Source organism: Bradysia coprophila, unplaced genomic scaffold, assembly GCF_014529535.1.
Source record: "Bradysia coprophila strain Holo2 unplaced genomic scaffold, BU_Bcop_v1 contig_24, whole genome shotgun sequence".
In the NCBI taxonomy this organism is placed as follows: domain Eukaryota; kingdom Metazoa; phylum Arthropoda; class Insecta; order Diptera; family Sciaridae; genus Bradysia; species Bradysia coprophila.
This window is the reverse complement of record NW_023503501.1, coordinates 1,252,839-1,322,257: the sequence shown is the minus strand read 5'-3', so window position 1 is coordinate 1,322,257 and position 69,419 is coordinate 1,252,839. Positions and strand designations below refer to the sequence as shown.

General features: G+C 36.6%; 9 protein-coding genes across 16 annotated transcripts in view; 8 read left to right on the top strand and 1 right to left on the bottom strand.

Moving 5' to 3' along the window:
• The window catches only part of LOC119078141, a 2,124-nt gene extending 1,759 nt beyond the window's left edge, over nucleotides 1–365 (top strand). Inside the window, exon 1 of the mRNA XM_037185615.1 lies at nucleotides 1–365. This exon is cut by the window's left edge and continues 1,759 nt beyond it. Within this exon, the coding sequence (XP_037041510.1) occupies nucleotides 1–365 (365 nt within the window).
• Nucleotides 366–2,137: 1,772 nt separating this feature from the next.
• LOC119077768 (odorant receptor 30a-like) lies at nucleotides 2,138–14,293 on the top strand. Of its 2 annotated transcripts, XM_037185080.1 has the most exons (5): nucleotides 2,138–2,911; nucleotides 12,625–13,394; nucleotides 13,451–13,550; nucleotides 13,625–13,885; nucleotides 13,946–14,293. In XM_037185080.1, the coding sequence occupies exons 2-5, from the start codon at nucleotides 12,637–12,639 to the stop codon at nucleotides 13,994–13,996; spliced, it is 1,170 nt and encodes a 389-aa protein (XP_037040975.1). In that variant the 5' UTR covers nucleotides 2,138–2,911; nucleotides 12,625–12,636; the 3' UTR covers nucleotides 13,997–14,293. The 2 variants fall into 2 exon arrangements, with proteins under 2 accessions (XP_037040975.1, XP_037040974.1); XM_037185079.1 differs by lacking the exon at nucleotides 2,138–2,911 and having other exon boundaries at nucleotides 12,578–13,394.
• Nucleotides 2,924–4,475, top strand: LOC119077767 (odorant receptor 94b-like). Its single transcript, XM_037185078.1, has 4 exons — nucleotides 2,924–3,681; nucleotides 3,744–3,843; nucleotides 3,917–4,177; nucleotides 4,238–4,475. Exons 1-4 carry the CDS (start codon nucleotides 2,924–2,926, stop codon nucleotides 4,286–4,288), a joined length of 1,170 nt encoding a protein of 389 aa, XP_037040973.1. The 3' UTR covers nucleotides 4,289–4,475.
• Nucleotides 14,294–16,438: 2,145 nt separating the features above from the next.
• On the top strand, nucleotides 16,439–17,845 carry LOC119077770 (putative odorant receptor 71a). Its single transcript, XM_037185081.1, has 4 exons — nucleotides 16,439–17,196; nucleotides 17,259–17,358; nucleotides 17,433–17,693; nucleotides 17,754–17,845. Exons 1-4 carry the CDS (start codon nucleotides 16,454–16,456, stop codon nucleotides 17,802–17,804), a joined length of 1,155 nt encoding a protein of 384 aa, XP_037040976.1. The 5' UTR covers nucleotides 16,439–16,453; the 3' UTR covers nucleotides 17,805–17,845.
• A 7,228-nt stretch (nucleotides 17,846–25,073) lies between these two features.
• On the top strand, nucleotides 25,074–38,247 carry LOC119077765 (cryptochrome-1-like). 2 transcript variants are annotated; one of them, XM_037185076.1, is made up of 12 exons: nucleotides 25,074–25,256; nucleotides 25,311–25,516; nucleotides 28,772–29,023; nucleotides 29,095–29,279; nucleotides 29,361–29,576; nucleotides 36,735–36,916; nucleotides 36,982–37,087; nucleotides 37,152–37,253; nucleotides 37,314–37,420; nucleotides 37,481–37,682; nucleotides 37,748–37,827; nucleotides 37,882–38,247. In XM_037185076.1, exons 2-12 carry the CDS (start codon nucleotides 25,326–25,328, stop codon nucleotides 38,227–38,229), a joined length of 1,971 nt encoding a protein of 656 aa, XP_037040971.1. In that variant the 5' UTR covers nucleotides 25,074–25,256; nucleotides 25,311–25,325; the 3' UTR covers nucleotides 38,230–38,247. The 2 variants fall into 2 exon arrangements, with proteins under 2 accessions (XP_037040971.1, XP_037040970.1); XM_037185075.1 differs by having other exon boundaries at nucleotides 25,074–25,516.
• Nucleotides 38,248–41,292: 3,045 nt separating this feature from the next.
• On the top strand, nucleotides 41,293–43,055 carry LOC119077602 (origin recognition complex subunit 5). Its single transcript, XM_037184815.1, has 3 exons — nucleotides 41,293–42,243; nucleotides 42,314–42,493; nucleotides 42,673–43,055. Exons 1-3 carry the CDS (start codon nucleotides 41,350–41,352, stop codon nucleotides 42,955–42,957), a joined length of 1,359 nt encoding a protein of 452 aa, XP_037040710.1. The 5' UTR covers nucleotides 41,293–41,349; the 3' UTR covers nucleotides 42,958–43,055.
• Nucleotides 43,056–44,620: 1,565 nt separating this feature from the next.
• On the top strand, nucleotides 44,621–47,858 carry LOC119078134 (probable phospholipid hydroperoxide glutathione peroxidase). Its single transcript, XM_037185610.1, has 4 exons — nucleotides 44,621–44,756; nucleotides 44,815–44,955; nucleotides 46,993–47,194; nucleotides 47,257–47,858. The coding sequence occupies exons 2-4, from the start codon at nucleotides 44,821–44,823 to the stop codon at nucleotides 47,568–47,570; spliced, it is 651 nt and encodes a 216-aa protein (XP_037041505.1). The 5' UTR covers nucleotides 44,621–44,756; nucleotides 44,815–44,820; the 3' UTR covers nucleotides 47,571–47,858.
• A 2,235-nt stretch (nucleotides 47,859–50,093) lies between these two features.
• LOC119078132 (dihydropyrimidinase) lies at nucleotides 50,094–62,526 on the bottom strand. Of its 6 annotated transcripts, none has more exons than XM_037185603.1 (11): nucleotides 62,419–62,526; nucleotides 58,291–58,473; nucleotides 56,212–56,306; nucleotides 55,961–56,151; nucleotides 55,629–55,903; nucleotides 55,476–55,571; nucleotides 55,364–55,414; nucleotides 54,958–55,196; nucleotides 52,802–53,274; nucleotides 52,506–52,739; nucleotides 50,094–52,444 (listed from the first exon to the last, which is right to left on the bottom strand). In XM_037185603.1, exons 2-11 carry the CDS (start codon nucleotides 58,333–58,335, stop codon nucleotides 52,365–52,367), a joined length of 1,779 nt encoding a protein of 592 aa, XP_037041498.1. In that variant the 5' UTR covers nucleotides 58,336–58,473; nucleotides 62,419–62,526; the 3' UTR covers nucleotides 50,094–52,364. The 6 variants fall into 6 exon arrangements, with proteins under 6 accessions (XP_037041498.1, XP_037041502.1, XP_037041500.1 ...); XM_037185607.1 differs by lacking the exon at nucleotides 54,958–55,196 and adding an exon at nucleotides 54,581–54,804; XM_037185605.1 differs by having other exon boundaries at nucleotides 62,386–62,487.
• Nucleotides 62,527–62,941: 415 nt separating this feature from the next.
• On the top strand, nucleotides 62,942–64,227 carry LOC119078135 (protein KRTCAP2 homolog). The gene is made up of 4 exons (XM_037185611.1): nucleotides 62,942–63,090; nucleotides 63,569–63,723; nucleotides 63,786–63,916; nucleotides 63,980–64,227. The coding sequence occupies exons 1-4, from the start codon at nucleotides 62,976–62,978 to the stop codon at nucleotides 64,089–64,091; spliced, it is 513 nt and encodes a 170-aa protein (XP_037041506.1). The 5' UTR covers nucleotides 62,942–62,975; the 3' UTR covers nucleotides 64,092–64,227.
• The last annotated feature ends 5,192 nt before the right edge of the window (nucleotides 64,228–69,419 follow it).

The window sequence follows — 69,419 nt, the reverse complement described above, 5'->3', positions numbered from 1 at the left end:
GCCGCGACTGCAATGCAATATACATAGGCATAACAAAACAGAAGTTAAAAGACAGAATGTCCAAACATCGAAGCGACGTCCACCTGAAGAAAACAACGAACACAACAGGCCTAACACTACATGCAGTCAATGAATCACACACATTCAATTTCAATGATGTAAAGATTTTAGAACAAATTCCCAACTACTTCCAACGCATCATTGCTGAAAAGATGTTCATCCACAAAGCATCGAACACAGTTAACACACAAGTTGACAAATCGGGACTACACGCATCTTACATAAATCTAATGAAATTACACAATTCAACAAGCACACAACACCAACAACAACCAACACCTACCAACACTGCACACGACAATTAACAGAAACCGATAGCGTTTGACAATTAGCAATGACAAAGAAAAATGTTTTAGTGCATGCAAACTCATCTGTGATATTAGCCTCTAAGTGCAATGTTTTCGAAAATTTTTTTTATTTATTTATTCTTATTTATTGGACCTGCAACTCATATTTTTAGAGTAGACAGCTTAGCTGATTTTATTTTTTCAAATTGACAAGAGCATAGCTCAGTTTTAATGTGATATTTTTTACAATTTTTTGAGGTAAATATAACCCAACCTAAGCCACCATCCTCAACACTAAAACTTTTGGTTTTTTCCAATTTTTGTTATCAGCCTGATGAAGACCCAAAACAAGGAGTCGAAATATAGCGAATTTGAATAGAGAAAACTAGATCTTTTATATAACGCCGCATATACCCGATAAACAACGAATACCATTGATCTTGCCACGGCGAATAAACACAAATCACCAATGACCTTAATCCTTCCGTAGCCCTAATATGTCAGTAATCCTTATATTTCCTAAAATTTTCTGAAATTGTTCGTTTTTAAAATTGCGCAATTACGAAGCAAGGTTCTGAAAGAACCAGGTTAAGACAACTCTGAGTTGATCACGAAGGCGGTGACACACAAATTGAGTTCAGCGGCTACGAAGTTTATATGAAAATAGCAACTTAACAAAAACAAAATTCCGAATTTTCCTAAAAAAACAATTTCTTCAAGTTGATATCACACACAATCTGTACTGAGTGCGTTTATCGATTTCGGTGTCACCTCCCTTTGTGGGTGTCTTAACCTGTTCTTTCAGAACCTTGGTACGAAGTACCTTTCAAGTAAAATAAAAATTTTAGGAATCCAAATTTAAAATTATTTTACCAACATTCATTTTACCAATTTAAAAAACAGTAGAATCGAATAAATTTTACTTCACGTATATAGGAAAAACACTTAGGGTCTAGAAGCGGCCTTAGTACAAGGACCCAAATTTGATACTTTTTTGCCACCATTGTATTAGGCATTCAATTATCTCTAAAAAATGAAAGAAAAACTAAAAAAATCAGATGAGATTTATTCGATTTATGTGCAAGAAACACATAGGGCCGACTAGCGACCTCAGTCCAAAGACCTAGTTCTAGAAATTTTTCCACAGTACGCTATTTAGTGTGCAAGTACATCTCAGATTTAACAAAAATTGGCGAAAACGGATGGATTTCACTTCATTTTTACCGATTTATATCGATTTTTCAGGGCCGTGACCAGACCCAAAATTCAAGAGGGGCGTACGCCCCAAAGAATTTTTTTCCTGAGTTGGAAGTAAAGGGTGTCGTGACTAAAGGACAGTATTCCGAGTATGTCAGGAACTATTTAACTTTATTGTACTACTACTAGAAACTTTCGCTTTTTATTCTAGAAACGGTCCTTACTTGTAGAACTTTGAATCATATATAATATTCTTCCGAACAATGACATTTTTATAACTTATGTATATTCTGATGAACTTAGAAAAAGTTAAGTCTTGAAACATAAAACTCCATGGTGTAATATTTGTAGTGATTGCGTATACGTTTTTCATGCTTCGGGACCGAAAATGAGGGCAATTTTTCGAATTTTCTCGGGTTTCCGGCCCTCTGCATGAAAACTCACATGTGCACCTGTTTGGGACAGTTGATTTACGGCACTTTCGCTTGTAAGCCTCACTTCGTTCGGCCTACAATCCGCGAAATTGCCTAAAATCAATCGTCCAAAACAGGTACACAAATGACTATTGTGTACCTCGAGAAATTTCTGTAAGAACAGTGTAACTCTTCGGTTGAAAACTTCCACTGCACATATTTCAATGTGGATGAATTTAAAAACCAATAAGTACGTATTCGGCTTAATAGTACATGTGATTACCTTTCTAATGAAATGTACTTCACACGTACCCCCACGAAGAAGTGATAATAAATTCGATAAAAAAAAAACAAGAATAGACCGGCTATAAGCCTAGTGAGGTCTTTCTTCTTTTTCTCAATTTTTCAATTCTGGAGCTACCACGGCTACCATCTACCAAATACGTGAGTTATAAATAGGCAAGCAGGAAGAATGTTTCGATGGAGTATTACATAAATCGTGTGACAATGACATCACTGAAAGTGAAAAAGACGGGATTGAAATTGGATGATGTTGGCTGGTCTGACAAATGAATTCACCCCATTAGTCATGGCGTATGAAAATTCATCCAAACTGGGAATAATGAGAGAAATATATCGACCTTTTGAAACAACATCCTTTTTGCTAAATAAAATCTGTGAAGTCTAGAGATTAGATTACTCTATAACCCTTATTTTTACGTACATACACTGAGCTGACCGTAAAACATCAATATTTCTGATGAAGACCAAAAACAACGATATATTCAGAAATCGATCTGATGGCAGCATTAAGCAAAAGTTTGAAGAAAAACTTGCTCTCTATCTGGTGAGAGAATGTGGCCCCTTTGGTCCGCTTGAGATATAAAATGTGATTCAAGTGCATGTATACATCCCAGTGTCAGTTTGGCAGCGTAGTGAAACGGTCGACAATAAATTTCTAAGAAAATGTTTTCGATTGAACTGGACGAAGCGCTTCAGCGAATTGTGAAAATATATTACCGAATGGGAATATGGCAAAGGGACGAAGAGTCCAATTACCGTAAAATCGGAATGAAAATGTTTTACACCTTTTTTGGTGCACTTTTCCTGATATTCTTCGCAACTAACGCTTTTCTATGTGATGATCGTAATGAATCTATATTTTCAGTACAGATTTCAATTACTGCGGCGATTTTATACGTGAAAACTTTGTACGTCCTGTTTAACAAACAAGAAATCCTCGCATTTTTATATGATCCGATCGTTGTTCATTCAATTGAAAATCGTGAAGAATATGACGAAACAGTCAAAAAGATCAACAAATTCATGAATTTCGTACGGCCATATTGTCTGGCAATATTTTTAACTGTTCCATTGCTGATTGTAATAAAGTTGCCAATATTCTCCACCGATAAAGGCTTGCCTCTTTTTATCAGTTTCTCATGGAACCATTCGGAAATTATTTATTGGTTCGCGTATTTGTTGGTGTCATTGTCAGGTTTCTTGTACGCTACAATGAACTTGATAACCATACTAATTTGGTACATGATGTTAAATTACTCTATTGAGTACGATCTGTTGGGAAATAAATTGAGAAAATTAGGTGTGGTGAAGAAAACCATTTCGAAGATAGCCAAAAAACAGAAAGAATTCAGGTCGACACAACGAAGTGGGTTCGTTGAAGATTTAATTGTTTTGGTAAAAGCTCATCGGAACTTGACCGAGTACGAGTTCGCACATTCTAAAATCAATTTCCCATTATTCTATTAATTTCATTCCAAAACAGAACAGTAGAGCGATTCAGATCCTTTTTCTCACCGATATTTTTGTTTCAAATCACAACCAGTGGCATCATTATTTGTACCTCAGTTTACAGCTTAGCCTTTGTGAGTACTACTAACACCACTAATGACGCTCGGTATATAAAAATGCTCAATTCGTAATTTCATCTCAATTTAGACTTCGAACCAAAACATCGTTCAACCAGTATTTTATGTGGTTGTGCTGCTCTACGCAATTTTTGATATTTTTTTGGTTATGTACCTGGCGAATGACATTACCGTTACAAGCGACCGACTGTCTTACTGCTTATTTGAGTCAAATTGGATTGAGCAGACACAATCGTGTAAGAAATATGTTCTCATCATGGGCGAGATGTTGAAGCAACCTCAACAACTTGTCGTCTTGATATATCCAATGAACCTGGAATCTTTTATGACGGTGAGTGAAAAAGCTTTTAATCTGATTTTAACTTCAATTGAATATCTTCCTTACGAATAGATTGTCAACGGTGCCTACAGCATGTTCAACATCTTAAAAAGCCTTCAATAAAAAAGCAAAAATGGTACTATGTGTGTCAAAAAACTGTTCACAATGCAAGTGATGTATGTATAGTTTAAACCCGACAATTGAAACACTTTTCCACCAATTGGTGATTTCTCGTCATCGACAAATTCTACTTCCCCTCTACTCTGCTGCACTTGTTTTATCAATTATGTTGTTTGAATAAACAGAAACCAAGAAACACTTTGTGCTAGTGAATGTTCCTTTCAGTTTCAGGTCAAGGGCCCAGGATATTAAAATTTCATAAGAAAAGCCATGCGGTCGCTGATAAACTTAATTTAAAGAATTTAAGAATTTAAAGAAAAGTCTGACAGTTTGGCTGCCGTGAACCGATTTTACCTAGCTATTTGGGTTCCCTAAGAGATTTCACTTTAAGGCCCCTAACTTTAACCCCATTTTCGTTGACTTTTAGATCTATACGGCCGGATATGAGCTTATCCAATGAACCATAGATACGAAGTAATTGCCTGAAATTACATTACTCCTGAATAATCACTACGTGTACTGACATGTTAAAAGGCTTCAAAAATGTATGGATTTTCGTACTTCTTCAAGTCCACTGTGTTATAGATCTAATCATTTCAATGCATTATCTAATTAACTTAAATTGTCCGCAAAGGTTGTGCGGTTTGACTGTGCCAAGTCCATTAATTTATTCAAAAAGGTTTAAAGGGTTCGATATTTCTGTTCGTAGAAACAATACTTGAGATGCAGTCACAGGTCCCACTTATTAACTATAAATAGAATTTCGACCGCCTTGTAAACGTGTAAAGTGTTGATATGAAACACGTCAGTTATAAACATGCTGTAGATTCACTTCATAAATTATTCTATGAGGACGAGGAATATTGACTATTGGTAAGTTAGATAATTTGCTAAATTGGCGGGCCCAGCCATAAACGTTCCGAAACCTTGATAATAATATGGTATTCGAGCTGTTTGGGTTTTAATAAAAAGTTGCACTGAACGGTAGAACGGTAATAGATCATCTTCAAGGCCGTTTGAAATGCCATCCACGATAAGAAATGCCATCCACGTTAAAAAAATCTCATACAAATTAATGAATGAACGAAAAATTTAACGAAACTTAAGTGAGGTTACGTGTGAAGATGATCTATAAGCAACTTTCAGCTATCATTCCGGACTTCAATGCAGCGGCAAAAATGAATAAACGAAATGACTCAGTGGAAAATTCCGTTCTTAATCGCGTACTTTCTAGGTGTTTTGCTGGTTTGCGTACATTATGGGTCGACGGAAACGTTTGTTCTCTAATTACGCGTTTAAATTTTGTTAAATCGTTATGCCTCACTTCACTTACTGTTTATCGTGATGTGGCAAATACGCATACAAACTTTTTCCGAAGTCTTATCGTTCAGCATATATTGGTCAGATTAAGAAACTGATTACGTTGCCGGGTTCCTGAGATCGTTCGCCACCCACAGTGAGTTTGTTTGACAAAAATCCGTCGAGGTAAAGTTTAATTATTTTCAGGTGACGGTTGTCAAAGTTATGCTGTTTATACGAAATATATTCAAATATGCTGGATATATGTATTAGTAAAGCAAAAATGGGTTGCGTCACTGTCTAAAATCGTGTTCTACATACACAATATTATCTCTTCCTAAAGTCGTGATCTGTATTTCTTGCTATAGATCATCATTTTCATTATACGGTACTCGTCAACGTAACCATTAACCATACTTAATTGTTCGTCAAGTAGTCCCTAATCTCAATTAGTTGACGAAATGCGTTCAATATTTATATACTGGTTTTTACATGAAAAGCTTTCGTCCAATTCATTCGACGTGTCTGACAGATGGAATCGTGTCTGATGTTTGCAAGGTCATGATAATGATGAATTCCCTGAGAGAAATATTATAAAAAGTTTTACTATCAAAAGCTGTGATACAAATGTCTATGGCACTTGTTGTTGTTGTTGTTTTTAAGCCATATTAAAAATCAGCGTTTCTCAAACTTACTTTCCCCCCTAAATCGATTTTTTGAGGGAGTTTGGATGCTAGGGAGAGTATTGATATCGCGAATAATCCATGAGACCTGTACGTTGCCTTTTTTGGATTTGGACTTAGCTTGCTTTGATCGATCGTAGCCACAAAATCCTTTTTTGTGGCCAATCTTGCCGCAGTCTTTGCAGGTGCGTTTAACATATGGGTAATCTTTGACCCAATGTATATCTCCACATAGCCAGCATGGTCGTTTCGGTGGTTTGTTTTTGTCTGTATTGTGTCGAGGGGGAAACCACTATTTTGTGAATAACATATGGTTAATCAGTTAATCTGTTAATCAGAAACATAAGTTTTGAGAAATCCAAACGGCTAATTGGTGATTAACATTGATTAACCGCTATATTTCACGTTTATTTGTAGTTTTGCGACGATGCTGGCAAATCAACAATTCGTCATTATGTTAATTACTGGTTAATCATGTTAATCACATCAATAAAAAAGTGGTTTCCCCCTCGTATTGTCTGCGTTCGTGTTAGGCTGTACTGACGGTTTTGATTGATTTTGTTGAAATTTTTGAGACTTGCGGCACCAATTAGGTTGACGATTTCGGCGTAATTAGATCAAAATCGGATTTTAGATCTAATAATCTCTTTCATTCAGCCAAACGCTCGCAAACATTATGTAATCATCACTCTGCTTCTTCGTCAGCTTCAAACAGTTGTAACGAATGCTGAACAAAGAATCCGGTTCACCGAACATGACCTTGAGAGTTTTAATTGTCTCCTCGAAAGTAACTTCACCCGGTTTTTTCGGTAGAATGTAGTCGATGTATTTCAAATGTGGAATGGAATCCAACATACGAAATAATATACGAATTTTTGCTGCATCGTCCAACTTTTCACCATTAATTGAAAACGTGTCCTCATAATGAGCGTACCACTTGTTGAAAATGACTCCACTTTGTGGATCATACACAAATTCATTAATTGATTTTGCAACTGAATCCTTCAACCTTTGTGTGTCGTTTTCCGGCTTATTTTCCTTTTTCTCGTTGAATTTAGCAAGCAGTGCCTCATATGCGTCACTTTGTTTCTTCAGAAAATTCAAGAGCTGGGTTTCTGTCATAATTACACCGGCAACCAAAAACTTTCACACACACGACCTTGAAAAACTGATAATTCGATCGAAAGGCTAATTTCATTTCATAGATAATAGATTCGTTTGCATATGTTGTTTATTTATAATCATATTAAGACAAGAATCAATTTTCGCATGGACAAGCAATAAAATAGAATACAACGCATGCTGCTGGCATGATTCCTTAATTCGGAAACAATTTTGAGATACTCGCAAACTCACTCGTGTGTTGTTGAGCTTCGGTAACTGTTAGTTTCGACAACTGAGGGCAACTCAGTGCCTATATTCGCAAAATTATTTTAAATTTAAATTTTTACGATTTTCTCAAATTTTTGTGAATTTTCCCAAAAAGTTTTTTGTGAAAATTTGAGAAAATCGGGAAAATTTGAGAAAATTCGTACAAATATTTTCGCGAATATGGACATTGCTATATTCTTCTTCTTCTTCTTTTTCAGCCTGTTTCTGTCCACTGCTGGATGTAGCTTCTTCTTTCCATTTCGTACGATCCATTGCCATTTGCTGCCAGTTTGTCTCCAGTTCAAAATCTTTTTGGTCCAACGTTCGTCCGTCCTTCTTGCAATATGTCCCGCCCAGCTCCACTTTAAAGATGCTATTCTTTTCATGACATCAACGACTTTTGTTTGTTGTCGAATCCATTGATTTGTCATTCTATCTCTGAGCGTAATTCCAAGCATACTCCGTTCCATGGCTCTTTGTGCCACTCTCAATTTATCTTCGGATGCTTTCGTTAAAGTTAACGTTTCCGCTCCATAAGTGAGCACTGGAAGGATACAAGTGTCAAAAACTTTGCGTTTCAGACCATTATTCATTTTGCATTTTCCGAACACTGCCCATGCAAGACCAATCCTACGTCTTATTTCTGCAGTTTGGTTGTCCAGACTAACTTCAGTTTATGTCCTAGATATACATAGCTGTCGACTCGTTCAATGACAGTGTCACCAATTTTGATTTCTCTATCGTCCCCGATGTTGGTCATGACTTTTGTTTTCGATAAGTTCATCTTGAGGACAACTTTGCTTGCCTCTTCACTTAACTGTTGTAGCATAAGCTGAGCCTGACCTACATTCGCTGCTATCGGTACAATGTCATCAGCGAAGCGGAGATTGCTTAGGTACTCTCCATTTATCTTTATTCCCATTTTACTACAGTTTAACTTCCTAAAAACACTGCAGAATCGCCGTGAATAATTTCGGTGAAATGAACCCTACCTTACACCTCGGCCAATTCTGAATTTCTCCGTCCTCTTATCAAGTTTTGTACATAAAGTAGAATTTTTGTACACATATCGAATTGTGTTGGAGTACCTTGAGTCTACTATACATTCGTCTAATGCGTCCAATATCGACCATGTTTCCACTGAATCGAAAGCTTTTTCGAAGTCTATGAATAGCAAGTCTATGTCGATGTTGTATTCACGATTCTCAATAAGCGTTCTCATCACCTGCAAATGGTCGTTTGTGCTGAAACCAGATCTGAAAGCAGCTTGTTCAACAGGTTGGTAGAAGTCGAACTTGTTAGTGTTCCTCTTCGTAATGATTTTCATAAACAATATAATATAGGCATTGCCGAAGCTTTTTTCTCAACAACACAATTGTGCGGTTGCTCTTATCTCAAAATCGTTCCCTCTTGTATGAATCATTTTCGCAGCATGCACTACAACCTACTGTTCCTGAATTTTGTGTCCCAGCTATTTAAGCTTTTCTAAAAAGTGACACCAAAAGGCCACTAACTTTGATCCCATACTCGCTGGTTTTCAAATCTAACCGGTGGAAGCTTATCCGATGAATCGTAGATACGAGGTAATTGCCTGAAATTCCATTACTCCTGAATAATCCACCACTTTACGTGTACTGACATGTTAAAATGCTTCAATAATTTATGACTTTTCATACTTCTTCAAGTTTTCTGTGTTATTGAGAACGATTGAACCATTCCAATGTCTAATTAACTTAAATTATCCGCAAAGTTTGTGCAGTGTGACTATGCCAGGTCTGTTAAATTATTAAAGAAAGTTTAAAGTTTCGATATTTCTGTTCGTAGAAACAACATTTGCGGTCAAACTTATTATATTAACTAATCCACGTGTAAAGTGTTGATTTAATACGTCAGTTACATTCACTTCATCATGCCCGCACGTTAGTAAGCGGGCGTGACGCAAGTCCACTGCCAAAAGTGTTTTAACAAAATTTTGTTGAGGACGGCTGAGCATATTTACAGCAACTTTTTGACTTCTCCACCTTAACTCCAACGACCCCCAACAGATGATTCGTCTGGCACTTCCTAACTTCCATCGGATTTTTTGACAAGAGTGAGGTATAGCAAGATTGGTTTCTGGATTTTGGGATTCAGACTCATTTCTCTTTTTAAGGTTTTCCATAAGTTTTTTTTGATGTTGTCGAAATGACATACTTACAAAAGTGGTGATATGAGTCAAAAAACCCTTAAAGGGTAAATGTGTCGCAAGTCCTTTATCTTACTTACAAAATAACTGATATCGCATTGTGCGTCGTACGCAAAAGATTTATCAACAAAAAATTGACTCAAGAAATTTGTGAAAGAAAATTTTACGTAACGTATTGTTAGGAAAATGGTTGAAAAATGTACTGAAAAATTTTAAACGAAAGAAAACCGAATTATCTGTAAGAAATATTGAACAAATCAATCTCATTGTCGGATCAGACTAAGAGAGAGTATTGGAGAAATCCAACTTGCAGCTAGGGCATGTGTCAAATCTCCATCTTAATTTATTGGTAAGTATAAATATATTTTTATTTCAATTGTGATTATATTTCATACGGGACAGAATGGCTACATTCTAACCTTAACCCAAATTGATAGTGGTTCGATTCCAGCGTCAGACGATTTTCTTAGTGATTTGATTGGTCCTAAGATTCACTTAAGCCATATCACCGCTCCTACTAAGAGCGTCCTAGCACGAACACTCATTTTTCCATTGTCAAATAGACTTTAAAATTTTGAACATGTATACGTGTGTTGTGCGTTTTTATTCACATCAAGAAATCATGACTCCAGTGCTTACGAAATAAATACAAGGCCTATAGATCTATAGTATCTTTCAGACGTAACCTCACTTAATTTTCGTTAAATGTTTCGTTCATTCATTTATTTGTATCCGATTTTTTAACGTGGATGGCTTCCCTTGATGTGGATGGCATTCCTTGACGTGGATGGCATTTCAAACGGCCCTGAAGATGATATATTTTGATTGCATAAGCCTCCAAATATTTTGTGTATGTATGCTAGAAGCAGAGCTGCATTTGATTCATGTACATAATATGAAGCAAATGCAGCGACATTTGTTGTGTGAAATATTTCATTCAATTTATTCCCTAACCACCCAGAAAATTTGTAGTTACATGTACATTATTGTGACCGCGAAGTAAAGTCTTTTTTTACCAAGTGAAGGAAACTTCTTCCTTCCCACAAGTGAGGGAAAGTTCTTCTTTTACAGGGAAAATGTTGTTGAATTATTAAACGCTGAAATCAAATTATTTGTTGTTTTATCGTTGATACCATAATTTTGTGATTTAAGTAAATGCGTAGATGATCAAATATATTTAAAATTTACAAAAGCAGAAATCAGTCAAAAAACCCTGAATTTACGGGAATAGCATTAATATTGATAGTTTTTAGAATTTTTGATTAACGTTTACCTTTTGTAAAGGGGAGCAAGAGTCTGTAAAATCGCAGTTTGTAATAGGCAGCAACCGTCTGTAATGTAGTAATGCCTGCTGTAATGTCACAGTTTTTAAAAGGGAGCAATGTCTGCAGTTTGGTAGTTTGTAAAAGGGATCAACTCTCTGTAATGTAATGTAATGTGAAAGAACAAGAGAAAAATTCCGCATCTGTCACTTTCGAGTCGTTGTGTGTAGCGTAGCACACAGTTTTTTTTTAAGGAGACACAAGGGCTTGCGTTACTTTTTCACTCAAGGTTTTTAGCCCCGTACGAAGTACAAAGGGGCTTATAGGATTACGATGCCGTGTGTAATTGATGGAATTCGAAGCAGACGGTAAGGGCAAAGTGTTTGCCTATGTTCATAGATGACGAATCCACAATAAAAATTTTGTCTGTCCGTCTGTCCGTCACGTCGATATCTTGAGTAAATCAAATCCGATTTCAAATTTTTTTTTCCCCTGAAAGATAGTCGAAATAGTGAGGCTAAGTTCGAAGATGGGCATTTTCGGGTCGGCCCTTCGTGAGTTAGGGCCATCTAAGTGATTTAAGGTCTTTTGGTGATATTTATGGCAAAATAAACGATAGAAATGTAACACGGCAAATGATAGGTATTGTCAATACCAATCCAGGAAAAAAAAGTTTTTTAAAATCGGGTGAGCGGACCGTGAGTTAGGGCCTTAGAAGTGAAATGCTACTAGGGCCCTATGTGTATTTTACATAGAACTCGAGTAAGTTTCATTCGTTTTTCGTAATTTTTGTTTGATTTGGAAGGTAATCGAAGGCCGAATAGAATGTTGTTGAAAAAAATTAAATTTGGGTCCTTGGCCTAAGGCCGCTACTAGGGCCCTATGTGTATTTCACATATAACTCGAGTAAATTTCATCCGTTTTTCGTAATTTTTGTTTCATTTGGAAGGTAATCAAAGGCCGAATAGAATGTAGTTGAAAAAATTTTTATATTTGGGTCCTCGGACTGAGGCCGATACTAGGCCCTTCAAAAAAATAAAATTTTTAGGGCGATTTGAAATTTTTGTTTCATTTGAAAGGAACGTCGTGCGCTATGCGCAATTTATAAGATGTACATAATAATTTTACTTTAACTACATTAACCGGCGCAATAGGCTTACGGTCAAAGTAGGGGGACAGACGCACTAGGGTCACGTACGCAATAGATATACAGGTTTGTACGGGGCTCAGTCGCAGCAAACGCTCCGACTGTTCTGATGGCTCGTTTTGCCTGATATAGTTATTTTGGAAGTTTTGAGGTAAGGGGTCACTAGTTTTGTAAATATCTCATGTCGACAACCGCTCAAATCTAAAAAAAAAAAGATTGAAGTTAGGAAGTGCCGCAAGAATATTCTGTCGTTTCAATATTTATATGAAAATAGTTCTATATACACTTACAGGTGATGAATGTACTGTACTGTGACACTAGTTCTATAACGGATTCAATTGTTGTATACAATCAGTGTCAGTTTAACTGTGGATCGTAACGGTCGACAATACAATTCTAAGAAAATGTTTACGATTCAAGTGGACAAAACTATTCAGCTAATCATAAAAATATTTTACCGATTGGGAATATGGCAAACGGACGAAGAGTCCAATTACCGTAAAATCGGCAAGAAATTGTTCTATAGTTTTTTGGGTACATTTTTCCCGATATTCTTCGCGGCTAATGCTTTTCTATGTGACGATCGAATTGAATCCGTTTTCTCAGTACAGATTTCAATTACAGCGACGATAGCATACGTGAAAATTCTGTACATCCTGTTTGAAAAACAAGAAATCCTCACATTTGTATGTGATCCGATCGTTGTTCATTCAATTGAAAATCGTGAAGAATATGACGAAACAGTAAAAAAGATCAACAAATTCATGAATTTCGTACGGATGTATTGTCTGGCAACATTTGTCACTGTTCCAGTGGTGGTTCTAATAAAACTGCCAATATTCTCAACCGATAAAGGCTTGCCTCTTTTTATCAGTTTCTCATGGAACCGTTCGGAAATTGTTTATTGGTTGGCGTATTTGTTCTTGTCATTGTCATGTTTCTTGTACGCTGTAATGAACTTGATAACCGTACTAATTTGGTACATGATGTTAAATTACTCCATCGACTACGAGCTTTTGGGAAATAAATTCAGAAAATTAGGTGTGGTGAAGAAAACCATTGCGAAAAGGGCAAAAAAACAGAAACAATTCAGGTTGACACAACGAAGTGGGTTCGTTCAAGATTTAATTGTATTGGTAAAAACTCATCGGAACTTGGCCAAGTACGACTGTTCAATATCGGTATTAGATTTCGAATAAACTTTTCTTTCCAAAACAGAACAATAGAGAGATTCAGATCCTTTTTCTCGACATTATTTTTGGTCCAAATCACAACCAGTGGCATTACAATTTGTACTTCAGTTTACAGCTTAGCCTTTGTGAGTACCTATTAACACTACTAATGACTTTCGGTAGACAAAAATGTTCAATTCGTAATTTCTTCTCAATTTAGACTTCGAACCAAAACATCGTTCAACCAGTATTTTATGTGGTTGTGCTGCTCTACGCAATTTTTGATATTTTTTTGGTTATGTACCTGGCGAATGACATTACCGTTACAAGCGACCGACTGTCTTACTGCTTATTTGAGTCAAATTGGATTGAGCAGACACAATCGTGTAAAAAGCATGTTCTCATCATGGGCGAGGTGTTGAAGCAACCGCAACAACTTGTCGTCTTGATATATCCAATGAACTTGGAAACCTTTATGACGGTGAGTGAAAAAGTTTTGAATCTGATTTCAACTTTAACTGAATCTATTCCTTACGAACAGATTGTCAACGGTGCCTACAGCATGTTCAACATCTTAAAAAGCCTTCAATAAAAAAGCAAAAATGGTACTATGTGTGTCAAAAAACTGTTCACAGTGCAAGTGAAGTATAGCTTAAACCCGACAATTGCAACACTTTTCCACGAATTGGTAGTTCTTCGACATCGGCAAATTCTCTACATACCAAACACAATCACTTTCCTTTTGCTGTACTTAGTTTATCAAATGTTACTTGAATAAATAGAAACCAAGAAACACTTTGTGCTGGTAAATGTTCTTTTCAGTTTCAGGTCAAGTGCCCAGTCTCTTAATTCTAAAAAGAACGGCGCAGACACTGGTGAACTTAACGAAAATTTGACAATTTGGGTGTCGCGAGCTGGTTATATATATATATACATATATATTCTAGTATATACTAGAAAAATTATCATTAATGTTCTAAAACATTTTCTGGAAGAATAGTTTTTCCTGAACTGTAAAAGTGTCCAAGTTATTTCCGTTTCTCTGAAAGGTGACACTAAAAGGCCCTAACTTTGACCCTATTCTAGCTGGCTTTTAGATCTATCAGCCGGAAATGAGCTTATCTCTGGAACCATAGTCACGAGGTAAGTTTCGGAAATTCTCCTGAATAATTATTTACATTACGTCAACTGACATGTTAAAAAAAAACTTCTACAAGTCTACTGTGTTGTTACTAGAAAGTAATAAAGGTTCCAATGTTTGATTAACTTCAATTATCTGCAAGATATGCCAAGTCTGTTAAATTATTCAAAAAGGTTTAAAGTTTCGGTATTTCTGTTCGTCGAGACAACACTTGCTATTCATTGTAGTCACAGGACAAACTTATTAACTAAATAGGATTTCGATAACCTTGTACACTTGTAAAGTGTTGACATGAAACACGTCAGTTACAAACATGCTATAGATTCAATTCATAAATTATTCTAAGAGGAATATTGGAGAAATCCAACTTGCAGCTATGACATGTGTCAAATCCCTATCCATATGTTAGATTGAGCAAGGGCATAATATTTTCTCTAGCAAACAAACTCTCAGCTCTCTGTGTCAAATTCACATCTTACTTCTTTGTATTCTACAAACACTATTCTACATTTTGACTGACTACGCTGTAATTTATATGTAAACTCGAAAGGCTACTTGACACTTTCACCACCTTAAAAAAAGTAGTTTGATTGCTAGAGAGAGTATTGGCAAGGCCACTCTCAATAGAACAAAATGACAAATAAAAATGAGAAAGTGTCTCTTGAATGTGGGTGTGTCCTTTTCGTTTACAGATAGCAAGGTAACTTGAATTTGACGTAATGCAGATTCCCTGAACGAAGGTTTTAAAAGTAAGTCGCAGTAAATATTTGAATTTTGAATAGCTGTTTACAGCTATGACTCACTTTTCAATGACAATCTAAAGAACATTTGAAGCACGTACAGAAATTCTATTTTTTCGTCGCTCAGTGAACGCGCTGAGTTAATGAAAGTAAATTTTGACAACTGTTGTTGAAATAAAAACAAAATTTAATTAATTGATTTTCACTATTTGAACACAATGTCATCACTCAAAAATAATTATTATTCATCAACACGAAAATCGAAAACCTTTTAACATCAAAAATGTCAAGTTTCACTGACAAGTTAATTCTTCACGGACAAAATCGACCGTGGAGAATCTAACCTCACAGTTAACTTTGACAGTATTAATTGAGCGACAAAAGTTAACGTCAGTGAATGAAATACAATTCTTGTACACACCCCAGCATGAACTGCATTTGTGGGATCAAATGACAAAAAGATTTTTCCTCATTCACCGGTTTCACGAATGTAAGGATTTCTCATATTCTTTTGGGTAGTATAGGAGAATGTAGTTTAGAAACTAAAGGTAAAATCTATTACAATTTAATACATTTCTTCATAAAAAGACCGCTGTCACTGAATTATTTTTTCATGAACAAACTTTACTGCTGTGACATTTCATGGGAATGAACCAATGTGAAGTTGTTACACAAAAAAAATAGTACAGTGAGATTGAAGCAGATTGAAGGACTATAAAAAAAATGTGGCACCTCTACAGGCCAACCGACTAGGCGAATTCTAGATAAGACTTTTGGGAAGGTTGAGATGGATTCATGTCAGTTCCGATAATTTCGTCACTCACTCATGCAGAAAACATCGTTCCAGTACTAAATCTTTCGACTTATGAGCATGTGACTTAGACTTATCGACTTATTTACCGCAATGGCATAAGTTTTTGTTCATTTTTTTTGTCGCCTTGTTGTCATTGTCATTGGTGATAGCATATCGTCTTAGTTCCTCTTTTTCACTGTGATGTTAAGTTTATCTCTATAAAAAAATTGATCTGCATATATTAAAATAGTTCGATATACGTTGCCTGGTGATTGATGTACAGTGACACTGGTTCTACAATGAATTCAAGCGCTGCATACAATCAGTGTCAGTTTGGCAGCGTAGTGAAACGGTCGACAATAAATTTCTAAGAAAATGTTTTCGATTGAACTGGACGAAGCGCTTCAGCGAATTTTAAAAATATTTTACCGAATGGGAATATGGCAAAGTGACGAAGAGCCCAATTACCTTAAAGTCGCCAAGAAATTCTTTTACACCTTCTTTGGGGCATTGTACCCGATATTCTTCACGGCCAACGCTTTTCTATGTGATCGAAATGAATCTGTTTTCTCAGTACAGCTTACAATTATAGCGGCGGTTTTATACGTAAAAATTCTGTACGTCCTGTTTAAGAAACAAGAAATCCTCGAATTTTTATTTGATCCGATCGTTGTTCATTCAATTGAAAATCGTGAAGAATATGACGAAACAGTCAAAAAGATCAAAGAATTTATGAATTTCGTACGGATGTATTGTCTGGCAACATTTGTCACTGTTCCATTGCTGATTGTGATAAAATTCCCAATATTTTCCGCCGATAAAGGGTTACCCTTTTTTATCAGTTTCTCGTGGAACAGTTCAGAAATTATTTATTGGTTGGCGTATTTCTTCGTGTCATTGTCATCTACCTTGTACGTCACTGCTAACTTAATTACCATACTAATTTGGTACATGCTGTTGAACTACTCCATCGAATACGAACTGTTAGGAAATAAATTGAGAAAATTGGGAGTGGGAATGAAAGCTGTCAAAAAACAGAAAGAATTCAGGTTGATACAACGAAGTGGGTTTGTTGAAGATTTAATTGTTTTGATCAAAGCTCATCGCAACTTGAACGAGTACGAGTTCGCTCATTCTAAAGTCACTTTCCCATTAACCTATGGATTTCATTCCAAAACAGAACAATAGAGCGATTCAGATCATTTTTCTCGACATTATTTTTGGTCCAAATCACAACCAGTGGCATCATTATTTGTACTTCAGTTTACAGCTTAGTATTTGTGAGTACCTACTAACACAACTAATGAAGTTCGGTATATAAAAATGTTCAATTTGTAATCTCATCTGAATTTAGTCGTCGAACCAAAATATTGTTCAAATAGAATTTTATGTTGTTGTGCTGCTCTACGCAATTTTTGATATTTTTTTGATTATGTACCTGGCGAATGACATTACCGTTGCCAGTGACCGACTGTCTTACTGTTTATTTGAGTCAAATTGGATTGAGCAGACAGAATCGTGTAAGAAGTATGTTGTCATCATGGGCGAGGTGTTGAAGCAACCTCAACAACTTGTCGTCTTGATATATCCAATGAACTTGGAAACTTTTATGACGGTGAGTGAAAAAGTTTTGAATCTGATTTCAACTTTAACTGAATCTATTCCTTACGAACAGATTGTCAATGGTGCCTACAGCATGTTCAACATCTTAAAAAGCCTTCAATAAAAAAAGTGAAAATGGTAGCATATGTTTCGCAAGAACTGTACACAGTGCAAGTGAAGTACAGCTTAAACCCGACAATTGCAACACTTTTCCCCAATTGGTGATTTCTCGTCATCGACAAATTCTCCTACACGCAAAACACTATAACTTTACCTTTGTTGTACCTAGTTTATCAAATGTTACTTGAATAAATAGAAACCAAGAAACACTTCGCGCTAGTGAATGTTCTTTTCAGTTTCAGGTCAAGTGCCCAGGAAAAAAAAGTGTGACGCAGTCTTTGTAGTTCAAATCAAATTTTACACCCAATTAGTTCAAACAAGCGATATCATTCATTTCACAAAGACTGCGTCACACTTTTCTCGAAGAATTTGTCGCAATACTAAAATTTGACGAAATTCAAAAATTTGACGAAATTCAAAAATTTGACGAAATTCAAAAATTTGACGAAATTCAAAAATTTGACGAAATTCAAAAATTTGACGAAATTCAAAAATTTGACGAAATTCAAAAATTTGACGAAATTCAAAAATTTGACGAAGTTCAAAAATTTGACGAAAATCAGCTACTCCGAAAGTGACCACATTTTTCCAGTTGCCCAATATACACCGAAAGTGACCAAATTTTTCCGACTGCTCGCCATGAAAACCAAGGCTGTATATTTTGGGGAGGTCACGCAGATGCAGATACGCTGGTTATACACCACATTTCATACAAAAAATTCACCACGCCAAATTACAACCAACTTCACAACAATCATAACAACACTATCATCACAAAATGGCTGTATACATTTTTATATGAGAGAAATTGTTCCGAAAATTAATTAATTAAATTATAACACGAAATTCTGATTTTTCCTGGGATAATGATGAATGAAACTTTAGTTCTGATGGCCTGATTAAGGTGCCTGCAAAGTTTCATGGAGATTACCTGACTCCAGATAGATAGATAGATAGAAGCATACAGAGTAAGTTGAAAGATTTTGATTGTTTGGAAAAAGTCAATTTGTGTTTTTAATACGAAAAGTGACCAATTTCAAAACGATGTATCTCCGGTAATTTTAAACCTACATGGTCGAGTGACAGCTCGTTTTGTTCGTATTTAAAGCAAGAATATGATGGAATAGGGTGATAAATACCAAATGGTAGAAACTGAAATGTTGAAATGTTCGGCTATACATAGTTGACGCGTCTCAAAACCTTTTCTTCATTTCTTTTTTGGGGATTAGACTGCGTCAAGTCCTCCGCTATCGCTCCGGACATGATTTTTCAGAAAATGTTTTAGTACACTAAGCTGGTTATTCTGCTGGCTAATGTTTTCAACTTACAGTAGATAAACAGTTTTTCCTGAACTGTAAGTGTTTTAAAAAGGGACACTAAATGGCCCCAAATTTAACCTCATTCTCGCTGGCTTTACGAACTATCCTTCCGGATATGGGCTTATTCGAGGAACCATAGATACGAGTTAAGTGTCTGAAATTCCATTACATCTGAATAATCAGCCACATTATGTGTACTAACATGTTAAAAAGCTTCAATATTTTATGACTTTTTGGTCTCCTTCATATGAATGGCTCCTATGATTCATTCGATTTCTAATTAACTTAAATTATCCGCAAAGTTTGTGCGGTGTGACTGTGTCAAGTCCTATGTCAGGTCTATTAAATTATTCAAAAAGGTTTAAAGTTTCAATATTTCTATTCGTCGAAACAACACTTGAAATGCATTGTGATCACAGGTCAAACTTATTATAACTAAAAAGAATTTCGATAACCTTGTACACGTGTAAGTGTTGATTTAAAACACGCCACTTAGAAACATGCTGTAGATTCACTTCATAAATTATTTTATGAGGACGAGTAATACTTTATTGGTAAGTCGATTATTTACCAATTTTTTTTTTTTATCTCTACAGAATTTTTGGTGTGAATAGAGGTAAGTTCTGGAAATTCCATTACTTTTGAAATATCAACCACGTGTGCTGACATGTGAAAAAGCTTCAATATTTTATGACTTCATAAAGTTCAAGATGAACTCCTTCGAAACTACTATGTTATTGAGAACGATGGATTGATACATATGCAATGAGCACTTAATTTAAATGAATTTATTTTATTTTAAATGCGACAAAAAAGACTGCTCACAATTATGGCGCAGCAGGTAAAAAATCGATCTTTTCAAAAAAATCAAAAATTAAAAACTACAGTAAATAAATATCATCGATCTTCTGCTTCCCTAATGTTCCCAAAATACAAGCAGCGTTACCACGTTGAATTGCGATCGAAATTCTTTGCAGAAGGTATTCTTTCGATTTTACCTCACCTATTGCCTTTTTCATTAAAGAGCCCAATTTATCAATAAATTTCTTTGTTTCCGGACCCATGCAACCTAAAGTCTCGAAAGCAAGTGGGGTTAGCAAATAGTTTTGTTTCAAAGAAATGTAATGGTTATGCTTATGTCTCTCTGCTTTTCAGCAATGGAGCGTGCTTTCTTTGATGAATCATTAATATATGATACAGCCATGGTATCCCGGACGGTAACATACCACAAGAGTGATCTCCCATGACTCCATGGTATCAAAGTCATACCGTCAGGTCTTTTACCATCATCTCTTGAAATACCTGGAGGCTGTACTATATTTGGAACACCTGTACTAGAGAAAGCATAAGCAAATATGTTATTCATAGTATCATGTCTAACGTATTCTCCTTTTGCGCATTTAACACAAGATAAACCATGCAATCCATCTTTTTCGACCGTTTTACCGCAAAGACATTTATGCTCCTCACATATTTGAGTGCCTAATCGAAGACCAACAGCAATTGTAGCAGAATTGTTATCCTAACTGACTCGATGGGATCACTTGCAACCACTTTGAAGATTCCTTAGTCACGAGTTTTCACACGGAAAATTCGGCAAATTCGACATTTGTTGTGTGCTGCATATATTTGCTGCAGACTGAATAATGTTCCCGTGTGTTGTATTACAATAAACATGTAATATGAATATTTTCAAAATATAGTTCCGGCAACAATATTATTCAGCTCGTAGGAATATTGTGAGGTTCTCAGGCATATATTTGCTGTGTGCTGAATTATATCTTCAAATTAGTTGACTAAATGGTACTATCGAACTATACCTGCATGCTGAATATTGACTGAATGAATAAAGTCGTCTGTATTTAGAATGGACTATGCAACAATAAATTTATTGTTTTAATGAAATAAAAGGAAGATCTCAAGAACATACGCATAAAGATGATTATCAAATCTAATTTTATTCCTTCATTTAAAGTTATTTCTATTTTTACCGAATTACACGGAAAATTCGGTAAATTCGACATTTGTTGTGCGCTGCATATATTTGCTGCAGACTGAATAATGTTCCTGTGTGTTGTATTACAATAAACATGTAATATGAATATTTTCAAAATATAGTTCCGGCAACAATATTATTCAGCTCGTAGGAATATTGTGAGGTTCCCAGGTATATATTTGCTGTGTGCTGAATTATATCTTCAAATTAGTTGTGGGATGTATTACTTAACTTTACCTGCATGCCGAATATTGACTAAATGGTACTATCGAACTATACCTGCATGCTGAATATTGACTAAATGAATAAAGTCGTCTGTATTTAGAATAAATTTACTGTTTTCATGAAATAAAAGGAAGATCTCAAGAACATACGCATAAAGATGATTATCAAATCTAATTTTATTCCTTCATTTAAAGTTATTTCTATTTTTACCGAATTAATATGCAATGATAATGTTACATTTATGTATTTCAATAGAAATTTTGACGAACGAACTTTTAAATCCATTTTCGGTGTTAAAGGCTTTTGAAATGTTAACAGAAATAGTTGGTTGTATTCAGCAATAAATGATGGAATTTGTTTATGTACTGTCCGTTTGACAAGAGGATCGCCACGGTTCAGCAGGGGGTTTTGAACATTTGTTTTTTACACGTTGGCACACGTGCTCTTGTCAGATTCAAGATTCTTTTTACGAAGGTTACGCTGATTATACTTTGTGAAAAAGGCCAATACCTTGCAAATATGTCACATCTTGGACAGAATTTGACACTGCAATATCTGCAACATGAAAAAACTAAATGTTCGAAACTTCCTGAAACCCCGTGCTTACCTACGTAATATACACAAACTAGGTGAGCCAATCTTAATTTATTAATTCGCGTAATAGATGCTCACTATTAATGTGAACAGTTTTTTTGTAGAACGATTGAAAAAACCTCTAATTCAGAACCAGGCTCAGAATTAAAATAATAAATATCCGATGACATTGCTTAGTGGAGAGAAGTACTACATTTCATAGAAAATAAATTCAATTAAATGTTGTTGCATAACCCATTCTAAATACGGACGACTTTATTCATTTAGTCAATATTCAGCATGCAGGTATAAATATGCCTGTGTGCTGCATAAAGCAAAGTAACAACGGTTCGAAATAAGACTGCCACTATATGCAAGCAGTATAGCAGCAGTGGTAAAGTCGTTGGCAGTCAGAAACTGAGGTTAAGCATCGATGGTCGCGGTCCGTACTTGGGTGGGTGACCGAAAAAAAACGTAAGCAAAAAAAAAATTCTGTTAGCAATTTAATATGATGAATTTAAATATAAATCTACGGCTAATAACAAATAATAATAATAAAATTGAAAAAAAAAAAAATTTGAAAAAGTTTTTTTGTTTTTTTTTTGCTAACGCAAATAAAATTGATAAAGTTAATTAAATCAATTTCTTCTATTAAACGATAAATTAGGTTGTTTATTGAATTGAAAAAAATGGCGTTATTTTATATTATAAAACAGGCATACAGCTAAGACCTGCACGCTGAAAAATAATATCCACCACACAACAACAATATTCATTAGGCGGGCATTGTATGATCCTCAGATCAATATGCAGCACACAACTAATGTTCTATAATCGTGAAGCTGTTCCCGATTTCTTCGTCTGGGGTGCATATATGAGTTTTCCGTGCCGGTCACCATTTTCAAACAATTCGTTAAATTGATTTTTGATCTTTGGAATGTCCCAATTTTTTTTTTTCCTTTTAAAGAATATCGTTTTCTGGAACGAATTCTTGATGAATTTCACTAATTAATTGCATAATCTGTTCATCAATTATTCGTAAATCAAATCTTCGAAGAATCACGTCACACAAATCTGATGAAGAAAAGACTGCGATAAGTAGGCTGGTATTGCCAAATACTCTACTTTCCTAATACCCATACCCCCGAAAGACAAGGGAAGCGACAAGCGACGCTTGATCCTAAGAATGGACTTCTACCCTATTATTAGTAATCGACTCCAATGTTTACCTAAAAATTTTGTCAACAGACATCAGCTTATCTGGAAGCAAGTAAGCTCTAGAAGCTCGCATCAAATAACTGAACCTACAACTGCTTAAAGATTTCCTAAAAACACACAAAGCAGGATGTACGTCCATCAACTTCAATCGATCACACATCAATTGGATTGATTTAACCTTAGACGAAAACATCCTCTCTAAACCTGTCTCAAACACCGGTGAGCCTAACAACTCAAGGGTACACTCATCCACCTCATTAATACCCGGCAATAAAGCTAATATCTCAGCATACAAATGAGCCCCTTCATCATCAGTCGCATTGATAAAGAATACCTCACACTTCTTAGCACAAAATTTTCTGAATATCATCTAACACTACGTACAGACAACTCATCACCCATAGTACCGGATAATTTAAATTGTCCGCAAAGTTTGTGCGGTGTGACTATCCAAGTCTATTAAATTATTCAAAAAGTTTCAAATGTACCGATATTTCTATACGTGAACTGAGTTGTACTCACAGGTGAACTAAATAGGATTTCGATGACAGTTGAGGTTTGTATTGATTTAATTTTGATTACTTATTCACCTTTGATTTGAGTTTCCGTTTTCGCTGAGGACACTCAATGATTGACGCCATAGCATCTCAACCAAGCTGTACACTGATAGAAAAGTTACCGCGCTGGACGTATACTATACATAGTGGACGTGTAAATTGGCTGGCAGACAGCTTTTTTTGGATCGTACTTCGGGTACGTTAGTACACTTATGGTGCGTCAGTAAACGTACGAATATTATGCAAGCGGTAGATTTCGAATGTTTTATGTTGATGCGTCGATTAGACGAAAATGTAAATTAATTTTGTTGGATTCGTGCTGTATGTGTTAATGTTATTATTTTTGAAATAAGAAGCGTGTCGAACGCTTTAGCTTTAGTGTACGACAAGAAAATGATTTATTAATTTATTTCAATGTTTAAATCTGTAGAAGTACTACGCGAGGCACACATATATCAGAAACGTGGAGTGAAGACTGTGGATTAGTTGTCATGTCTGGGTTCTAAGCTTGCCAAAAGCAACAAATAATCGAAGACGAAGACACATTTATTGATTTTGAATGACATTAAAATAAATAAATGAATGTAATTCTTCGAAAAAGACGAATTCGGTCTTTTTCCCGCAGTTTCTAGTTATTGTAATGAAAAGTTGTGTGGATCACAAGGGACGAAAGTAAAAAAATTCAACCTGTGCGATTGCCGCCCTGGCCTTCCGACACGATTGAATTTGTTTACTTTCGTCCCTTGTGATCCAAATAACCATTACACTAAGCTATTGTATTGTATTGCGTTCATAAATCTTCTCTAATTACGGAGAAAACTAACCATCGATGCACTAAATGTCCCCTTGGGGAGGTCACGCAGACCACCATTTTCTTAGATACGAACGTACACTGTGCTATGAAGTTGTCAGTTGTGACATCTAATTGCGAATTCAATTCGAAAATTGCGAGCTTAGATTCGAAATCTTGCGAATGTTTACAATTTTCTCCTACTTTTCTATTCTGCAAAACTTGTTTATTTTAACGATTACCGTAACAAAATGAAAATTAAATGGAAATGACAAAGCCATATAAATAGCCGAGTTCGTATCAAATATGCAAAGGTGTTGTTATATCACAATTTTGTCTAAAATAATTTCAATTGAGTGACAACGTTTTTAGCATCTCAAATTCTCTCTCATTGCATTAACACGATAGTACTTACACTATTGGCATTTTATTTCTGATCGATTTTCTGCACGCTAATAAAAACGTGACCATAACAAAATTGTTGTTCGCAAAACAAATATCACATGTCTCTTGATGTGCTTTATCTGAACAATTTATGCGCATTGAGGGTATGAAGAATTGCTTTTGAATAATATGTGTTACACGAAACGTTTCAGTTATGATTGAGACGTTGATTAGAAAAGGAGTAGAAATTCAATTTCGTTGCCGGTTAAATCTTCACGTTTCATATCTGATTTACTGTATACCTTTAAAAGAAACCAAATAGGAATTTAACGAAACAAAAAGTGAGGTGTTTTGAATAAGAAATTTTAATAAAATATTCAGTGAGATTAATGAGGTAGTACAACCGATATCAGTGATATTTTTGTATTTTTTATATTTTAATGTAAAGTTTCGGCTGATTGAAATGACGAGAAGTAAATTCAATTCGCAATTAAGTGGTGAAAAGCACACGGTACACTGGTTTCGCAAGGGGTTAAGATTACATGATAATCCAGCCATCATTGAAGGCCTGACGGGCTCGAAAACACTTCGATGCATCTTCATAATCGATCCGTGGTTTGCAGGAATCAGTAATGCTGGAATTAATAAATGGAGGTAATTCATGTGTATCTGTGTTTAATATACGTCTTCGCCGCTGATCCAGAACAGACACAAATGTTCCGTTCGTAATAGTGGCCATTTACTAGTTATTTTTGACGCCAAGTATTATAGCTCTTTTGCTAACATGTGCCTAAACTGCAATTCTACGCAATAGTTGTGAAAATTGTCAACCCGAGGCGAAGCCGAGGTTGACAACACATCATGTGTGCAAAATTCCAGTTTAGGCACAAGTTAGCAACAAGTGAGTGGGATTTTCATTTTTCCAAACGTCACGTTTGTGCACTAGTGCGCATATGAAAATCCGTTCAAGCACTACTTTGATCGCGATTCTGCGATTCTACACATTTCGCATGAAATGAGAATACGATTTTTTCTCTTTCGTTAAATATTGCGAAATATTGTATTCTCAACTGACACTAGAATGTAATGAGTATCTGCATTTATACTGAGAGGGCATATTACTTTCCTTTTTCAAATGTCAACATTCTACAATCTTGACAGATTTGGCTAGTGGAATAAAGGAATTCGATTTTTTCAGTCGGGCTCTTCTAAAAACACTGTCATGCTATATACGATTAGGAAATCTGTTCTATTTCAGTTGTCAGATGCACCAAATATTTTTCTGACTCGGCTCGGGCTACAAACCACATTAGCCATTAACCAGGGGAAAAGGTTGCATAATTTACTATAAAGAGCCTAAGAGTAAGACTTACACCGTTTTTATACTAAGTTACTAAGCGAACAAAAGTAGAGTATAGTTACACTTAACCCAAAACCAATTTGTGACGCAATTTGCTTCAGCTGTTTTATAGTGTAATCACTCATTCAACCATACTGCCTTATACGTGTTTATACTATAATAGTCATACGCACCAAGGCTGTATTCTTTGGGGAGGTCACGCAGTTACAGATACGCGGGTTACACACCACAGTTGATGATAAAATGGCCGATTTCATACAAAAATTCACCTACTCTGATGATTCTCGTCGTCTTGATGATGTGGTGAATTTTTTGTATATGTTAAGTCATCAGAAGTGGTGTGTTCCCGCGGGCTCCAGTCAAAACCGTATAAATACGTAAAAATTGAATAAACACGTATACGACTGTGAGGTTGTATGGGTGAGCCAGCTGAAAAACATCTGCAGCAAATTGCGTCTCAATTTTAATTGGGATTTTGGTAGTAAAGTTTAATCGGCAGTAAACGAAGTAATTTTTGGCGGAAATACCTTCAATTTTTTTGGTAACAAACATATGTTTCTGCAATAAAATTACGTGAGTGCTAAACTGAGCATTGTGTGTCGCACTTGTTTCAGTGTTGATTGAACAATTTGATTAATGTTTCTTGCGGCCTAATGGTCATTGGGCTTTTAAAAAAATTAAAGAAAACCAGCCAAAGGCAAAAATTTGGGAAAAAACTAAACTTTACGTATAAAGAATAAACTACCGGTGTTGATGTTCCTGAGTATCGATAGAAATATTCAGATACGATTACTGCCAATACGCCTCTCTAGCAAGCAAACTGCATTTATTAAGATGGTAAAGACGTATGTGAAAGTCTGCTACTTGTTTACGATTCGTGAGTACGTTCACTTTAAGCATTATAAAAAAGCAAACTTATTTTACAACATAATTCGATATTTGAGAGTTTGTTTTCTACCGATAAAAGGGTAACATTTACAGCGATTATCGGTAAAACCAACACTCTTTCTAGCAAATAAACTAACAAACTTCATGTTGACGCTGACAAAACACCAAATTATTACTTTGTTTGGTGAATCATTCACTGTTGACTAATTTCTAATTTTACATGTATGCAAAGGCACGCTACAATGTTAGTGACATTTTCACATCAAACGTACTGAGTACGATCATCTTAGATCATCTTCAAGTTACGGTACTTTCAAACGTAACCTCAGATTATTTTCGTTGTGTTTTATTTAACCCAAAATTCTATGTCAAAAAGGAGCTGCCATTTGAGTACTAAGTTTAAAATCCTGTGTAAAAAAGAGAAAGAAAAAATAGGCGGCAGTTCAAAATCTTCGTTCAAATGACATTATTTTTAACGTGGATGGCAGCTCTTAACGTTAATGGCATTTCAAACGGCCTTGAAAATGATCTATTAAGTTTAACCGGATTGCTGATTGTACAGATCATCTTCAAGATACTGTACTTTCAGATGTTACCTCACCTAAGTTTCGTTAAATGTTTCGTTGATTCATTCATTTGTATGAGTTTTTTTACGTGGATGGCTTTTCTTACCCTGGATGGTATTTTAAACGGCCTTGAAGACGATCTATAGGCTTTGGGTGTTATGAAAATGTGATTTTTTAAAGTAATTTGGTTTCGATTGTGCAAATAAGTGTTCAATTCCCTGAATGTATGTCCTTAGAAATTCCCTGCAAACGTTTCGTGCTAATTCAGTTGGTAAAATGTGAAGAAAACAAAAGATATGTTGCCATTCAGGTAAACAACAAATCCGAATCCAACTCTTTTGAGTGGTGTGCCCCTCGGTAAAAAACATAAATGTTCCAGCCAATATTCGAGATTCAAATGAGATAAAAATGAATTATATTCATCCAGCAGAATTTCTCTATATAATTGATTGAATTCAGTGTTCTTTCGTCTTTGTGAATTATTTATAAATGCATATGATAGTCAATCCATTTTCTTCGTAATTCAGACTAAAATGATTTTGTTTGGCAAAAGTCTTTGTTTCATTATGTAACCTGCAACACACAGCATTTTGAAATTAAAAAAAAAAATAATTAAATTCTATTCACGTAACTTCCGTTTTAAATATTATCAGACATTACGACACATCCTTTTGATTGATTCCAATATGCAAACAATGAATGAGGTAGCACTATTACAGAGCATAGACATTGAATGTGCTGAAGGGTGAATTTAACGCCCCGATTTCATTTATAGAAACAGAAAGCCCAAAGCGTTTTAAAAGATTATTATGCCTAAAACCTTGGTAAAGTTCCTGAAAGGTTTTCTTAAGCGTTACAAAACCCTAAAAATTCATGGACAATAAAACATACAACTTTGTACGCATATTGTAGATGAAGTTGATATCGCGAAGACTTTAATTGTAACGTGTTTAAATTCCCGTGTTTCGAATCGTGGCATTGCAAAGTTCAAAGGGTAGGCGTAGGCGTGCCATCATAGCACTGTATAGTAACACCAATAAAATAACAAGGCGTAAATGTGGTTAATACGATTCGTGTACATTTTACGCTTTTCAGATTTCTATTGCAATGCCTTGAAGATTTGGACCAAAATTTACGCAAACTCAATTCACGATTATTTGTTATACGTGGTCAGCCGGCCGATGCTCTGCCAAAATTATTCAAACAATGGGGCACCACGTGTTTAACATTCGAAGAGGATCCGGAACCGTTCGGCAAAGTACGGGACGACAATATTGCTGCTTTATGTAAGGAATCTAACATTAGCGTTATCAAAACTGTATCACATACACTGTACGATTTAGAAACGTGAGTTCGTCATTACAAAAGCAAACTTATTTGAAGGATGCGTATAACGTGTCGGTATTTTACAAAAATAGAATAATTGAATTAAACGGAGGTGAAGCACCATTGACTTACAATCAGTTCCAAGCGATTGTCGCATCAATGGAACAACCGGCTGCTGCCGTGCCAACTGTAACGCTGGAACATCTAAGCACTGTTTTTACTCCAATAAGCGAGGATCATGACGAAAAATATGGTGTGCCCACGCTATATGAATTAGGTAAATAAAGTTGTAATGAAAACGTGTGACCAATGTTCTTGCGTAACTCAAACATTACGTCATTTTTGTACGGTTTAATAGGTTTTGAGACTGACAATTTACAACCTCCGGTTTGGATTGGTGGTGAAACGGAGGCTTTAATTAGATTAGAACGACATTTAGAACGGAAGGCATGGGTGGCATCGTTCGGGCGACCGAAAATGACGCCACAAAGTCTGTTAGCTAGCCAAACGGGCCTGTCACCGTATCTGAGATTTGGCTGTTTGAGTACACGACTATTTTATCATCAACTATCTGGTATGACAATTGTTTCTTTAGACCCGTACGAAATATCGGGACTAGTGCATTTATTCGTATGTTTGTAACTATTAGAATTTGGATCGAAATGGTTGGTTGGTTAACGAAAGGGTAAACAAGAATGGAAGATTACGGGGCGTGGGGTAATCTAGCACACGGTGCTAAAGCAACGCATTTTTCAAGTACGCAAAAGGTGAGCTCGCACACAATTTTTCAATATCAAAATTTTGTAAAATGAGTCATTAAGTCTATGAGATGGCTAAAAAGCATTTTCAGCAATAAACTTGCGTGTACGAGTTCGCCTTTTACGTAGTTTAAAAGTTCGTTTTTTTGACACCATGTGCCAGATTCCCCGATACCAATTACGGCTGTTATTTACATTGACTTTTGCAAGCATGACTGAATTATATACCGGGAAAAGCAATAGTAAATAAGAGCGGATATCTGTCAATGATTGATCGCAAGACATACGAAGAAAGTGACACCTTTTCTTTAAATCAATTATCACGCTTTCCCGCAACTCGCAAGTTTTTTTAAAATTTACAATTAGATAGAGATATTTAGCGAAGCTTTTTGTAATCATTGAAATCAGGATGTCAAGTACAAAGTTCTTGAGTATTTTTCACATATTATTTAGCGATTTCTGAAGTTGCTAAAAGAATTTACAGGCAATATCTGTCAGGTCAGCGATACAAGTGAGAGTTAAAAATTGCATCTGTAACCTCCTGGCAGATTCTTAGAATTATCAGAAAGAGTGAAGCCGTAAGTCCGCTGAAAATTCAAAATTAAAAGTGTCAAACGCAGCGTTGTGTTTGAGTAATTAACAATATTTTCATGTCGGTGTTCTTTGATATTTATTTTTCAATTCATCTATTGATCTACTGACTCACCCAAAGTCATTAAAATTCTGTGGCGCAGTTACAATATGACCAACATTCGCCAGGTGCGAGATATGACCTTTTGAAGTTCATCAAAATTTCCTACCTCTGACTGAAACATTTTTTTTCCATATCTCCTGGACAATACCTATCCAATTCCTGTAACGACAGAAAATCTCGGTCAAAAAACACCCTTTTCGACATTTGGTGAAAGTTCACCAGCCAATAAAAGAATACGACAGCGATTTTAAAGAAGGGCAATCCGGCCGTGCAAACAAAGCGTCCCTAAATGTCACAACTATTCACTACACAAAATGGAAACAATTCACTTGGGGATGTTGTCCCCTGAACTTCTTGTTCAACAATCCTTTTATTAATCCTTTTTTCTTCTTACATCGTCTTGCAACAGTCTCCTTTGATTCAATTCATTCTAATTCATTCTTGATCATTGTCAGATTCCTAACACTAAATAGAAGTTCCGATGGAGCCTGGTCCAATTAAAACAAGGCATCAGAACAGTCGGAGCGTTTGCTGCGACTTAGCCCCGTACAACCCGTAATCCTATTTCGTCCGCAACCATAACACGTCCGTAGCCCTAATAAGCCCGGAACCCTAATACGTCTACAACACTCTAATGCGTCTGTTACCAAAATGCAAGTCAAGTTGGGCATTGTCAAATTTACTGAAACTGTTCATTTTTAAAATTGCGCATAGCGCAATTACGAAAGCCCGTACGAAGTACCTTTCAAATAAAACCAACAATTTACAATATTATTTTAGAAACCCAAAATGTTTTGCCAACTTTCTATTGGGTATTCAATTGTCTCTCAAATGAAAATAAAACTAGCAAAATCGGATGAGATTTACTCGATTTATGTGCAAAAAACACTTAGGGCCGAGTAGCGGCCTTAGTCCAAGGGCCCAAATTTGAAACTTTTTTTGCCATCATTCTATTCGGCATTCAATTATCTCTCAAATGAAACAAAAACTAGCAAAATCGGATGAGATTTACTCGATTTATGTGCAAAAAACACTTAGGGCCGAGTAGCGGCCTTAGTCCAAGGACCCAAATTTGAAACTTTTTTCGTCACGTTCTTTTCGGTATTCAATTACCTTCCATAAAAAACTAAAACTAGCAAAATCGGATGAGATTTACTCGATTTATGTGCAAAAAACACTTAGGGCCGAGTAGCGGCCTTAGTCCAAGGGCCCAAATTTGAAACTTTTTTCGCCACGTTCTTTTCGGTATTCAATTACCTTCCATAAAAAACTAAATCTTGCAAAATCGGATGAGATTCACTCGATTTATGTGCAAAAAACACTTAGGGCCGAGTAACGACCTTTGAGCCCTCCCAACAAGCCCACGTTACATCTTACCCAAAAACAATGTTCAGCAGCTTTGTTCTACTCGTCAATACCTTTCATTTGATATATCACAAGCAGCAATTGCGTGCGTATTTCGGTAGATATCGTCGAAAGACTGAAAAGCACCTATAGGGCCCTAGCTCTGAAAGGGCCGACCCTACCATGCCCATTTTCGAACTTGACCTTACTTTTGTCGATACCAATCGGGGAAAAAAAGAATTTTGAAAAAAGGTTGTGATTTACTCTAGCTAGAGGGGTCACGGACGGACGGACGGACGGACGGACATTTTTAGCCCCGTACGAAGTACTGGGGGCTTATAAGATTAATATGCCGTTTGTAACACGTCGAATTGGAAGCAGACAGTGAGGGCAAAGCATTTGGTTATGTTCATAGATGACGAATCCGCAATAAAAAAAATGTCCGTCCGTCCATCCGTCCGTCCGTCCGTCCATCCGTCCGTCCGTCCGTCCGTCCGTCCGTCCGTCCATCCGTCCGTCCGTCCATCCGTCCGTCCGTCCGTCCGTTCGTCCGTCCGTCCGTGCGTCCGTTCGTCCGTCCGTCCGTCCGTCCGTGACCCCTCTAGCTTGAGTAAATCACAACCTTTTTTCAAAATTCTTTTTTTCCCCGATTGGTATCGACAAAAGTAAGGTCAAGTTCGAAAATGGGCATGGTAGGGTCGGCCCCTCCAGAGCTAGGGCCCTATAGGTGTTTTTCAGTCTTTCGACGATATCTATCGAAATGCGCACGCAATAGCTGCTTGTGATATATCAAATGAAAGGTATTGACGAGTAGAACAAAGTTGCTGAACATTGTTTTTGGGTAAGATGCAACGTGGGCTTGTTGGGAGGGCTCAAAGGTCGTTACTCGGCCCTAAGTGTTTTTTGCACATAAATCGAGTAAATCTCATCCGATTTTGCTAGTTTTAGTTTTTTATGGAAGGTAATTGAATACTGAAAAGAACGTGGCGAAAAAAGTTTCAAATTCGGGCCCTTGGACTAAGGCCGCTACTCGGCCCTAAGTGTTTTTTGCACATAAATCGAGTAAATCTCATCCGATTTTGCTAGTTTTTGTTTCATTTGAGAGATAATTGAATGCCGAATAGAATGATGGCGAAAAAAGTTTCAAATTTGGGCCCTTGGACTAAGGCCGCTACTCGGCCCTAAGTGTTTTTTGCACATAAATCGAGTAAATCTCATCCGATTTTGCTAGTTTTTGTTTCATTTGAGAGATAATTGAATGCCGAATAGAATGATGGCGAAAAAAGTTTCAAATTTGGGCCCTTGGACTAAGGCCGCTACTCGGCCCTAAGTGTTTTTTGCACATAAATCGAGTAAATCTCATCCGATTTTGCTAGATTTAGTTTTTTATGGAAGGTAATTGAATACTGAAAAGAACGTGGCGAAAAAAGTTTCAAATTCGGGCCCTTGGACTAAGGCCGCTACTCGGCCCTAAGTGTTTTTTGCACATAAATCGAGTAAATCTCATCCGATTTTGCTAGATTTAGTTTTTTATGGAAGGTAATTGAACACTGAAAAGAACGTGGCGAAAAAAGTTTCAAATTTGGGCCCTTGGACTAAGGCCGCTACTCGGCCCTAAGTGTTTTTTGCACATAAATCGAGTAAATCTCATCCGATTTTGCTAGTTTTTGTTTCATTTGAGAGGTAATTGAATACCCAATGGAAAGTTGGCAAAATATTTTGGGTTTCTAAAATAATGTCGTAAATTGTTGGTTTTATTTGAGAGTTACTTCGTACGGGCTTTCGTAATTGCGCTATGCGCAATTTTAAAAATGAACAGTTTCAGTAAATTTGAAAATGCCCAACTTGACTTGCATTTTGGTAACAGACGCATTAGAGGGTTGTAGACGTATTAGGGTTCCGGGCTTATTAGGGCTACGGACGTATTATGGTTACGGACGAAATAGGATTACGGGTCGTACGGGGCTAAGTCGCAGCAAACGCTCCGACTGTTCTGATGCCTTGTTTTTATTGTGGATTCGTCATCTATGAACATAACCAAATGCTTTGCCCTTACTGTCTGCTTCCAATTCGACGTGTTACAAACGGCATATTAATCTTATAAGCCCCCAGTACTTCGTACGGGGCTAAAAATACCTTCCTGCAAACTGCAAGCATTTTCGAAAATAGATTCCGACTATTTTGTGGTTAACATGGTTAATCAGTTAATATGTTAATCAGAAAGTTTTGTGAAGTCAAACGGTTAATCGGTGATTAACCGCTATATTTCACGTCCATTTGTAGTTTTGTGACGATTCTCCCGCAGGGGCACTTTTAAGCGTGTATTTTACACACAGTGTGTAAAGAAGTGTGTATTCTACACACTTTTATGTTTGCACAAAAAATGCCCAACTACACACTTTTGGGAAAAAGAACAGACCGACTATGGAGACTATTCGCAGTTCCTGCAAAAAGTGTTTCATGGAGACTATTCGCAGTAACTGCAAATAGTGTTGCATGGAGACTACTATTCAAAATAATAATTTATTCAAAATAGAAGCAAATTTTGTATCTTATTTTGAAAAAAAAATGCAGAAAACTTTTAAATAAAGTTACCTGCAACTCAAAATCTTATTTTGGACAAAGGTCGAAATTTCAAATAAGATTTATCTACGATGACCCAGACCCATACAGGCTTAACGTTTCAAGCCGACCGTTCCGATCTAGCTTAGTAATTTGAATGTGGCGTGTCAACTCTAGATTTATCGACAAAAACACCATCCGATTCGTATCCAATTGTTGAGAGAAAATGAATGGTTAAGTGGGAAATAAAATTGACAAAGTGTTCCCGTCGAAAAATATTGATATTCAACCAACTACATTCAGTTGCAGTCTACCTATTGCGATATTGTCCAGCATTTACAATATCAAGATTCTTGATATTAAAATTCCTGGGTCGACTCGACCAAAAGGATCAAAGTTGACTACGTTAGGAACGAAACGCAAAGCGAGCGACAAAAATCAAATCTGTCCAAAAGAATAACCGAAGCGACATCAATCATCTAGTGGTAGACGAAGAGTAGTATGTCTGCTGGACAATCGAAAGTTTTGTCGACGATGCATGTTTTGCATTTCTACAGAATGAATTAGCTAACATCAAGAAAATCAATGGAATTGTTCAAAATGTAACTCTGCTTTATCGAACTCTCAAGTACGATGTGATTATTGTTTGCACTGGCTCTATTTTGAAAGTTTTCGGTACAAAAATTCTCAAACATTCATATGCACTAGTTGTACTTAAGATTTGTTTAAGAGACGATTATAATTATGTGCTATTGATAACTTTGGTGAAATATAATTACCAACAGCGTTGAGTTTGTATACCATTAAAGACTTTAATTTAAAGTATAAATTGGTAACTGGAATTCCACAGACTTTTTCAAACCTTTTTCAGCCAGTGGATTCACGATTGCATTCTATTTTTCAGTCATTTTCAAACATTTTTAAGGAATTCGAATTTCTCCATTTTAAAGAAAAATGTTCTGCGAATAGTCTCCATGAACCACTATTTGCAGGAACTGCGAATAGTCTCCATGAACAACTATTTGCAGGAACTGCAAATAGCATTTTCGAAAAGAAAACATTTGTTGAAATAATAAATTTAAAATGACCGGCTAAACTTTAACGGTGGCTCTTTATCAACAAAGATACTTTATCTAGAATGTTTGTGTCTGGAATGATAATGAATTTTTCAAATAAGTCACTTGAGCAGATTTTTTTGGTTTTCTTTTAGTTGCTCTGATAATTTCAAATAAAATTTTGTTAGTTAAGCTGTCTCGGTTTCTTATTTTTCAACAAAGTTTATCTGTTCCGAATTCTATGAGAATGATTTTCGTATCAGAGAAAGATTTTGTGGGGCTGCGGTTTGTTCTTGTTTATGTTAGGTATGTTTTACAGTAAAATAGTCTCTTGTCTCTTGTGCTCAACGTGCAGTTATATTTTTCAGTTTCGAATGATTTCTATTTATTTATTGAATCATTACAATAAACTATATCGCTAGAATCAAGGCTCGAATACTACCGACATTTTCCAGTCACATGTAAAACATAAAACAAAAATTCGAAACTTCACCAAAATTTTAAGATTTTGGTTCGAAAGTGTACAAAAATAAAACTATGTTAAAATTTTGTCGAATATGTTTTTTAAGTTACAAATTTGACAAAATTTTTAAAATCTAGGCAAATTTCGGAAATCAATTTACCAAAAATAGTCCCGGTTTCCAAGTTAAAACAAAGTTAATTGTAACAACGTTGAGGATGCTATATACGAAATTTAAATGTCGAATGTGTAAAAACTTTTGAAAAGTGTGTATTTACTCAAAAATCTTAAAAGTGCCCCTGTTATCCCGGTCAAATGCTGGTAAATCACCAATTCATCATCATGTTAATCACTGGTTAATCATGTTAAACATGTTAATCACATCAATAAAAAAGAGTGGTTTCCCCCTCGAGGGATTCAAAGGGAAAGACCAAGGACTAGTTTGCCAAAACATTTTCTCAATTTTCCATATTTTTTGAATTTTATTAGGGCCCGTCATGGGGAAATGGCAGGACAGTTTCCCGAAAATTTATGGAAAATTTTATCACAAAAATTCACCGAAAAAATTCAAAGAGAGTCAGTCACCTCTTATACTTTCCATTGTATTCGGGCATAGTCTCTTTAGGTCGACAAGGCATATTTGAACACTAAACACTTTTTACCCTATGACGGGCCAAATAAACGAAGAAAATTTGGTTACTATGGCTCTATGTCATGCATGACAAATGCTAATTGCTACGACAATTAGGTAAATGTATATTGAACTAGGTACGTACGGGTCGTTTGATGCATGTAAAGCACACACTACTTTTATAAAAAGTTTTTGTTTTAAAACTCATTTCTAATTTACAATCGTTAGATCTTTACAAAAAAATAAAAAAGGCCTGTCCACCACTCTCCCTACATGGTCAATTGCTGTGGAGAGAATTTTTTTATTGCGTAGCTACGAAAAACTCTAATTTCGATAGAATGCAAAACAATCCAATATGCGTACAGATTCCATGGCAGAAGAACCCAGATGCACTCGTCAAGTGGGCAATGGTATTATTGAACGAAATGAACAATTGTCAACTGACAGAAATTGATAAGAATCTATTGACCTGTAGGGTTTTACCGGTTTTCCATGGATAGATGCTATAATGACACAATTGCGAAACGAAGGATGGATACATCACCTTGCTCGACATGCTGTCGCGTGTTTCCTTACTAGAGGTGAATTGTCATGCAACATTCGCTGAGTGTGTGGGTTTTATTGAAATTAAATATCTTTCGACAGGTGATTTGTGGATATCTTGGGAGGAAGGGATGAAAGTTTTTGATGAACTACTTTTGGATGCCGATTGGTCCGTAAATGCTGGACAGTGGATGTGGTTGTCAGGTATACTGGATGCGCGCTCGGAAACAATTTTAATTGTAAAAATAAACATTTTCTTTGTAGGATCGTCATTTTTTCAACAAATTTTCCATTGTTACTGTCCAGTACGATTCGGTCGCAAAGCGGATCCAAACGGTGATTACATACGGAAGTATTTGCCTTGTCTAAAGGTAATGTTAGCGCGAACATTGTATTCAACAGAACAGATTAAAATTTGGTCGATTTCTTAGACATTTCCGTTACGCTACATTCACGAGCCATGGAGCGCCCCAGAAGATGTACAACGTGTTGCTAAGTGTATAATAGGACAGGACTATCCATTACCAATAGTGAATCATATCCGAGCTAGCCGCATAAATATGGACCGCATGAGGCAGGCCTATCAACAACTGTCTAAATTTCGAAATGCAAATAATACAAATAATAAGAGGGGTGTGTGTGTTGCAGGACCACGGGTTTCATTACAATTAACTGAAACCTTTTTTCTGTACATTTAGGTAAACAATTGTCAGTCAATCTAAATACATCGAACGACAATGTTCCAGCAGTTCAACAATTAGACAAAGGTTTTCTGCACGTTTCACAAGTAATTAACACCGTGTTGCCAATAACAACGTACGCAGCTAAAGAGCCGCAACGTATATCGATTCCGAGTGATTCGACCTACAGACAAAGCTATGCGCACCAACTGCATCAGTTCAAACCGGAACTGTTTGCTGAAAATGTTAACTACAATAGTAAACGAGAGAATTCACACACAACAGTTCTAGCGTATTCGTACAATAGACAGACTCATAACGACGATAAATTTGAAAACTTTGACTTTTCAGCCAGTAGCTTAAATGCAAACGCATCGAATTACGTCGACGATGATCAGAAAGATGGCGGACATAGCAAACATCGAAAATGTGAATTAAATGAAAATTTCGATAGTTTCATGGAAGCGGAAAATGAAAACGATCCGACTAGAATGACGTAGGTCAGCGCTATCGACAAAACATACAACAATCTGTGACACATACTTAGAGCGTATTTTGATATATAATTTGTTATTAAGAGAATATATTCACACTGTACCATGCTTTTTATCAGCCTCATCCATACAACATACTATAACACTACGATATTTTGAAATATTTTTGTAATTTAAGTGTTGAAGAAGACTTTGTAATAAATGCACATTGGTGAACGCTTTTCTTTTCTCTCATAACCTGAATTTACAGTCGCTACAGTTCGACAATTTTGTGCAGAAAATCGACTGGCATTTCTCTGGATCGACAAAAATCGACGAACTTACGTTTATTTGCTCAGAAAATTGTTATTTAGGGTATAAAACTATCAATTTCACCAGATTAGAACCTTTTTTGTTCATTTAACTTTTTCATTCTAACAAAAAATTGCCAACTTTGGGCTTCAAAAACAAACCTCCTGTGAGTTTTTTCAACTTGTTTTCAAAAAACGTCTCTGCAATGGATTCTCTATGAGATTACCTGTTCAGACATACCTCACACGATGTATTATGTCGTGATTTGCCGATTTTGTTTGCAAATAAAGTTAAAATTTTTGGTTGAAAAGTCTTAGTTGGGAACACTGACAGAGTTACCCTGCCCGAGTGAAGGCGAAGAACAACAACGTTCTTATGGTATTTCATAGCTGGCCTCCTCAGCTATTCACTACAGTTAGCAGCAATGTCTTCTGTTCCCAACTGCCCGAGATATCTGTCAACATTGTGCGCAATTTCATGCTACTACCCCAAAAATCAAAAATCAGCCTAGAGGCAAGGGAAAAATGAATTTCTAAATTATTTTTTTTTGCTGTTTCGGATTCCGTGGTCAATTCTGAGTACAGCCTGGGGCCAGGCCTTTTAAAATAAAAACAATATGAAAATACGACCCACCCTATTAAGTACCTATGTTTGAAAACTGTTATTTTGACAAGGGTAGAGTTTGCATATTCGAGCCGAAGGCGACACGTCTACGACAAAAATCCCTCGAAGACACTATGTACCGAAAGCTTGCAAAATTTCCGATGAAATACTGTCTTTCTATTCGAACTTTCGTGTTTTTAGTGACTCTCAAAATTATTTATAATTTTTTTTTTTTTAACCTTTTTGGCATATGAAACAAAGTGTCTTATAATAACATTCTCCACCGATAATTTTTTTCTTGTTTGGAACTTAATTGGAAGTCGAACAATTAGATCGGACATGCCACCAGGTCTTGAAAAATAAAATAATTTTAGAAAAACGCTAGACTACAATTTGACTATTTTGTCCAAGGCAGGGGCGGATTAAGGTTTTCAGCGCCACTGGCAAACGTAATTTAAGCGCCAATTTTCCTATATGAATATCTTATAAACAAGGTGGTAATAATGAAAATTACTGCTTGTTCGATACGTACATTCCGGAGACCATTGAAATGGATCGTAGTGTTACGATAGAAGTGGATGAAATGTAATTGCGAGCGCAGCGGGCAAGAAAATTTTCAAAAACAGACATCACTAGAGAAATTCTGATACCACAAGAAAATGCTGTTTTGATTATTGGCATAGCACTGGTATGAGCTAAAAGTTACAAATTTTAGTTCATGAAGACCACATCACAATTCGTCGAGCTTTTCTTTTTCGAGGCATCCATTTTGAACTAGTTTGAGAGATCGAAGAGGAGCGGTTTCCTTTTTTTCCACTTTTTATTATGTAAAGGACTATAATTTTAGACTTCACCATTCATGTTTCCCGGCAAAATAATTTCTTTATGTAAATGTTCGGACTGAATACTATGACATGCGAAATGAAATTTTCAATTTTAACCCGTGAACTCATGCACTCGCCAGAATAAAAATTTGGAACTTCGTGCGTACTGTGCTTTACGAGATTAGGCATCCGCAAACACTCTACAGTTTTGTGATTTTTTTTTTTTTTGTGATAGTTTACGAGCGCCGCAGGCAAAATTTTTTTTAATTTTAGTTTGAAACTAATAAACAATTTCTACTCAGAAAATAATTGTCAATTTAGTGACTGAACTCAGCGCCAAATTTTTCCAGCGCCATGGGCACGGTCCCGAATTTCCCATAGGGTAATCCGCCCCTGGTCCAAGGGACTTCTGAGTTGATCGCGAAGGCGGTGAAACACAAATTTTGACAATTTCGATAAGTTTTGTTAAACTCACTCAGTAAGGATTGTGTGAAATGTCAACTTGTAAAAATATTGTTTTTTCTAAGATTCTGAAAGAACAGGTTACGACACTTACGAAGGCGGGTGAAACACAAATTTCGACCATTTAGACAGGTGTTGTTAAACACACTCACTAGAAATTGTATGAAAATAAAACTTGACAATTTTTTTTTTATCAAGTTGACAATCTTTAATGAGTGTGTTTAAGGCCAACACACATTAGCATCTAGTGTCATCGGGAATACGATATTTCTATTGTTTAAATCAGCTAAAATCGGTTAAAACCAGTTTTAACAATAGAAATACCCATATTACTAACTGACACTAGATGCTAGTGTGTGTTGGCCTTTAACAAAGCCTATGTAACTTGTCAAAATTTGTGTTTCACAGCCTTCGCAAGTGGCTTCACCTGTTCCAGAACCTTGACGACCTTGACTTTGTAGCCATCAAATGAATACGATGATGTGCTGTCGGTGCTTGCATACTATCCCCCGGAGCCTTTGTACTAAAAATGACGCAATTTTCCAGAGAAATTCATTTCCTACATGATTGCAAATAGTGACCCAGAGTGTGCACTAATGTAAGATGTCGTTCCTGATCAATTCAATCATAACACTGAGCCAAGTATAAGAGGTGACTCTTCGACGAAGCAGTCCAAATTTCTCATATAAGGGCTTGTAAGAAAAGGGGCCAATTTTCCATAAAGAAAAATCTGTTCTAATGCTTGGTTCAATGCTATGTACGTATGTCTAACATAAAATAATAAAATTTCAAATGTTTCGCGCTTCATTTGCATCTACTTTGCCGAACCTATGACAATGGTTTTGGCGCGAATAGTTGGTACATTGACATCTGCTTTGTTTTTGTTTTCATTTCGTATATTCAACCGACAGACAACGCATACAACCAATAATAAAAACAGATTTCGATGGAAGAACTGATCCACACATTCGAGACGAATCGTCATGGCATTGTTGACCAAATACTTAATTACGTGAGTGACGAAAGCGGTCTGCCCCAATCGATATTCGTTTACGGTGCCAGTGGAACCGGTAAAACCAAAGTAATAACGTCGTTAATTCGTCATTCCATCCAGAATGCAATTGTTGTGAATTGCAATGAGTGCTTCTCCTCAAAGCTTCTGTTCGAGACGATTCTGAATGGGGTTTTCGACCACAAACCATCGTCGGAAAACCAGTACTCACCGTACGCTAAATGCAACAGTGCAAGGGATTTTTTCGATGAACTGGAACATTGTGATCCATCCGAATCGTATGTGATTGTGATTGATGCGGCTGAGATGCTGTCGAAAATGGAACACAATATTTTGCCGATATTCATGCGGATGCAGGAGTTGAGCGATTTGAATGTGTGCTGTGTTCTCATTTCTACGCTGCACATTGATTTGATGACTCCGAAGGACGGTCTTGAAAACACGATTGTGATCTACTGGCCGCAGTACACGCAGAAGGAGATCTTTAACATTATGCTGGACAAATTCGACGATTACAAGGCATTTGTGAAGAAGAAATTGGTGGTGACGGATGGCGACACGGTTTCCGATTCAGAGGCCTTAGTCGAGGCGATGGACGTGAATTTCTTCGAGAGTTTTTTGCATCTGTTCCTGAACGTAACGCTTCGATCGTGCCGCAACATTCGAGAATTGTTGCTGACCAGCCGTGACTGTTTCCAGAAGTATTGTGAACCGATTGTAAAACAGAATGTGGCCATGACGGACATCCAAAAACTGTATCGCAACATATCGGATGTGCTGAAAAATTCGACGAAGAAAACCTTTGATTCGATCGAAGATTCAAATCAGGTAAAATTTCGGCGTTCCTTGGCCCAATTCACTGAGAAATTCCATTTGTTCCCAATCTGTACGCGTACAGGTTACATCGGACCTTGGCTCAACAAAGATGCAACAATTGGAGCTGCCATTTTACGCAAAGTATCTTCTCATAGCTGCCTTTTTAGCCAGCCACAATGATGCCAAATTGGACAAGCGATTGTTTATGAAAAACCATGGCAAGCAACGCAAACGATTGCAAGACATTAAATCAAAGGCCGTGGTATGTGTCCTGGCACAGCACTGCTTTTAGCATGAACACCTAATTCAAACAAAAGAAATGCAGTTCCTACTGTAATGTCATCAGCCTCCGAATATTGTCTATGTTCATGCTAGAAGCAGTGCTGCGGTCTTAGCCAATTTACAAATGTAATTTACTCAAACTGTCGGTTCATCCGTTAGGTGAACGAGAAACTGTCAACGCAACTGGGACCCAAATCGTTCAATCTCGACCGATTGTTTGCCATCTTTTACGCAATCATCGACGAGAAAATCAACCTGAATTGCAATCTAATGTCACAAATACCCAGTTTGGTTCGGCTAAAACTTCTCACATATGTGTCGGGCGAAAACAATGTTATGGACGGCAATGCTCGCCATCAATGCACCGTTGGGTTGGAGCTTATCACACAGATCGGTAAAACGGTGGGATTTAATGTGCCCCAGCATCTGTGTGATTTTATGTAACTGCGGACGTAGATCTGAGACCCACAAGACTTCCTTCACTTCATTCAATTGAATATTTATTGTTTTACCAATTAAAAGGCGTGACATTACCGAATTTGCGTACTCGTCTCTGATCTCGCGTGCATGTTTGCAAATGAGAAAAATCGGTCGAGTTGGTTCGGAGATACGATGGATGTCGAAGTATAGAGCGCATGATTAATGAAGCAGTGAGCTACATTGCCCACACCAATCGGAGAAAAAGTTCTTTTTTATCAAAATCGGTTCACGAACTATGGGCTTTAATTGTGCTACTCGGCCGCAGGAAGTACAAGCGTTCTTCTGATGAGAAAGCCGATTTTGATCATTCTTTGAACTTTTGGAATTATTGAGGTAATGCGTTTCTATGTGTCGAGGCCGAAAATGGGTGTTTTGCAGAAATTTTCTCTGGTTTTCGGTTCCGTAAATGAGAAGGTGTATACGCATCTGTTGTGGACGGTTTAATTTAAGCACTTTCGCATGCTACACCATCTTCCCTTCAGGAGTTTTGGAACTATAAAGGTGATAGTGTATTAGTTCCCACAATTCCACCATCCCATACGTTCCACCTTTTATCCAGTTCAAGAATTCGAGGGAATAATTTCTGAGGGATTTTTTGGGACACACATTCTAGACTTTTGGTATTATTGAGGTGGCAGCATTGGTTCACAAAATTCAATAAAAAATTTCGTTAAAATTTCACTTTTCGCATCAGGACTGTATAGAGTACCAATGCGAATTCGAACACCAACACACACAAACCTTGCTGGGTAAACTGTTTTTAAAATCCAGAACAAAAACGTTGTGCAATTCGCTTTTTAAATATTTCTATTGTTTTTTTTTTGACAGCACTCACCCTAGGAAGGTTTTTGTGTGTTTGTGTTCGAGTTCGAACTGGAACACTCTATTAGTTACAGACGCTCTATGTACCTTGCATTTCCGATTACAGCTCGGATTACAGATCTATCTCGAAGCGTGATATGTAAGGAATGGGAAAGCTATTTCCTCATCTAGATTAGAATTGTTCATTCCACTAGTCTTTACTTTTAGTGCAGTAGCCATTCCCCCCTCCTTTTCCCGGAAACTGACAGGATTTCAGCTTGGCACCCGAACTTTTCTTTTTCAGGGTACCAAGAGCTATCCAAATCACCCAAGACATCCCGTGCACCTTTCATGGACACGGGCACTTCCATTTCTACTGGACTATTTGGAGATTAAGGGCATTGCGATGTTGACGTAAAACTTGATGATTTGAAAAGATGACGCTATATCTACCTTGGACACTTCACATAGTTTATACGGACGAAAGTTATTTATAATTATAATCTTATGTCAACTTATAACCGAAAATCGAAATCTCCCTCAACAGCTTCGTGTTAATTTATCTTAACTTTAATATTCTTATGTTCATGCCTGGGGTGGCGTTGTTTAAAATTTTTATTCAAAAAATGACAACTATAAAATCTATCAACATTGGTCCTCTAATTTGTTGATAGATGTCACTGACCTGCAACAACTTAGAGAAGTGGGGGAATGGCGACCACTTAAAAATTTAGGGTAATGCCGACCACTTAGAACAAAGTCGAACAAAATTTTTAAATGATCGGTATTACCCGGTGAGCGGTATTACCCCTCATTCCCCTACATCATAAAATTTTCTTCGGCAAAACAAAACAAGAAGAAGAAACAAGAGATCGAAATGATAAAATAGATTGGCCAAAGAACAGAAGGTCTTTATGAAAACATTGTCATTGTAACAACAGAGTGATAGTTGAGACAATTAAGTGAGTGTTGTTATCACTTGTAATTCGACAGATAGGTAATATTGTATTCCCGCAATAGGTACGCATGACTTTCAAAAGAAATATGCTTCATTCGTTGTTTACGAATCGTCGGCTCATCAGTCAACGAGTGCTTTTCGTCCCAGTCGGTCTATTATTTGCTGCTACTGCCGTAAATTTACAAAGCTGTCCGGCTTCAACAGTAAGTAGTGTATACAATGTTTAATGGATATAAATTTCCATTTTATGGCCTTTGACTGGCTGTTTTGCGTTCATTATTTGGACTATTGATTGTTGATTGTGATAAAGAAATTTCCAGTAAACCATTACGTTGGAAATAATTACGATTGTTCTCGTTCAATTGCGTTGTGACAATATTTACATTTTCGAGCTAACAAAAACAACCACTGTAACCACTTAAGAGAGTTCTCGTAATAAATAAGCAATTCGTTGCGATTTTTAAGTGTGATTTTACTCGACACAATGCTTATTGATTGCTAGTTCTTGTTAATTCGTAATCGTGTTGAATGCATGGCTCATTTTCGGGTATTTAAATTCTGAAAAAAACTAAAAAAAAATTCAGAATTTTAAGGAATTTTGTCAGAATGTTTTAGAAATAAAGTTTTCAAAATGAGCCCTGGTTTAATGTTCGACTATACTACTCCATGACAATTTCAACGGACTTTCATTCCTCTCCCCTATGCGTGGAATTTTTAACCTTTGAATCCTAGATGTGTTAAACGCTTCATATGATATATAGGTTTGTTCAAAGGTCATTTCGAAATGTTAAATTTAATCAGCAGAAGGCAACGTAAAACTTAACCTCAACTTTGAGGTTGACGAAAATTTTGGTTGACATTTAGGTTATGTTCATCTTTGTGGATGAAATCGTAGTAGTTCGTGTTGTCAAAGTTCGGGTTTACAGTTATTTCCAAGGTCATTTCGAAATGTCAAATTTCATTCACAGAAGGCAACTTAACCTCAACTTGACGAAAATTTTAACGAAAAATTTATAAAGAAATTGATTGAGGTTTAGGCCATGTTCTTCTCAAACAGCAACTATATCTTTTGTGATCAAACGAGTCACCAGTAGAATCCGAACAGTCTTTGAAGCTTCCCGCAGGTAAAAAAAAACGAAAAATCGATTTAATTAAAAATTTTCCCACCGAAATATTTTCTCGTTATGTTATTCTTACTCATGGTGCCGCCCTCTACAAAAAACACTAAAAACATGTCCACGGGAGGTAGAATAAAAAAATTTTGAAGCTCACCGTGGCTATTACGTCAGCGCTTCCAAATTTTAATTTTGACGAGTGAGTAGAGATCATAGCTCGACCCGATGGTATTCTCACTCTTCAAACTAAAAATTTGGAAGAACCTACGTGCTTTACGTTATAGATCATCTTCAAGTACTTTCAGACGTAACTTAACTTAAGTTTCGTTAAATGTTTCGTTCAGATGTATCAGATTTGTTTAACGTAGATGACATTCCTTGACGTGGATGGCATTTTAAACGGCCTTGAAAATGGTCTATTAAGGAATGTAAATGCATATGTTAAATGTGCAAAACATCATTTACTGCCTGCCCTATGCGAAAGTTGACTATTACTATTACATATTGTCGCTTCATTTTTCTATAATTCCTGTGCGATACTTTGCTGTAAACCAAAGTACATTGGATAGTTCTTCCAAAACCTACTGTTACATCACTGTTTGACTAATTCGTCTGTTAATAGAATGTTGTTACATTGTGGTTGCAGCAAAAGCAACTCAATCCTAAAATTTCGAACGTATGATGTATATAGGTTTGTTCCAAAGGCCATACGAATTGTCAAATTTCATTCAAAGTGACATAACCTCATAAATTTTTTGAAATGAAATCGTATTCGTTCCACCAGTAAAAGATCGTGTTTACACCTGCAAACTTTACAGTTATTTACTCGGAACAAACCTATTACGTGCATCAATCAGTCGTCATTGAATTTTAAATTAATGCAAGTGTTCCAAGTAACCCCGTTATATGTCCGTAATTTGTGTAAATAATATATTTCAAAGTGCCCGAACACGATATGACCGTATTGTTAAATGTACCTGTGTGTGAAAACGAGCACGCCTCGCTTATTAATTTCAAATAAAGGACGAGACAGCTTCAGACACTGTGTGAAATGCATTCAGTATTCAGTTCTTTTTTTCCTACTATCCTATTGACACACATAAAATAACGTAGAAATTTCCACAGGTAAAAATGGAAAATCCAGCGGATTACAAAAGTGCCGAGTCGATCTATGATTTTACAGTCAAAGATACATTCGGAAACGATGTAAAACTCGATAAATACAAGGGACACGTCGTTCTTATCGTCAATATTGCATCAGAATGCGGACTGACAAAGAACAACTATGCTAAATTGAACCAATTGAAAGACAAATACTACGAATCCGGTAAGTTGCACCAGCGATGATAGCAGTGGGTCGGGCAGTAAATAAATGTTTTTGTCATTCAGGTTTGCGTATCCTATCGTTTCCGTGCAATCAATTCGGATCACAAATGCCCGAAGAAGATGGCGAGGCGATGGAGTGCCACCTAAAATCGGCAAAGGCTGAATTTGGCGACCTGTTCAAGAAGATCGATGTGAATGGTGACAATGCATCGCCTCTGTTCAAGTATTTGAAATACAAGCAGACTGGCACACTGGGAAGTGCTTTAAAGTGGAATTTTACCAAATTTTTGGTCGATAAAAAGGGGCAACCAGTCGATAGATTTGCACCGACGACCGATCCGATGGATATTGCATCGGCGATTGAAAAGCTTTTGTAATAATTCAATGAAAATACCAAAAAAATATTTTCTTTGTCCGTTGTTCAATTTTTGGATATTTCAATCGGCATGCTCGACGGTTGAGAGTGTGCATTATGTGCAATAAGTACCTCTAAACGGTCACATTATCACCATTTTCACATTACAATTAGTTTATTTTACCTGATGATATTGCAATGTTTTTGAAGTACATTTACCACTGTTATGCCTATTTTTAGCACAACAAATGACTCGGAATTAAATTACTGCGACCACATTTACAATAAACACGCTAGTTATCGATACATTCGGCCCTGTGTTTTAATTTATCTTTCGCGCTATGCTAAAATTCGTAAGTAACAACATCTCTTGGGGGCATCTCAATCATTATGTACAATGAACTGGACAGCTGTTAAAGTTCACTTAGGATGTGATGTGTTGTGGAGTGGAAGTATCTTTGTAAATATGATGCTTATCTTTTGACCATTTTGAGTTGATAAAGCTTGGTACTAACGACGCGTGGTGATTTACGTACTTACGTAATTTCGTATGATACCAGTGTTGCACAGTAAAATCGAAAAAAACCTAACATATTGAATGTTTCCTAATCAACCATATCTGAATGTAATGTCCAACACATGTATCAAGAAATTACGTAGATACGAAATATCAGCTTACGTATGTAATTGACCACTGATTTATAGATGTCTATCGTCCTTCTTCATCTTTAACACATTGAAATTAATTGCGGCTTGCCAACTTTCGCCACCCTGGAACTTACTTAAATAGTCGAGGAATTCCTCCAAATAAATTTCTAAAAATCCAAAACTGAATTCTAGATTTTTAGAAATTTATTTGGAGGCATTCCACGACTATTTAAGTAAAGTCCAGGGTGCCGAAAGTTGACAAGCCGTAATTATTTTGAATGTGTTAATGTCCGACTGTTAAAGTTCAAATACCTAAAATCACCTGCGTGGCAACTCTGCCGTAATTGACAATATTCCTGTTAAAAGATGGAACAATTTCCAGATGAAGAAGCAAAATCAATTCATTGTCAATGTCGTTTGAGATGCCAAATATGTCATTATCACAAAGCTAACCACAATGTTACAAAAATGTATATGGAGCTGTCATTGTTTGAGGTTAGCTTTGTGAAATTAGCAACTCATTTGACACTATTTTGGCTATTTTGAGAGAAGAAACCGTTATTTGACAGGTTGCTAGGAATCTCGCGCCGCGTCATTCACAATAATTCACATTTTGACACATTTTGTATAAGGAAGATGTCACTTTGTGAGTTATTGTGAATGACGCGGCGCGAGATTCCCTAACACCATTTGACACTGCGATAAATAGCTATGGAACGACATTCATTGAACAAAATATTAGGGTATTATCAAGCATCCAACTGTGAAATAAACCAGCTCGTTTTTGTCCTGAGCAGTCACTTGGTGGCAGAAGCTAATCCGGGTCTTTTTGTAGAAAATCAACGCACTTCAAGCAAGAGTGATCATAGTCAGCACAGCTGCCAAATAGAGTACTATTTTGAATGAAATTGTTACTTTCAGTGTTGTACAGTTGTATCAAGGCTGTAAACTTTGGGAAGCTCACGCAGATACAAAGTTAACAGCCTTGCGAAGTGCGTTGGAAAAAATTGATTTCTCATAAATTTTTCACATTTACAGTCGGCGCCTATCATATTTGTATGAGTGGATCAGCAGAAAAAAACTGAAACAAAATACGTCACTCATGTCATTTGAAAGTCAGCGACTGTACCAGAATTTGCGAGAATTTGCCATTACCAAGTTTGACAAATTTTAGGAAATCAATTCCCCAAAAATAGAACCTGTGAGCTAATGCCGTCTTCGGAGACGTCTTCAATAAAAATCATTGTTAGATCTGTGCGCCGAAATATCCAGGGTCATTTTCTGGTAATTAAATTCCACAAAATTCCTTAAATCTGGTCTCTCATAAATCTTAGAAAACACCATCTCTCGACAACACCGAACAAAACATAAAGTTTAAACTAAATGAACCCAAAAATCGACTATGGTTCACCACAAAATAAAGCGAAGGGAAATTAAAGAGTACATTCAAGAAGGAAAGGGACATTAAGTTTTTCAAAAATATTTGTAGGGCTTTATTCCGCGCGCTTTCTTAAAACGTAAGTTCACATACATTCATACATTCTATCCGCACAAACGTTCTTTGTGTTTGCTTATCAACCCTATATTACATAGATGGTTGAAGTCGACTAGCTCAAAAAGGTTCCAGTGGGTATTGCAAAGAAAACTGAGGAATTGATGGACAAAATCATCCAAAAAAATATGATATGTCTGGGAGATCGTTGGGTGTTAAGGAATCTCGCGCCGCGTCATTCACAATAATTCACAAAGTGACATATTTCTTATACAAAATGTGTCAAAATGTGAATTATTGTGAATGACGCGGTGCGAGATTCCTAGCAACCGATCGTTGTCTAATTTGTGTGTTTAAAAGGAGAATTTCTACAATAGAAAAAAAAAACAACAACAAACCAAATTGTTAGTCTTAGATAATATATATTTAATTAGAGTTTATCTCTTAAACATCTATTCATTCCATTTATTTTTGTCCTTTGAATGTTAACTGATCATAATTAAAAGCTGAACATTATATCATCATCATCATTATCATCATAAGGGGTAGATAATAGTTTTTTATACATCCGAGTGATAAATGCTTTTTAGGCACTAGATGTGAAGATTGTCACATCGTGTGCCTAAAAAAGCATTTATCATGGAGTTGTATACAACACTTTTCGCAATAAAGGTTACGGAAAGTCCTACTTTTCGTCACTTGTTGCGAAAACGTCTATAACAGCACTCCAAGGCTTTAGAACATTCTAGCTAAAAATATTAATCTGATGTCAGAGGATATCCATAAATAGCGGCCCCATTCAGTGTTGTCAAACAAAGTAATACCTCGACAAATCCTCATTTTCGGAAGTTAAATTTATTATCTATCCCCCTATTTAGGGGGCATTTGGAAGGGTCGGTCATACATTTGACACTTCAGAGAATTATATTTATGGAGTCATCAATGATGTAAGACCTGTATGGCAACACTGGATGGAGGATGTCCTCATGGATGTTCCTTGTTCACGATCATTTTACCATAAATTAATCCAACGAAATGTTTGTTTATCTACCCTTTGTTTTCAATTTTGTTGTGCGTCTTTATAGATATTCCAATTTGAATAAGCCTTTGCATTTATAAGAAATTTATTTAGCTTCTTTAATCAATTAAAATTTTATTTATCAATTTCCCCCCTTCCCCGTCCTTTAATTTGCTGAATAATGTTATTATTTGGACATTACGTGCGAAGAATTTCATTTAATTTGTTCCTTAATTTAATTTAATTTATTTTTTTCCATTTATTGTATTTAATAAAAGTATAAAAAAGGCTTTGGCTTACGTTTGATCATTTTTCCATATAATTCTACGAATTTATTGTATTTGATTCATTTGGTTAGTTAATAACATCTATTTCCTGGGCAGACTGGTCTTATAAAAAATCGGAAATTAAAATAAAATAAAAAATTTGGTTTCGTTTCAGTCTCATTTATTGTCGAGCACATCGAACAGAACAATTGAAAGTGCTGACATTCGCACCAGAATTTAATCATTGTAAAAACGAGTGATCCCGTGATTCTGCCTTATAAAGTGTCTTCATGACATTTTGATGTTTATAGATATTATATGAATGGTTGAGGGAGTTCACGAAAGTAAATTATGCAGAAATATTCTCAGGTATATTTCGTTGATTAATAGTCGATAATAGATTGAGGTTAGCTCGCTTAGTTTGTAGGCGGAAGCAACTGGTTTTTAGAGGGTATAATGTATCAATTTGGTACTACCAATGCAAGTGTACCAACTTGTAAAAATAAAAAAAGCCACCGATGACCGGTGGCGACTCGCTTGACGATGGAATACTGCGACAAAATGACAAACGAATACACGGCAGTGGTGCCGATTATAAGGGGAGCAATTGTACCAAATGAGAAAGTATTTGACGGGCAGAGCGGAGCGAGACCGAGAATTACTCGAGTTCGAATTCCTTATTTTGCTTACAGAAGTAAACACAACGTCTTTCATACGTTAGAGGTGTAATTAACCGTTTTTTTTACGAAACATAAACACCAATTCGTTAAATCATTCTTCACAACAAAGATAACAGTTCGGTGTAGAAAATTTCTATTTTCTCACCTGTCAAAACAAGAATACTTCTGTCATCTGACAGAGCGTCAACAAAACATCATTCTATCACACCGCACATATGAAATAGTTATTTGTTTACCAATGGGGAAAAAAGTTGAAAATTTGATTTCCGGTGAGTCGTTTGTGTCACTCGAGGAAATAAGAATTTCCTACTTTTTCTGACCCGAGGTCAATGTTAGCATTTTTCATAACAAAGAGGGAAGTGAGAAAATTAGTATTTTTTCGCCTGCGTTGTGAAAAATAATCTTGGCCAAAGTCGGCACCTCTGACATGGCAACCATTTGTCAGAGATAATTCGACATAGACAAGATACATAATGTACTGAGTGTATTTCATAGCCGTGAATTCACCTAATGACAAATTGCGCGAAAATTTCCAACTGAAAAATATTACGCAAGCAAGGACATTGTCACCTCTTTCATAGAAATAATTTGATGTGCGAGATAATAAATGAGAATGGAACGAACGACGACTTTGAAGGATATTTGTGATACTAATGATTGGTTATTGCACATTAAATATATTCTGTTGATTTAAACTCTCGACTCGGATTGTTTACCAAAAACCACTTGACTTGCCGCCTGGTGGATTTCTTACACGAATAGACGAACGCTGCTCGGCAGTATCAATTTCCTCTACAAAAATTTCAATTGATTTATTGACTGCAACACGCAAACATTTCTAAAAATAACCTACCGCTGATTGAGAATGTCGAATCTTGAAGATTCCGTTGACCATCTTGTCGCATTGCTCTGCCGGTCGGTGTACTCGCTCTGGTTGTATCAGAAGATACACTCAGGGCTAGGCCCGACAAGAAATTCGATAGTGGTTCCGGCGCAGGAATTTCAATAGCCAATTCTTCTTCAATATTCAAATGCTTGGCATCGCCGTTGGTCGACTCCTCGTCGCCATTTTTAATTCCATTGATACCTAAATTTTCGGCATCGATTGAATTTCGATTTTTAAAACGAAAAGGATAAGAGTCAACAAACCATTGTACACAAATGGCGGTGAAACTGGCGTCTCCAAGAAAGTACCATATCCTTCAGCGACACGAAGCAGTCCGTCTTCAACGCATACACGCCCTTTGACAATAACACACTCTGGAACGCCATGGCATGTCATACCCTCGAAAATATTAAAATCGCATGCCTGGCGATGTGTGCTCGCTGATATGGTTCGGGTTGCAGTCGGATTCCAGACGACAATGTCCGCATCCGAGCCAGCCTCGATTCGTCCTTTCTGCGGGTATAGGTTGAAAATTTTCGCAGCATTGGTGCTGGTAATTGCAACAAATTTGCATGGATCAATCAATCCACCATGCACGCCTTTCTCCCATACAACGGACATTCGATCTTCTACGCCATTGACTCCGTTTGGAATTTTTGTAAAATCTCCTTTGCCCAACTCTTTTTGGTCCTTGTTGAAAGTGCAGTTATCGCTGCCAGTTGTTTGGAGATGGTTTCTGAGAGAAATTCAATGATTTAATGATCAGGTGGTCTCAAGTCATTGGAACTTTTAGTCTACGTCGCTTTGTACAGTGTCCATTACTGGAAGTTTTATGCAAAACTCACAGAACTGACTGTACAATTTGACGGAGACTAGAAGTAATGATGAACACACATGAAAATTGTTAGGTGAGTTAACGGTTGTTAGTGCTGTTAGAGTTCAGTGTAATGAAGATTTTCAACGAAGATCTTGCTTACAGTTTTATCATTTATGATAAGCAAACGGAAGAGCAAGTCTACACCGGTTAAATATGTCATTACATCTTGTTTCCACAAAATGCGGAAAATACCTTTTTCATGTGTACGTTGTGTTTTGCGTTGTTTTCTCCCCTCAATAAAGCCATCAGAAAATTGTGTTTTCTTGACGACTGTCCGAACGACATTTCTAGTGAGAAAAGTTCAGCACTCTCTCTCCCGTGGGGACAAAGAGAACTTTTCTCATTCGGGCTGTCACTTTGTTTATGTTTTCGTAAATGGTATGGTGAATCGATGTTTGCATTTTGTGGACAAAAACGGTAAAACACAACCTCCACGCATGAAGAACGTTGTGTTCAACTCTAGGAGAAATAGGAGCGAAATTACGGCCATCGATTCGATCTGATTGCAAACAACGTTCTTGTTGGAATTGCCGTTTTTCTCCACGAAACGAAAACATCGATTCGCCATTCTATTTTCGAAATATAAACTAAGTGACAGCCCGAATGGAAAAGTGCTATTTTCTCAGCACGGGAGAGAAATTGCTGCACTTTCCTCACTAGAAATGTCATTCGGATAGTAGTCAAAAAAATGCAATTTTTTCATGGCTTTATTAAGTGGAGAAAATGAGGCAAAACACAAAGCGCGCATAAAATAGTTATTTGTTCAACGAGTTTCAGCGGAGTGGAGAAAATGACTATTTTCTTGCTTACGTTGTGAAAATAACTATTTCCTCTACTGTTTGCAGTGAGACATTCAAAACAATTTGATCTTGTCTTGGATTCGTACCTATAATCGTTTACATCCATCTTTAAGGGGAAAATACGAGCGGTACAAAGCTCCACAGGATTTCTTGATTTTGAGTTGAATTTGGTGATAATAATTTAGGTTCTGTATGGATTTCTTGGACATTGTGACATTCAGGAATCGTTTCCCAATTAAATAAATTCAACCAAACCTACCACATGCATGGTCATCATGTAACACATTTAACGAGAGCCGGATCGACGAAACAAAAAGAGATTTCTGTGTGTCTCTACATGTAGGCTACAAAAACAAAACACTTACAACGCCAAAGCCTTCAACAGTTTTCTTGGCGTTTCTGGATCACGTCGAATCGGTGGACTGGTTACGTAATACAAACTGGCCGATGGCTTTACATCACGTAATGTACAGCCGATAGCACCGGTCAATACATCTCCGAAGACTGTAATTCCCTTAAGCCGTGCTGATGATACAATGTCTGCAGCCTTATAGCTTGTTAGATGAGATATGAAAATTGGAGCTTTCACCTAATGTTAGAGATGAAATGTGAACGACAATAATTCCCACTGAACATAATTGTTTAGCTATTGATGGCATGCGTTAGTGCATTTATAGTTAAAGGAGTAGTGGATGCGTGCGATAAATACGAAAAAAAGGAAAAAAATAATCGGAAAACTTACTGCGACAAAAATTTCATTAAACACTCAGGTGTTGTGATGTCTGGCCTTAATGGTGGACTTAAAACATGGGCAGCAGCATGATTGAAGCAATGATGACGATAATTGGTACCATCACTGCCCAGAGCTGCTGCTAACGTTTCACCAAAGATACCAACACCATCGTACCGCTGACGAGCTCTGGCTAATTCTAAGGCTGCCGATTTACTCATAACATGCACTACATATAATGGACAATTCACCTAACGGTAGGGTAGTGTAATGGGAATGTAAATCAAGAGTGAGAAATAATAAATTGAACCGAGAACAGCCGGCAAGAATATATTTGCAACGAAAAAAGTGATAATAAAAATAAAAAAAGGATTTGAAAGTCGTGCATACGAAGACATTTAGCGAAAGCTAGTCTTACCTGATGAGCAATAATGCAGGCTCTGTTAACAGCTTCTGCTTCGACCTCTTCCTGTCAGAATTTATTGGATCAATTCACTTATTCCACTAACCATAACTCTACAAATAATTACATTTCTAGACAATTCATGTCCTTCGGGTCCAGTCACCCCAGCATTCAGCAATTTTTCCGCATTTTTCGCTATAATACTTCCGTTTTCGGCATGTACCTAACACAATTATTCAAATATTACGTTCCATAAACACACTGACACACACCGCTTTACCATTGCTACGGCTCCCAGTTCTTTACACGTCTCGAACACCTCGTACAGCTCGGTATCGTCCAACTGGTACAGACCTTTGTATGCCATAAACACTTTAAACGAATTAATGCCCCGCTCTTCGCATAGGATTTTCATTTCCTTTTGCACCGATTTCGACCACCATGTAACGGCAACGTGAAACCCATAATCGCAACACACTTTCCCATCAGCCCACGATCGCCATTCGTCATAAGCCTCGATCAATGACTGATTTTTGTTCGGAATCACAAAATCAACTGAAATTAATAGGAATTGTTTGAACTTCTAGCCGACCGCCTCTCCTCGATTCATACTTATGGTAGTTGTACCGCCAGCAACGGCCGCTCTTGTACCCTTATAAAAATCGTCCACCGAAACTGTGCCACCGAATGGAAGCTGAAAATGTGTGTGCGGATCAATTCCACCGGGAATTAAAAGGCGACCTGCGGCATCAATTATTTTTACTCCGCCAGGTACGACGAAATCCGAGCTTGGACCGACATATCTGTTCGATAGAAAAATCGTCAATGACCTCACTATAAAGCAACTGTAAAACGTTACTCACTTAATTTTGCCATCTTCGACATAAACATCGGCCTTGAAATGACCATCGTGATTCACAACCGTTCCATGTTTGATGTATAAACGATTTTGAGCACTCTGGAAAATTATAGATTTGTTTATAGACTTACTGTATGGTGGGACGATTATATTGCAAAATATACAGTGAAATTAATGAAGGAATATCTTCTTGTGTCAAAGAGTGAGCACTCAGCACAAGAACTTACTGAAATAAGTAGAACACTTTCTCTATACTGGTGACATTTACAGATTTCTCACCAGCCCGACAAACTACTAGAACGCTAAATCTGGGTTTTTCAACACATTACCGTGGGCTCATACATTCAATGCGGAAGCTATGGTTACAGCAGACTTCAAGAATTTCGCTGTCAAGGGTGTAGTGTACTTTTACGATCTTTCAAAGCTTTGTGATTCTTTTGGATTCCACTTGATAAGTGGAATAATTCAGTGGAATTCAAAAGAAGCTTAAAGCTCTCGAAAACTTTTTGAAAGACACAAATGCGATACTGTGTTTTGGCTTGACACGGCTGTTACTATCTGCTTTAAGTATGGTTAAGTATACTCAACAAAAAGTACTCCATGTGAGAGCCGTGAGAGAGCAAGCAGTCAAGGTAAACAAAGTAAAAATTGAAAAAAAAATGGAATTTTGTCTCTCGGACGGAGTCCTTTTTTGGTAAGTGGAAATCAAGCATTATTATAGAAGAACTGATTGATGTGTGTAGAGGTCAAAAATCTTGTTAAATTTTCTGAACAGTTCAGATCTATAATTCACGCACCATATATCACACAAAACTAATCGCTTTTCAAATTTATTTATCGGTTCATTCGTTCAAGACAATTAATAAGAATCGTTTTTAATCATAATTGAGAGATTGCTCAATAAACGATCTGTTCATGGTATTGCGTATGTGTACGTAGCAAGTACGCGCACAATCAAAATGCTATCACGTTTACTGTGCTTATAATGAGAATAGTAGAGATAAGTAAATCGAACAGAATGAGCCGTTGGAATACGACTTTAAAAATGAAGTGTTTATGTGACACCGTAAATCGTTGATGAAAAAAGTGCGGGAACTCGGGAAGTCGGAAGTCCTTACAGTTCTGTACAAAGTCACAGTAAAATTTAGAAACGGAAAAATATTGTACATTCGGTCGTAAGACCCAGTGAGTTATTTAGTTCAACTTATTCTTAAAATCGACCGACCATCCATGGCCAAATGAAGCAAAATGTAGATCACGTCGTCTGGCCTGTTATCAGCTGATGCTTTGTTGCTGCTAATATCAGCTGACAATAGTAGTGTATTAAGCGGCTTGTACACAGGTGCAAACTGAAAAATACACTATTGATATAAGCAGCAGCAAGAGTACCAGCCACCAAAAGACAAGCTATTACAAATTCTGCACTCCACTGAAATTTACCCAGTTTACCGAAACACCGAAGCCAACAATGTAGAGATGCTTCGGTGTTTCTACATTAGAACCAAACACTCGCACGTACTTGTGTGAGCGTTCGAAGTTTCGTTCTTCGTTAGTTCTTGCACAACACTCGTACGTGGTTTTGCTTTCATTTACCAGCTTTGCGGTAACTATTCCACGTGTCTCGCATGTAACAGCATGGCTAGTGATGAAGCAGAATGAGAGTATACTTTCATTTTTCTTATGATTCGCTAGACTTGTACATGCAACAGGGTATGACTAGCCACTTGTGGTTAGTTGTTTCCTTGCCACTGTCGTCATGGCCTGATGATATGTTGGCAGAAATAATTCTTTAAAACTTTTGAGGAAGTGTGTGTAGCAGCTTTAACGGTACAAACAAGTACAAATAGCTATGATTGTTTGTGTAGATCAGCTGATCGTGCTGCAATTGCAACGCCTCTGACTGTGTTCGTAACAATAAAATGAATCGGTTTGCCCCTTGTTGTCTGTTATTTACAATAATCTACCGAAAGATGACGGGCTATAAATATTAGGATGATCAAAAATCTGCCAGCTGAATGCTTCACTGTTCTTATACTCGTAGATAAATTCACCTAATTTACAAAATTAATTAAAAAATAATTACCTGAAGATGAATGGGTACTTTTTTAACAGGTGTTGGTGCCGTCATTTCCGCTGAACTTACAGTACGATTACACTTTTCTTTCCACTGATTTTGTTTGTTTTTTTTTTCGAATTGTTATCACACAGGTCAATTTTAGATTCAACACAATTTAATGTTTATCAACACTGTTCGACGAACACAGTTCTGTAAAATCGAAATTGAGATAATAAAGTCAGAAAGCAATGAAAAATAAAAATTAATTTCCTTCAAAATATACAGTCCCTCCCGTTTTGCATCATACGGTATTACAAGACCGAAAGCGTATGATGATTTTTAACACACAATTTTACACCGCGCCAACCGGTGTGTTTATTTTTATTTCAGGTTAGTCTATTTTCCACACCGAACCATACACACACTCTGTGTACGAGTGTGATCCATATTATCGTAAACTAACATATTTAACATCATTAACACTATAAACACAGTTATAGTCATGCTACTTGGGCTTCTCGAAATGTGTGTGCACCAGCTGAGGCAATTTGTATCATCGAACAAAATGTACAATAATTAATCGTCGTAACGACTTCCTACACATCTAATTTAAAATGAGCAGATGATTGTGTGTTGCATCGTTGAATTGATCAGTCAATCAGCATACGTCAGACCATTTTATTGTTCAACGAAAAGACCTTAACTCTGAGTTGGTACAATCCATTTTTGGATGGAATTATGAGTTGTACGCCGTTTCGGAGTAGAGTGTACTGATAAATATTTATTTGTTTACCTCAAACACATATTTGCCTTTTTTTAGTGTACACCTACAGAGCACACACCTATATCCATCTTAAAATGTTGATTGCAAAATTAATTAAACATTTTGCTCTACAGATGGGTAAACCAATATTTACGAATATAACAGTTTCGGTATTGAATAATGGATCGGTTTGTGAAACATACGGAAAATTATGTTCAAATTTCATATTCCATTTAAGTGAAATCAATAAACACAGACCGTATCAACGAGCGGCAGAAAGGTGTAGGTATTGCGGAAATGCCTTTCCTATTATAGGATTAATAATTGAATAGTGTGAGAATCTAGGACAGCAGAAACACATAACTAATCATACGACTTCTCTGCGGCAGCTCTTATATCAATGTTAATGCTGGGAGCAGTACTATGAACTAACAAAGTCTTCTTGTTCCAATTCGTACTAACCTAAGAATTAGCAAACACTTTAATACATTAGAAACGGGCAATCATAATCTTTTGGGCATTTCTAATTCATTGACGGATAGTCTAACAGTAACTATTAAATCACTGCCCACTTGTTAGATATCCCATACGTCTGCTACAATTTGGAATCTTATCTACCACACAAAAGTAAAGTTAAATAGAATTTAGTGAGTGCGAGGGTCGCAGCACAAAGCCTTACTCACGTAAAAAAAAATCCGTCTCAGATGTCGAATGTCGATTTCGTTTCTCTTTCTGATACTAAGCAATACTCTAGAATATCACAATTTGCAAAAAATTGATTCTGAGTCGCGCAACGCACTCGAAAATTTATGCGTTGACATTGGTTTCAATGCGTTGACATTGGTTTCTATACGTTGACAACCGTTTCTATACGTTGGCAACCGTTTCTATACGTTGGCAACCGTTTCTATACGTTGGCAACCGTTTCAATGCGTTGACAACCGTTTCTATACGTTGACAACCGTTTCTATACGTTGACAACCGTTTCTATACGTTGACAACCGTTTCTATACGTTGACAACCGTTTCTATACGTTGACAACCGTTTCTATACGTTGACAACCGTTTCTATACGTTGACAACCGTTTCTATACGTTGGCAACTGTTTCTATACGTTGGCAACCGTTTCTATACGTTGACAACCGTTTCTATACGTTGGCAACCGTTTCTATACGTTGGCAACCGTTTCTATACGTTGGCAACCGTTTCTATACGTTGGCAACCGTTTCTATACGTTGGCAACCGTTTCTATACGTTGGCAACCGTTTCTATACGTTGGCAACCGTTTCTATACGTTGGCAACCGTTTCTATACGTTGGCAACCGTTTCTATACGTTGGCAACCGTTTCTATACGTTGGCAACCGTTTCTATACGTTGGCAACCGTTTCTATACGTTGGCAACCGTTTCTATACGTTGGCAACCGTTTCTATACATTGAGATGTGTTGTTGTATAGTATCAGATAAGAAAACAAAATCGACATTCCGCTGGAAGTTCTGAAACAATCTTTTTTTAAGCGGCTGGGACATGTACTAGTAGAGGACACAAATTGTTCTTTCGCTAATAAACTTTTTTAGGCTAGGTGTCCGACTACTGGCATATGTCCGACTGCTGGTTTTACCACCCTATAGTGTTCCGTTGCACTTTTATATCGTTTGGCTCCAATAAAAAGTGAAAATAACTGTCGGCTTTGCTTATCTGATTAGTGTCGGCAAAACTACGCGAACTATTATAATCCGCCGCAACACAACCCACCCAATCTAAGAAGCGTGTTTAAATTACCATTAATAAGATTAAGTGTCGCGCCGCAAGTGTAGTTAACCGAATTGTGTAAAATATGAATTGTGCTGAATGAGTTGATAACCTCTATGTGCGTGCGTGTTTAAATCTTTTGCGTTCTACTTATCTCACATAAAAAGTGTCGTATTCAAAACAAATTCGAGTTTCATCCAAATAATCTCCAATTTATTTCGTTTTTCGGTTGGGGAGGGTCATATAGAGTGTCGGAATCATTGAACGGGAAAATTTATTCCACTGTGAGAAATGGCCGGGCGGAAATGCGAACGCAGTTAATCAATAGGAAAACTATATTTGAAAAATGATAATTCCGAACATACGCACTCAGAATCGTTTAGTATTGCACTTAGCACTATACAAATGATGAATGTTAATTTTTTCGCCCGTCTGGCTATTGCCCTCGTCATGTGAAAACAGCATAGAAAATTGTAAAACGAACAAAATGTTACATAAAATGTAATTAATAAACGAGTAATACACACAACGTGTAACTGCATAATGGAACAACCGGTAGATAGCTATAGCCGGTTTGATTAGTGCTGGTAGACATTGTTTTTCTATAGAAATAAAACTGAATTGTTACACAAGAGTAAAGACGTTCAGAACCGAAAATCACACAGCCATGACGAAGGCAGAAATACGCGGTTGAGTGTTCGAATGTCGAAGGCGAAACCTTTATTTGAGTAATTCAAATTGGCGACTTCAAGTAAAGGTTTCACACAACTATGACTGTGTAGCAGAGAGTCAATTAGGTCCGCTCAATTGATTCACACAGGCAATTAAGCGAGATGACAATAATTTTCAATTTTAAGACAATTTAAATGGCTCTGGTCACGTGAATAATTTGTTAAACTTTTAACTTGACGGATAGGGACATAATGATACTGTAATGTGAAAATATCACAATCATCGAATCGTATTTGTATCAGAGAGATCACGTACAATCAGTAATTGCTTCAAAGAAAATTGCGAAATTGAATAATCTTCAAAGCATATAACGTCCCCCGATACAGCACACTAGAGAACCATGAACTTTAACTATTCCCGACACGAACATACACCGAAATGTAGACAATGTAGAAAAAAGAAAGAAAATTATTGCCGCATCGCTCTATTTAGAAAATTCACGACTAACACAACACCAAGTCTAGCAAACCCGAAAGTATAAATCTTCAAAACAAAAATTGCTTCGTTCCAGTCATTCATAAAAAAAACTCACAAATTGGATTGAACGCTTATTTAATCCATTCGAACAGTATTCGGTCATTAACCACCAATCACATCTTGGTTTATTAGAACGCGAATGTATGAACTGTAAACAACAAGTAGGAAAATCGATAAAATTGAATTTTCGCCAAACTGAACAACTCAATATGTGTATACGAATGGTATATTGGGGTTAATATGGCAACCTATATCCAAACAAAAAAAAGCTACTACGGTCGGTTTTTCACAGTACCTTTGACTTTTCCCAAGTCTTACTTGCGGAAAACCGTCAAAAAAGGTTAATTAATATGCGACACCACAAGTCGGAAGTTGACCGAAACACACACTGCTTGTTACCGGTGTCGTATTATAATAATAAGAGTTTCAAACCTTTATTATTTGTTGAATTTTAGATTTTCACGACGAACACACCCGTAATAAGATTGCGTATTAAACGTACAACGAAACACGGAGAACTGAATTGGATGATTGAGTGTGTGATGAGTAGAGAGTGAAAAATTAGTTTGTTGTTTGCAAAATAATTGAGAGCATCGACAGTGGTTTACAGCGTTTTGAAGAATGAGAGTAAAAGAGAGGAAAAGAAAACTACAAAAGGAAATGCATGAGAACGAATTGCATTAAAAAACTCAGGATTGGTTGTTTGAACCTGTTAAGTTTGAAGCAAAATTGAATTTTCATTAAATTTTCTTCGTTTTTTGTTGAAAACAATGTGTGAAGGATGCCCGATACTTGAATTCAGAGCATTCATAGTCACTAATGACAATGCTCTGAAACCGTATTCCCTTAAAATAGCGACAGCGACATCTACATTTATTTAGTGTTTTAGTGTAGAACAATATCGGCATAGAAGGTTGTTGATATGTTTCGCCATAAAGACTATGGGTGGCTCTGTTGACAGTAAGTGACAATCCAGATGGGTGACATCGATGACATTTGTAGGAGTGTCAAAGAATTTCCGAATAACCGGCATATTCGGCTACGTGTTTCATATTAACAAAAGTTTGAATAGAATTGTTTTTGGGCACATAGACTACAAAATGGGTAGGTTTCCGGCACCTCAACCATCTCTCGTTGCACGAAATCAAAGTTTCGGTTGAAATTCATTGATTTGATTTTGTATGTGAATGAAAACCAGCAGATCACACAATAAACAAGAGATCTAACGTCACCAAATGGTGTTGTGGTTCATCGTTTTCGGTTTTTTGTTAGTTTTTCATTGATGATGAAAGTAGAAGCCGTTATGAGAGTATTCATACCTTCGCGACTGGGGCATACATGTCAAAACACAACCTTAGGTGTCTAAGGTGTCGTTCATAAAGTGTACACACTAAAAGCGACGAATCTTAGACCCTCCTCCCACTCGTATCCGAAAATGTTTGGATTTTTGTTTATTGAAATGTATGAAGCGCACACTTTTGTCTAAACCCTTCTCCCCTTAGAAGCGTGTGAATGGTCCTTGACCCATCTATAGCTTCCTAAAACGTAAAACACTTTTAATTAGAAAATATCCTCGTTACAGGCGTGTCCAGTGGCGTATCCTTGGCGCTATCATCCATATTTTCAGTCCTTCTGTTCTCAGCTATGCAAATGTACCGGCCATTCTTTGCTGCAACGCAAATCAACACTATCATTGGTGGCTTTCTCGGATCGTGGCTGTTCATCCTTGCACTGACGGTATATGCTTTTCTTTTAATTAAAATGTCTTTGACAATCAAAAACATCAAATCGTCGGACAGGCCGTTTCTAATATGGAGTCTGTCGTTCTGGGTTCTGGATTTCAAGCGAAACTCTTTCCGGAAATAGTATTTTGTTTGATCGGAGCGACATTTGCTTGCGGAATGATTCATCGTGTATGTGCGTCGACGTGGTATGTTCAAATTGAGTTTTGTTTGGAAGTGTTGACGACTTAAATTAATCCTCTTCGTTCCAGTTTCATGTTTTCATTGCTTGCGCTGTATTACGTCAATAGACTGTCGCAGAAGGCACAAAATGCAACAACAGCGCAACCGGATGCTCATACGTCGAAGAAGAAGAGAAAGTGAAGCTTTTGCACAATTTCTGAACAAAATTTGTAAAATTTTACGTAAAGCAAATCGAACAAATGCATTCTGGAAAACCTTGTGAACACTATAAAGTACTCTCTAATGGGAGAAAATACAATTCTTTTTTGCTACTAAATGTGCTTTCTATTCGACTACTTAACCAAGTTTCTGTACAAAGTAAGGTTAATTCGACAAGCTGATGATTGTTATAAGTTCTCGTAAATGTTTGACCGTAAAACATTTAAACCTTTGAATAAATTTCGACTGCATTTGAAAAACATAGAATCGTAGTCACTTTCACTGCTGCGAACTTTTATGCTCTTGTTTCTCACTTGTATAAATCAAGGTAAATATAGTGAGGAGGTAATGCCATATATAACCGAATCAGATGTGCGATGGCACGAAAGTTCGATACAAACGCCATCTCATCCCTTCGTTGAAAGCAAAAAATGGAATAGAAAGTCGGGCCATCTGTAGTGAGATAGCGAAAATATTTTTGTGAAATACAAGTAAATCGTAGTCAACCATTTTAAAAAAAGATGTCATTGGCATCGAACTTATGTGCTAGGCCGCGCGTTTGAATGACATTACCTCCTCACTATATTTACCTTGGTTTAAATGAATTACAGGGGGCGCCAGTGAAATTTAAACTTGAATTTGTTTCAGCTTTTTTTTCAGCTGGTAGACTTATACAAACAAAACTGCTCGTACGGGTTTATACGAGTGTGCGAGTACAAAAATGTTTTTGAAATTTACGCGTTTTTCTAATTTTCATGAGAATATGAGTACTTTAATATATGTCAGTGAATTAGGTGAAACTGATTCATGTCTAAATTCTACTGACGCCCCTGCAATAAAAACCACTCATATCAATCATACTTACTTACTTACTTACTTACTTAGGCGGGTACTACAACCTACTATTGGTTTTGGCCTCTTCCAGCAATCTCCTCCAATCGGACCTATTTCGCGCCAACGTTCTCCAGTCGCTCACTCTTAGTACTTTTAGGTCAGACTCAATTGCATCTTTCCGTCTCGCTCTTGGTCTTTCTGGTCTGCGTCTTCCATCGGGATTTGTATTTAGCAGTTTCAGTGGTATGTACACGTTCCTCGTTCATTCTTTGTACATGACCGAGCCATCTTAATCGATTGATTTTGATGAATTTGACTATATCAGGCTCCTTGTAAAGCTGATACAGCTCATGGTTGTATCTTGTTCTCCAGTTGCCGTTCACATTGACACCTCCAAAAATTGATCGAAATTGATATCAATGATACCAGATCAAAACAACGAATTATGAATGTTACTCTGTCCACGTGCTACACGCGACGTTAAATGTATTGGAAAATGGTGGACGATTCTAAAAAGTTCGAAGAACAGTCACAAATTGTTTGGACCTTTGCATTTTCCCTTGTGTTATCGCAGCCCTTGCAACCCTCACTTTTGGCAAAGTAAGGACGTAATTCGTACAGACAAGGTACAAAAAGTTCATTTTAATTAGGAATGTTGAAAGCACAAAAATTATGGATTTTTATGCATTTCTCACAATAAAAGCTAAAATAATGAGACCAATGTTTCATATTTTGTCAGAACTTCAAAATTCTTCTTATATACTGCGTTACAGACCCAACTATGATGTCCTATTTAAGAATTTACCACGAAAAACATTATAACAATCTCGTCCACTCGCAGTAAAAGAACCAAAGGTAATAACACTTACACTGACAAATGGAGGTCTAAGTAGCTCAATCGACAGATTGATGGACTCGCGCCATATATGTCACGGGTTCGACTCCCGTGTCAGACATGGGTTTTTCCAAGGTAAATATATTGTGGAGGTAGTGCCACTCAGACGAGCAGCCTAGCTCATAAATATTTTAGCTATCTCACAACACTTGGCCCGATTTTCTTTTCCATTTTTTGTTTTAAACGAAAAGAGGAGATGGCGTGTGTGTTGAACTATCGTGCCACCTGATTTGGTTATATATGACATAGCCTTCACACTAAATTTACCTTGGTTTTTCCTAATCGTAAACGGCTAGTCTCTACTGTCAGTTAACACCAGTCTCCTCTATCGACTGTAGAATATGTCACTAAGCCAACCCAAAATACACATGCAAAAGTCACAAGCGTGATTCAAAGATATCAACTACTAGCGACACCTATAGATGAATAGATGAATCATACGATTTACAATCGTAAAATCTCTTAAATTTATGGGTATGCACAACATGCCAAATTGTGGCTAAGGTGCTTGGAGTGAATCAGCTTTTCTGCCCATCTTATCCTATCGTACATTTGCACAATAAGGAACCTTCATGACAAAATCGATTTGAAGAATGTCTCCGCCAAAAATATGGCACTAAGTGTGGTGAACATTTAGTTAAGCTAGTACACCGAGACACTCGTTAAGATGTTGTTAGATGTGTTGTTACATTTGATCGCAAGTGTGACTGATCCTAGATCGTAGTGACAGCAAGAGATGAAACTTTTTTCCACATTTTTCAGTGCCAAAATTGACATATACACTGTGTCCAAGTGTCCAGTGTCACTACTCTACTTAGAGTACAACTTATGGCTTATGCATTAAAATCCAAATAAAATTGTATTTTTCTGAAAAGCCTTGCAATTATCGTTTCATATCTTTAGCAGTTTCTAAAACTTTACCTCCGAGTTTTTTTATGGTTCAGTCCCGGATGCATATACTATCAAAGTTCAGAAATTTGGATTAGTTAATCAGAAGGTTTACTTTCTGTAAAGTTTTCTTTTCGTTTTTCTTCATCGTACCCTTTTTACACGTGCCAGAGCTATAGAAAAAGAACAAAAACTTTTATTATTTCCACTGCACGCACAGTATTATTTGCCTCATACCACCTACCTGTGACACTAACAGTTTATTTAACTTTTGTCGAGTTTTTTGTTTGATTATTTGATTCAGTTTCTTTGCAATCCTAGTAGTATACAAAACAAAGTCGTAAATAAACATTAGGGCTGTTCGAAAGAACAAGTTTGAGGCCGACGATTTACTACAGTTTTGCTCCAGTATATTCATTATACGCTAAACATTCCCAGTAACATGTTATGTTGTTCGTCTAAAAACGTGCGCTATTTACGACTTGCAATTCATACGATTCCTCCGTAGATTTTCGTATAAATTCCCTGAACTAATTTCATTTGCCTTACCGCAAAATGATTGAATTTCCTTCTATGATTTCCCTGTCTTATACTACAACAGCAACAACAATTCTGTCGAAAAGCATCTAAATGTATTAAAATAAAGCAGCCACCCCATATTTGAGTAGTAAGTATCTGCTAGCATTACATTGAGATCCGTGATAGAAAAGCGAAAAGGTTATATAACGTTGAAGTTTCTTCAAAAAAAAAAAATCTTCTGCATAAGTTTAACAATAATATAATAGAGAAAAGCTAAAAAGCAAAATGATTTTTTTTCATCTTCATCTTCTTCGCCTTGTATACATTTCGGTTATACAATAATGTAGAAAATTTGTGTGGAAATTCTCACGATATTACCACACTTGGAAAACGTAAAATTGTTGAAATGGCGAAATCATTTCCTTGAAATATTTTTCACCCATCGCATTACACACAATATAATATTACAGAAAATCATTTCGGATCGTCGTATAAGCTTTTAAGGATTTTAAGTAAAATGTTACATAGTTAAATAGAATAACTGTGGAAAACCGGGAAAATTTAATTGTATTTTTGGTAATGACTTTTTCGGAGAGACTTTTGAATATTAAATTGGTTGGATTAAACTTTTTGATGGCTTTTGTCGAATTTATTTATTGTTTCTCATCGGGTTTCTGAACTGAGTGTGTCTTATCAAACTATACAATTATTTTTAACGATATTGCCAACGTCGACGAATTGCTACTCAGAACGAACGTACCTATTAGAAACATTGAGTGTAGTAGTCGTAGTGAGTACAGTAGTACCACTCACAGCTTTATTTTATCGACTCAGTCTACAGTTGCATACGGCACATTACGTTATGCGGACCTGTTCGTACAGTACATCTTATGTTTACTCAGTCTACAGTTGCATACTATACGGCACAATACGATATGCGGACCTGTTCGTACAGTATGTTTTGAGTAAGTACATCGTCCATATTTCAATGTACCAGCTACTGTATTTGTTTGGAGCCCTGTACAAGGTTCAACAAAATTTTTTGATTTTCCCCTGCACCATTTTTTGCAGCGGAATCCACGGTACCAACGGGTGTAGAGAGAGTGGTATAGAAATAGAATTGATTTGGGTTGCAATTGCAAATCTGATAGCAATGATGGTAAAAAACAAACAGATGGTTCCACAGATGCAAGTGAATCCGGTGGAGACTCGTTGAAGTTCAAAAATTGCGATTTTCGGGAAATGAACGAAATACATTTTCTAATTAGAACTGCAAATTAACGACCCTGCTGCTAATCGCAATTTTTTTGTTGTTGAAAACACTCTGTGCCACCAGTCAGTAGTCAACCCAAATCAGTTCTCCACTGCTCTCCTAAGGTTGAAAATCAAAAATTATTGTGGAACCTTGTTCAGGTCTCCAAAATGGTTAATAATTTTTTGTTATAGCATCCTTGAGTAATCAGACTACATTCTTCCATCTCTTGAAATTTTATCATAAGTAGTCTAACTTATGTCCGCCGTTGTCAAATAGGTTTTTGTTTGTACTTTAAAAATTCGTCTTGACTGTGCATGAAATGTCACTTCAGTGGCTAAGATTCAGTCAAGAAGCTATTGGTTCAACGAGGAAAATTAAAGTGGGAAATTTCATTGTGAGGGTGTTATTTGTGGCCGAAGCAAGGACCACAAGTCATCCGAGAAAATGTAATTTCCTACTTGTTGTGAAAAAAATGTTTTTTTACAAGTTGTAAAACGGAAGTACAGCTATTGACCATTGTTACAAAATGTATTCATGAATTTAATTGCCTAAAATAGGCCCTTCTTCTTCTTCCTCGCTTTTATTTTGGCATACGACTAATGTGTGCAAAAACCTTCCTGATTTTGAGCTATTTTAGCTTTCAGGGTCAGCGTTAAATATTTTAATTTTAGCTTTATGGTTGTATGTACATTCTCATTGATCGAGTTACGGCTCTCAAGTTCGTAATTCTGCTCTTCTTTTCATCCGTTAACCCGAATCGCTGTTGTTGTTGGCGCATTTGGACAGCCCAACTGTTCTTTGGCCTTCCCCTTCTACGCACTTGAGGGATGTCCATCGAAACACTTTTTCTTGCGATATTGTTCTCGTAAGAATCGACTTGAGCGAATCAGTCGTTTCTCTCATTTGTAACTTTTTCGAC

Excerpts from the sequence above, each read along its gene's own strand:
- LOC119078135 (XM_037185611.1), top strand. The coding sequence starts at position 62,976 with ATGACATTTGTAGGAGTGTCAAAGAATTTCCGAATAACCGGCATATTC. Across the intron at positions 63,724-63,785 it reads TGTTCATCCTTGCACTGACG|GCCGTTTCTAATATGGAGTC; the intron begins GTATATGCTTTT and ends ATCGTCGGACAG. Across the intron at positions 63,917-63,979 it reads CGTGTATGTGCGTCGACGTG|TTTCATGTTTTCATTGCTTG; the intron begins GTATGTTCAAAT and ends TCTTCGTTCCAG.
- LOC119077768 (XM_037185080.1), top strand. The coding sequence starts at position 12,637 with ATGTTTACGATTCAAGTGGACAAAACTATTCAGCTAATCATAAAAATA. Across the intron at positions 13,551-13,624 it reads CAGTTTACAGCTTAGCCTTT|ACTTCGAACCAAAACATCGT; the intron begins GTGAGTACCTAT and ends TTCTCAATTTAG. Across the intron at positions 13,886-13,945 it reads ACTTGGAAACCTTTATGACG|ATTGTCAACGGTGCCTACAG; the intron begins GTGAGTGAAAAA and ends CCTTACGAACAG.
- LOC119077767 (XM_037185078.1), top strand. The coding sequence starts at position 2,924 with ATGTTTTCGATTGAACTGGACGAAGCGCTTCAGCGAATTGTGAAAATA. Across the intron at positions 3,682-3,743 it reads GCTCATCGGAACTTGACCGA|AACAGTAGAGCGATTCAGAT; the intron begins GTACGAGTTCGC and ends ATTCCAAAACAG. Across the intron at positions 4,178-4,237 it reads ACCTGGAATCTTTTATGACG|ATTGTCAACGGTGCCTACAG; the intron begins GTGAGTGAAAAA and ends CCTTACGAATAG.
- LOC119078134 (XM_037185610.1), top strand. The coding sequence starts at position 44,821 with ATGACTTTCAAAAGAAATATGCTTCATTCGTTGTTTACGAATCGTCGG. Across the intron at positions 44,956-46,992 it reads AAAGCTGTCCGGCTTCAACA|GTAAAAATGGAAAATCCAGC; the intron begins GTAAGTAGTGTA and ends AAATTTCCACAG. Across the intron at positions 47,195-47,256 it reads AGACAAATACTACGAATCCG|GTTTGCGTATCCTATCGTTT; the intron begins GTAAGTTGCACC and ends TTTGTCATTCAG.
- LOC119077765 (XM_037185076.1), top strand. The coding sequence starts at position 25,326 with ATGACGAGAAGTAAATTCAATTCGCAATTAAGTGGTGAAAAGCACACG. Across the intron at positions 29,577-36,734 it reads ATTTTATCATCAACTATCTG|ATCTTTACAAAAAAATAAAA; the intron begins GTATGACAATTG and ends TACAATCGTTAG. Across the intron at positions 37,828-37,881 it reads TAGACAAAGGTTTTCTGCAC|CCGCAACGTATATCGATTCC; the intron begins GTTTCACAAGTA and ends GCAGCTAAAGAG.
- LOC119078132 (XM_037185603.1), bottom strand. The coding sequence starts at position 58,335 with ATGACGGCACCAACACCTGTTAAAAAAGTACCCATTCATCTTCAG. Across the intron at positions 55,904-55,960 it reads TGGCGGTACAACTACCATAA|TTGATTTTGTGATTCCGAAC; the intron begins GTATGAATCGAG and ends TATTAATTTCAG. Across the intron at positions 53,275-54,957 it reads TTAATGAAATTTTTGTCGCA|AAACCATCTCCAAACAACTG; the intron begins GTAAGTTTTCCG and ends AATTTCTCTCAG.
- LOC119077602 (XM_037184815.1), top strand. The coding sequence starts at position 41,350 with ATGGAAGAACTGATCCACACATTCGAGACGAATCGTCATGGCATTGTT. Across the intron at positions 42,244-42,313 it reads CGATCGAAGATTCAAATCAG|GTTACATCGGACCTTGGCTC; the intron begins GTAAAATTTCGG and ends GTACGCGTACAG. Across the intron at positions 42,494-42,672 it reads ACATTAAATCAAAGGCCGTG|GTGAACGAGAAACTGTCAAC; the intron begins GTATGTGTCCTG and ends TTCATCCGTTAG.
- LOC119077770 (XM_037185081.1), top strand. The coding sequence starts at position 16,454 with ATGTTTTCGATTGAACTGGACGAAGCGCTTCAGCGAATTTTAAAAATA. Across the intron at positions 17,197-17,258 it reads GCTCATCGCAACTTGAACGA|AACAATAGAGCGATTCAGAT; the intron begins GTACGAGTTCGC and ends ATTCCAAAACAG. Across the intron at positions 17,359-17,432 it reads CAGTTTACAGCTTAGTATTT|TCGTCGAACCAAAATATTGT; the intron begins GTGAGTACCTAC and ends ATCTGAATTTAG.